Source organism: Culex quinquefasciatus, chromosome 3 (genome assembly GCF_015732765.1).
Source record: "Culex quinquefasciatus strain JHB chromosome 3, VPISU_Cqui_1.0_pri_paternal, whole genome shotgun sequence".
Taxonomy (NCBI): domain Eukaryota; kingdom Metazoa; phylum Arthropoda; class Insecta; order Diptera; family Culicidae; genus Culex; species Culex quinquefasciatus.
Genome location: NC_051863.1, coordinates 152,631,214 through 152,700,688, shown reverse-complemented (window position 1 = coordinate 152,700,688; position 69,475 = coordinate 152,631,214). Strand labels below are relative to the sequence as shown.

General features: G+C 39.0%; 8 protein-coding genes and 1 long non-coding RNA gene across 10 annotated transcripts; 4 read left to right on the top strand and 5 right to left on the bottom strand.

The window, feature by feature from the left end:
- Nucleotides 1-1,088: 1,088 nt before the first annotated feature.
- LOC119769735 (zinc finger and BTB domain-containing protein 17-like) lies at nucleotides 1,089-2,920 on the bottom strand. Its single transcript, XM_038263223.1, has 2 exons — nucleotides 2,696-2,920; nucleotides 1,089-2,635 (listed from the first exon to the last, which is right to left on the bottom strand). The coding sequence occupies exons 1-2, from the start codon at nucleotides 2,816-2,818 to the stop codon at nucleotides 1,151-1,153; spliced, it is 1,608 nt and encodes a 535-aa protein (XP_038119151.1). The 5' UTR covers nucleotides 2,819-2,920; the 3' UTR covers nucleotides 1,089-1,150.
- Nucleotides 2,921-2,988: 68 nt separating this feature from the next.
- On the top strand, nucleotides 2,989-4,862 carry LOC6048919 (nedd8-activating enzyme E1 regulatory subunit). The gene is made up of 2 exons (XM_001865724.2): nucleotides 2,989-3,165; nucleotides 3,231-4,862. Exons 1-2 carry the CDS (start codon nucleotides 3,098-3,100, stop codon nucleotides 4,729-4,731), a joined length of 1,569 nt encoding a protein of 522 aa, XP_001865759.1. The 5' UTR covers nucleotides 2,989-3,097; the 3' UTR covers nucleotides 4,732-4,862.
- A 9,083-nt stretch (nucleotides 4,863-13,945) lies between these two features.
- Nucleotides 13,946-15,665, bottom strand: LOC6050241 (zinc finger and BTB domain-containing protein 17). Its single transcript, XM_001866845.2, has 2 exons — nucleotides 15,429-15,665; nucleotides 13,946-15,369 (listed from the first exon to the last, which is right to left on the bottom strand). Exons 1-2 carry the CDS (start codon nucleotides 15,570-15,572, stop codon nucleotides 13,999-14,001), a joined length of 1,515 nt encoding a protein of 504 aa, XP_001866880.2. The 5' UTR covers nucleotides 15,573-15,665; the 3' UTR covers nucleotides 13,946-13,998.
- Nucleotides 15,666-15,720: 55 nt separating this feature from the next.
- On the top strand, nucleotides 15,721-17,587 carry LOC6048916 (zinc finger protein 729). Its single transcript, XM_038259798.1, has 2 exons — nucleotides 15,721-15,915; nucleotides 15,975-17,587. The coding sequence occupies exons 1-2, from the start codon at nucleotides 15,772-15,774 to the stop codon at nucleotides 17,529-17,531; spliced, it is 1,701 nt and encodes a 566-aa protein (XP_038115726.1). The 5' UTR covers nucleotides 15,721-15,771; the 3' UTR covers nucleotides 17,532-17,587.
- Nucleotides 17,588-19,544: 1,957 nt separating this feature from the next.
- LOC6048915 (transcription factor 25) lies at nucleotides 19,545-32,362 on the top strand. Of its 2 annotated transcripts, XM_038259797.1 has the most exons (5): nucleotides 19,545-20,021; nucleotides 26,343-27,769; nucleotides 27,832-27,984; nucleotides 31,570-31,996; nucleotides 32,062-32,362. In XM_038259797.1, the coding sequence occupies exons 1-4, from the start codon at nucleotides 19,869-19,871 to the stop codon at nucleotides 31,967-31,969; spliced, it is 2,133 nt and encodes a 710-aa protein (XP_038115725.1). In that variant the 5' UTR covers nucleotides 19,545-19,868; the 3' UTR covers nucleotides 31,970-31,996; nucleotides 32,062-32,362. The 2 variants fall into 2 exon arrangements, with proteins under 2 accessions (XP_038115725.1, XP_038115724.1); XM_038259796.1 differs by having other exon boundaries at nucleotides 31,570-32,362.
- Nucleotides 32,363-41,059: 8,697 nt separating this feature from the next.
- On the bottom strand, nucleotides 41,060-50,628 carry LOC6048914 (actin-related protein 3). The gene is given in 7 exon segments (XM_001865720.2): nucleotides 41,060-42,032; nucleotides 42,097-42,180; nucleotides 49,001-49,083; nucleotides 49,145-49,777; nucleotides 49,780-49,912; nucleotides 50,048-50,228; nucleotides 50,325-50,628. Coding segments are annotated over 7 exon segments (1,254 nt in total). The 5' UTR covers nucleotides 50,369-50,628; the 3' UTR covers nucleotides 41,060-41,936.
- A 7,964-nt stretch (nucleotides 50,629-58,592) lies between these two features.
- On the top strand, nucleotides 58,593-59,335 carry LOC6050239 (MICOS complex subunit MIC13 homolog QIL1). The gene is made up of 3 exons (XM_001866843.2): nucleotides 58,593-58,728; nucleotides 58,792-58,942; nucleotides 58,999-59,335. The coding sequence occupies exons 1-3, from the start codon at nucleotides 58,721-58,723 to the stop codon at nucleotides 59,209-59,211; spliced, it is 372 nt and encodes a 123-aa protein (XP_001866878.2). The 5' UTR covers nucleotides 58,593-58,720; the 3' UTR covers nucleotides 59,212-59,335.
- Nucleotides 59,336-59,457: 122 nt separating this feature from the next.
- LOC6048911 (proliferation-associated protein 2G4) lies at nucleotides 59,458-63,061 on the bottom strand. Its single transcript, XM_001865717.2, has 5 exons — nucleotides 62,720-63,061; nucleotides 62,066-62,163; nucleotides 61,176-61,790; nucleotides 60,708-60,840; nucleotides 59,458-60,430 (listed from the first exon to the last, which is right to left on the bottom strand). Exons 1-5 carry the CDS (start codon nucleotides 62,820-62,822, stop codon nucleotides 60,081-60,083), a joined length of 1,299 nt encoding a protein of 432 aa, XP_001865752.2. The 5' UTR covers nucleotides 62,823-63,061; the 3' UTR covers nucleotides 59,458-60,080.
- Nucleotides 63,062-63,633: 572 nt separating this feature from the next.
- Nucleotides 63,634-65,795, bottom strand: LOC119769873. Its single transcript, XR_005278550.1, has 3 exons — nucleotides 65,611-65,795; nucleotides 65,218-65,558; nucleotides 63,634-63,684 (listed from the first exon to the last, which is right to left on the bottom strand). It is a non-coding gene; the product is annotated as an uncharacterized LOC119769873 (long non-coding RNA).
- Nucleotides 65,796-69,475: the final 3,680 nt, after the last annotated feature.

Sequence of the window (69,475 nt, the reverse complement as noted above, 5' to 3'; positions counted from 1 at the left end):
CCCCGGGTTGGTCTTTGAAGGGCTGTTCATAAACTTGTAAATAAATTTAGTGTCAAAATTTAAAAGATAATCTTGAGATCAAATTTTCAGATATTATAACGAAACATTTGTCGTCAGTTCGAATCCGGGTGGATGGAAGCTAGGGTGTAAAAAGAGGTTTGCAATTGCCTCAACAATCAAGCCTTCGAACACCTAGTTTCGAGTAGGAATCTCGCAATCGAGAACGCTAAGGCAATGCTGTAGAGCGAATAATTTGATTTTTTTTTTGATAACGAAACATTTATTTGTTTAATTTTTGCTTTTGACATAAAATGTTTCTTATCTACGTTTTGTTAGGATTTTGCCTTTGTATTTTTTTAGTTCTTAAAGTTTTGGGTGTTTTTACTTCTACATTTTTGAAGATTTTGATTGAAATTGATTTTTCATAAATGAGTAAGCAAAAATTCAGAACATCTTTTTAATGATAAAGTTTGATGAAAAAAAGCTTCAAAAAAGCAAGTTAATCATTTCGAAAATAAAAATCGCTGTACATATTTTTGAAATATTTAAAAATCTTTCAAAATGAGTCAAGAAATCAGATAGATATTTTTTTAATTTACCTGAATAATTCTAAGAAAATTTAAGAATGACGAATTAAAAACTATCAGATATTTATTTTTCTCCACTCTTTCTAAATTTCGTGTCTTTAAAATCATTTTGAAATATTTTGTAAAATATTTGAATAAAGGTACACAACAACGCAAAAATTGTTTTTTTCGTAAAGAAGATTTGAATTCAAATTTCGATTCAATAAATTTTCTCTTGTCCCGTTGATTTTTCAAACTTAAAAAATATATGCAGCGACGAAAATTGTTTTTTTTTGTTAATGATATTAGGGTATTTAATGTTAATACCATAGCATAGCATTTCATGATTTTTTTTTTAATTTTTTGAACTTTTACCAACATTAGTTCCGGCCCGCCACTGCCTCAAAAAAATTAGATCTGGCCCGCAGGGCCATAAGGTTGGGCACCCCTGGGATAGAGATTTGTATTTCAATGAGTTCGTTAAATAAGATGTTTATGAAAAAGGACACAACTTCAACCATAGCTTGGGATATTTACTGACATTTATTGTTCAAGATCAAACATTAATCACACAATCAGTACGTTTACGTCTCAGTGAAAACTCCCTCGCCCACACTCTCATCCTGCTCCGTCGCCACCTCCCCTTGCTGTTGCTGCTGCTGCTGCTGCTCGACCTCTCTTCTCTTGAGCAGCACGTGGCAGTTCTCCTTCAGGTGGCGATTCAGATTGCTCGGCCGGGTAAAGCGACTGTAGCAGTGCGGACACTCGACCCGCCCTTGGGTCGGCGAGTCGCTCCTCTTCGGGGACGCCCCTTCGACGTTCGCCGTTGCCGCGTTCGGACAGCCGTTGTTGAGATGGCGCGTGAGGGCCGCACTTTTGCCGTACCACGCGAGACAGAACTTGCACTGGAACTTTTTGCGCGTGCAATAGCCCAGGTTAACGTGGCGGTTCAGGTTGGAGGATTTGTTGAACGCGCGGCCACAGTTGGGGCACTCTTTTTTGGTGGTGCCCAGCGAGCAGAACTGCATGTGCCGGGACAGACCTGTGGAGTTGAACTTTTTGTTGCATTTGGGGCATTGCTTGGCGTTGGATTTGCGTGGTTTGTACAGCGCTGTGCAGCTGAACTGAAGGTGGCGCAGCTTTTTGGCTTTTGAGTACAGGACCATTCCGCAGTACGCGCACTGATGTTGGGGACTCTCTTCGTCGTTGGATTGCTGGTGTTGCTCTGCGACATCCATCGCTTCGTCGCTATCTGCTTCGTTCGGGGATGGTTCGAGCTTCACGGGAACCTCGACAAACTGGATCAAATTGTTATCGGAACTGGTAGCAGCCGGTTCTTCCGGTTCCGAAGCCGGCTCTTCATTGGCTGTCGCTTCTGCCGTTGAGCAAGTCACTCCCTCGTGGGCCCAGACTTGCTGATGTCGGGCCATGTTAAACTTTTTGTTCGACTGATAGCCGCATCCGTTACAAAACAAAACTTGGGTACCTCCACGTGGAATGAAGGTACTTTTTCGCTTCTTTTTACCACTTGCTGCGGTAGCGTCTTCCACCTCTTCTTCCGCAACATTTAACTCTTCCGGCTCGAACGTTTCTCCCATTGGTTCCTGCTCGGGCCACTCGTCCGAGGCATCCGAGGATTCGTCACCGCGTTCGTCCCGTTGGAAACCCTTTTTGCACACTCCGTGCAGCAGCATCTCGTGAACTTCCCAGCTCGCCAATGTTTCAAATCCGGCCAAGCACACGGAGCAGACATGCGCGTGGCAGCGGCTCCGGCGAAGCTCGAAACCTCGCCGTTTCAAGAAATGCTCCTGCTTGGCATGCTCTTCCAGCTCGTCCAGACTCGACGTCACTTTGGAACACTTCGGAATGCAGCAATGAAAGGTCATTTTCGGCATTGCAATCGGTTTGATCGCCGGGATTACAGCGCCATCGTCGTCCGGGTTAAGTGCCACTCCATACCGGAAGTTGGTGTCCGTTCGGCGGCACTGCTTCCAAAAGGTGAACGCACCGTCCAGCAGCACCAAACAGTCCGGACAAATGTGCTGCGGAAGCGTGTCGTTGGTCGAGAACTGTAAAAGATTCTCCCGTAAAATTGCATCAAAATTTGTGCAACACTTGCAAGAACTTACCTGCAACTGGGTGCAGTAAACCAGCATCAAGTAAATCGGCTCCTGGTGGCTTTCGGAAATGGAATTGACCGACACCCCTTGGAACTCATCACGGCGCGTACAGGTTCGGCAATTTGTGTCCATTGCGAACCGATTCTCTCTTAAAAAACTTCTTTTGAGTTTATTTAAAATTGCGGAGAAATTTACGAAGAAAATTTAGGGCTTGTTTACATGATGCGTCCCACTTGACAGTTCTCGAAGCAGAATTCATCTCCGTTGAGTTTGCAATTTCACAGCAGAGCGTAAACTGGTAACCCTATAATCTGCCGGCAAGTCAAAATCGTCAAAACAAATCAGTTTGCTTTCGGTTCCTGCGGGCCAGCTTGCAGATTACGATTTTCCAGTGCAATTTCTGTTGCGACCATGTCCTCGCCGGCACCCAAATCACCGGAAATGTCGGACAAGAGCCGAAAGTACGACCGGCAGATTCGGTAAGCGCTGGCAACGGTTCTTCTAGCTCTCGTCGGATTAATTACGGATTGTTCGCTCCTTTCAGCTTGTGGGGCGAACACGGCCAAACCCTGCTGGAGAACGCCCAGATCTGTCTGATTAACGCGACCGCGCTCGGTACGGAGATCCTGAAGGGCGTGGTGCTGCCCGGCATCGGCGGCTTCACCATCGTTGACAGCGGGCTCGTTACGGAGGAGGACATCGGTTGTAACTTTTTCCTCGACTCGGGTTCGGTCGGGCAGTCCCGGGCGCGCAGTTGTATGCAGCTGCTGCAGGAGCTCAACCCGGACGTGAACGGAGAGTACGTGGACGAAGCGGTGGACCAGCTGATCGACGGCCAGCCGGAATTCTTCAAGAGCTTTGACGTGATCGTGGCCACGGCCGTCAGCGAGCGGACCATCGTGCGACTGTCCAATCTGCTCTGGGACATGCACATCCCTCTGCTGGTTTGCCGATCGGTGGGCTTCTACGGCGTCGCCCGGCTGCAGGTCAAGGAGCACTGCATCGTGGAATCTCATCCGGACAGCCACCAGAGCGATCTCCGGCTGGAGCATCCGTTCGAGGCTCTTCGCAAGCACATGGCTGAAACGGCCATCACGTCAAAAGTGCCCTGGCTTGTGGTGATGTACAAGTGTCTGGAGGAGTGGGTCAGCGCGCACGACGGTCGTTACCCGGCCAATTACAAAGAGAAGACCGAGCTGCGAGACTTGATTCGGTCCAAGATGAGTGCCGACGAGGAGAACCACGAGGAAGCGATCAAAGCGGTCAACTCGAGCTTCGGCGGGGGCAAACCAAACTCCGCAATCAAGGAGATCCTCGCGGATGACTGTTGCATCAACGTGAACAAGGAGAGTAACGCTTTCTGGATCCTTGCTCGCGCCCTTCGCGACTTTGTCGAGAACGAAGGCGCCGGTCTGCTACCACTCCCAGGTGTCCTCCCCGACATGACCGCCGACACGGCGTCCTACATCAACCTGCAGAATGTGTACCGTTCGCAAGCCGCGCACGACTCCGAGATCGTCTACCGTCGCGCCCGCCAACTCCTGAAAGAACTCAACAAACCGAACGACCTCATCACCGAGAAGGACGTCCGACTGTTTTGCCGCGAAGCCGCCAACATTGCCATCGTCCGCGGGACCAAAATCGCCGTCGAGTACGACAAGGGCTACAAGGCGACGCAGATCTCGACCGGCCTGGAGACGCCCAACTCGTTGATGGCCCACTACGTGACGCTGCGTGCCGTGGACAAGTTCCAGGCCGAACACGGCTACCTGCCCGGCGAGTGCCAGGTCGAGGTGGACACGTCCCGCATCAAGGGACTGGCGGCCAAAATGGTCAGCGAGTGGGGCATCAGCACGCCGATCAGCGACGATCTGGCGCACGAGGTGTGTCGTTACGGCGGAGCGGAAATTCACAGCATTTCTGCGTTCTTTGGCGGCTGCATCGCCCACGAGCTGATCAAACTCGTCACGCGGCAGTACAAGCCGTTCGATAATACGTTCGTGTACGACGGGGCCACTTCGCAGACGGAGACGTTCAAGCTGTGAGCATTGCGGGACTTGCAACGAGGGCATCTGAACAACTGGAACTGGATTCGTACTTGGTGATTTATCGTATCTCTTATTGGAACTTAGCTTGTAGGGGGCAGTCAAATAAAGCTGTTATCTGAAATTTAAATGACTTGGTTTTTGTTGTGCTTTTTTCGGAAGTGGATTAGCAGGCCAAGGATTGATACCTAAGAGCATGCAATGGCACTGACCTTGTTGCGTGCTCTTCGGTTGACGTCCACGTAAGGAACATCCTGGAAGGAGCGTAACTAACTACATCCGTAGTTCTGTTAGATCATCCGAATTATCTTGATCAGAACAGTATAGCTCTGGTTCTTTGCAAGTGTCCTATTTTCTTACCTCCACGTTGGCTTGGTTTTCATGATGACCTAGCTGGTGGCCTGTGGAAACGAGTAAACCTTTGACCAGCGAGGGTCAGAGTAGAGACGGCTAGAAGAAAGGGCGCGTCAATGTGGGAAAGGGAAGTAATTTGTGATTGTAGACGGTATTGTTTTGATTCGCAGTATGTTGAGTCAACTGCTGTGGATGTACCTGAAACATCGCACAACGGGGTTTCTCTTCTCTTCATTCTCAGCTACCACCTATCTTCTGTTTATTTTGTTTCACTGATTTTCTAAAACGGCTTCTGTTTACTATCCTCCATTTGATTTCGATTTTACTCATTTGATTCTCTTATTTCTCAACGCTTTTCCACTCTATTTTACCAATTGATGCTGCTGTAACAAATTTAGCTTTCCCTTAATTTGGCAGCGATGTCAATTTTGTTTATCATGTGCCTTTTCTTTATTTATCTATTTGAATAATTTCTCATCTTCCCTGTAAATTGCCCTCAATACAATCTAAGCTTGTTTGTTACCTCTATTTATTAATTATTGTTAATTTCTTTATCTACTTCATAAATTACTATCTTTCTTTTACTATTGATTCTTTACATAGTATATTTCCTTCACTGTCCATTGTTTTGAAACTTCACCTTTTTCTTAAGTGAGGTTCGAGCCCTAACTCAATTTATGGAATGATTAAAGGATTAACACAAATATTACTATTGTACTTTTGAAAAACTTTTCTAAAATGCTAAGGACCAAAAATTGTAACAAAACACCGCGACAAAAGAAAAAGCAGAAAACAATACACAGTAAATAACAATAAGTTTTTGAATTCAAACTAAAAATAAAACAGTTTCTGCTTTAATGAAAGTTGTTAGGCACACTTTAAATGGTTAGGCGCTTATACTTACATCAAACCCTACTTAATGTACCACCCCGGCCGAGTTAAAATGCGTAACCGGAAAGAAGGTGTGCATGCTGGCACGAACACTCAAAGCGTGTTCTAGCGTGCTGCTCGTACTGACTCAGAGCAAGGGTGAGATGTAGGTGTAAGGGCAGTGCGTGTTTGTGGGGAACCTTGTGCATAAGATCGGTCAAGGCCCGTTCTTACACTGAAAATTGCGAATTGCGAATATTTAGGTTTTGATATTTTTAGTATTTAATAAAAATTGCATTAAAACAATTGTAATGTGCAGTGCATTACTTCAATAACATTATTTTCGGATTATTAGTAAATTAACCCGGCGTAAGTTCGAGGATGTAAACTAACAAACTGGTGATTAAAAAGTGACTGTTTATTAAAAAGTTTCGGTCACATTATATAGTTCCTTAAATTTAGTACAATTTTTCAATGCTCTCAATCAAGAGATTTCTCTCTTGTTCTAAACCTCTCTTTTGGACTTTTGTCCTTTTCTTCCATACGCGCATAGCTTGTCTATCTCGCTTACGCGGCGATCATAGTTCGTTCTATGTTTTGTCCTCTCTATTCTAGTGGCGTCGTTCGCTCAATTTCTACTTTCTCTCTGCTTTGATCGATTAATCCGTTTGCTCGATCGTCCCTTTCACTCTATACGTGCTACTTTGTATTCAGGTGCGCGAACATGCTTCGGATGCTTGTTCTCAAGCTCTGTGCGGACAATACCGTCTTTTCGTGTTTCTGATTCTAGGGTCTGATAAACTTGCAGGATATATGGTTATGTCTTCGTTTGAATTTTAACCTTCTGATTTGTACTTCTGAAAAGGGTTTTCTGATGTTCCTAGAAACCTAGCTGCCTTTCCTGTCGATAATGGTTTTCTTGGATTTCGTGTTTCTTACAGGAAATGTAATAAAATAAATCTTTCTTCTAAATTACCCGACACCGCTTGAGAATTTCTTGATTTTCGTGATTGTTGCGTCACAGGAAGCGCGAGTAAGTTTTTTCTAATAATTGAAACTACTTCGGTTAATTTAACTTCAACTAAATCTGACACCGTCAGCTACAACAATGCTTTGAGATTTCGGTCATTCAAGTCATTTAATTTTTTTTTTACTTTTTAATCCGGCTTACACTTTTTGGTGCCTTTGGTATGCCCAAAGAAGCCATTTTGCATCATTAGTTTGCCTATATAATTTTCCATACAAATTTGGCAGCTGCCCATAGAAAAATGGATTCTATGACAATTTCCGGAATTCCATTTCCCGGAGTGGACATTATCCGGAATGGACGTTTTCCGGAATGGACATTATACGGAATGAAATTTCCCGGAATGGACGTTTCCCGAAATGGTTTGACAATGAATGGAATCTTGCCTACTCGCTTACTTGTGGTTAAGAATTATTAAGTTGGTTTGACCTAATCACATTTATGGAACTTGATATTTTGACAACAATATGAATGATAAATACATAAATGTTGAAAAAGAAAGTGAAATGTTCGGACACGAACAATAGAAGCAAGCGTTGACTATTGAACCAATACTTTATTAACCACCACGAGATGTAACAATGAAGATCTTTAGATATTAGACAAACACTAGATATTTTTAACATTCTTTCAATGTGAATTTTCCCTTCTTTTGTTAATCAGTTGACTTTTGTGACTAAATTCTACCAAATTTTATTATAAGGCAGAATGCTTATTTTCAAAGAAGTGGAAACCTCAAAAAAATAAAAAGCTTTTCAGAAAATCAATGTACAGTGCGTACTTTCTTGAGATTTTCCCTTCTTTAAAAATACACGATCCTTCTACAAAGTAATGGGATTTTATATAAGAGCTTTCCCTTCTTTTGTTGATTCTACTAAATTTTACCTAGTTTTTCATTAAAGAACTTTGAACTACACAGAAGAATGTTTATTTTCAAAGAAGGGAAAACCTAAAAAAAGTCAAAGCAATCCACTTTAACGACCCCCGGGTCTTTTGTGGGCTCTGTTGCAAGTTTCTGCTCATTTCTAGGCGTCCGAAGGTTGTGTGGTGAGTCACCCAAAACCTCTTTTACGCAAATGGACCGACGTTTTACTTCCCCATCCGATAGAAGGCCAGGAGGATAAGGCGGGAATCGAACCCACGCCCCATAGCAACTTAGGGATCGGCAGCCGAAGCTGCTAACCACCGCGCCACGAGGGAAAATCTCTAGAAAATAAGAAGATCAAAGTATAATGTGTATTTTCTTGAGGTTTTCCCTTCTTTGAATATGAAGAAATTGAAAATCGGATCATTACCTAGTTGCTGAGATATCGACATTAGAAAATGGTGGGTTGTTTTTAAACCTTTGCATGGCAATATCTCAGCAACTAAGTGTCGTATCAACAAAATTCAAAAAAGCTAAATATAGAGAATTTTCTCAGCTCTTCAAAAATATTTTTTTCTAAACAAACATGTGGCAAACATGTGCACTAATTCAAAATATGAAAAACTGCGACTATTTTCAAAAAAAAAAAATACCTAAAAATGGCTATCAAATTTTTACTAAAGTAATAAAGTACTCTAGATTGTAAATTCGATTATTCATCAACAAATTAAGTTGAAAAATTTTAGGCGACCAATATTTCGATTTTTGAAAAAAACAGTAATGATTCAAAAATTGTTTTTTTTTGCAAATCAAGTTATAGTGACAAAAAGGGAAATTAAAAATCTCAAAAAAAAAATTACCGTGTATAATTTTTTTCAGTTTAGTCCTTATCCAACACTCAAAATAATCTACACGTTGATGCTACCTGAAAAATCACGTAACCCCGATTTTCCCCTCGCTAGGCTCGTTTTACGTGACACACGTAAAAATAATGTGAAAGTGTACTGGCAAAAAAATGTTTTCACGTTGATGTTACGTGAAAAGCCTTATGGTATTTTTCCACTAGGGTTTTCCTTGTAATTTGTATGTGTTTTGAAATGTAACTTCAACGGAACTCGAATGCACCATTCGTCGAAATTTCTACGTGATTATTTTAGTATGAAAATTGATGGTGTCCGGCGAAGACTGGCTGCCGAACTTGTTCTCGCAAAATTTTATCAAAAATAGAATAGAAAGTAAGTTAAATTAAGTTTGAATGGTTTTATTTATAAATAATTATTTATTTATTTTTTGCAGCGGCCGAACTCTGGAAGCAGCACACTTTTACCGGTGGCCACTTGGATTCTGGCCAGTTCTAATATAAGCGGTTGGTCGTGGTGATCGACGCAACCGAACATGTCACGGACATTGCGGACACTTGCCGGGGTGCTCCGGAAGAGTGTGATGTTCATTTGCGGCCATCTTATCGTCGGCCTTGGCCAGTGTGGTACCCTCGCCAAAGTTGTTCGAAGCAACAAGCTGTATCCGGCAAGATCAACGAACCCGTGCAAGGAATTTGAGAGCTGAACGTGGTCGCCCCAATCATCTTTAACATCTTTCTGGCCACGCCATACTGGCCAACCATCCGAGAACCCAACTTGATCGAAAACTTTGCCTAGTTGCTCACAAAGAACCCCCCCTGGTGATGTGCAGCCACCTTAACGTGGCACGGACAGAAGTACCGCAACTAACGACAACGACTTTGAAACGGGTTCCCGTGCGGCCACAAAGTGCAGCGGAAACAGAAAGCTACGCACGAACGTCTTCCTGCTCGGTTTCATGAGAGACTGGGCCTTTTTTTACCATGTTAGCAAAGGAAAATTGAATAAAACTATGTTTTAAATTTGAATTAGATCTGCATTGCTTGTTTTTTTCTTTTTGATAAAAAAAATATCTGAAATTAGACCATATTAGTACAAGAAGGTTCCTTTAATGTTTACTACAACAAACATGTAGAAATCATCAATTGATTTATTTAGCTTTTACGTGTGAAGCACGTAGAAACGACGTGAAATGATCTGGCCAAGCAAATTCCGTTTCTAGTAGGGCCGCCTCGTAGAAGTTACGTGAAAACTTTAGTGGAAAAATACCACATAGCTTTTCACGTAGCTTCAACGTGAATATTTTTTTGAGTGAAACCTACAACTTTGCCGTTGATTGATAAAAAAATGCTTTATAAGATGTGTGGTGTATACCACACTTGAATTAAAGAGTAACAGTAACGTCTGTAAAGTTTACTTGTGAGCGATTTGACAATAAACTACCTCTTTCATCTTCGAGTACTCAACCAGAATACATCCTCTTCATTTTACTAAACGAGATACATATCAACTGGCGACGAGGGCAACTCTTTTTGTCCTAGCGGAAGTAAAAAGTGACTGTGCAAATTTTCAATCTTCCTTTACGGATAGCTTTAAGTGCGCAGCATACTTTTTATTTCGGGGCATTTTAAGACGCGGCAGAACGTTTACTGTTTGTATCTTAACTTGGTGAGTCAAGAATATTAACCTGTCCAGCACGAGCGATTCTATTGTCAAAGGGCGAAGAATTGGTGAACCGACGGCATGTACCCTTAACTGGGGTGCCGTAAAATTGTTTCGGAACGCACTGCACGGTTATAGCCGGATAATCTGGGACACAAGCATCAGGAGACCATTTTGTAGCGGGACGTTTTGGGTTCGGCTGCGATTCCAACGAACACAAAAGGGTGCTTTGTCTAAGGAGGTGGATTCTGCAATTCAAAAGAAAGGCGTACTACAACACATCAAGCGGTGAGAGTTCCCGGACCGGAGTGGTTTTCCCAGGACAGCGGACATCAAATCCGAATCCGGATCATCTGGACGGTTGGTAAGACTAGTAAAATCAGCTCTGTATCGTTTACGGTAATTTTGTGAAATTTGATATTTGATACATTGTGTGTTTGCTAGCTTTGCTAGTCGATGAGAGTTTAAAAAAAGCATTGTGAGGACAAAAGAGTAATTGTTGCTTTATTGGGCTCATGTTAAATATTGCGATCTATAGAATTTAATGTTTTGCTAGCAAAGGCTGGGTGTTTTCAATCATATCATTTGGGAAAATTACAACAACAAAAACATGGATTGCATAAAAAAGTATAACAAGATGGCAAAACTTGGACCACATTTCGTACAGCTGAAAATTGAGGACCAAATGATCAAAATGAAATTCGACAAAAATTCAAGTGTATCTGTAATGAATCAGGAGCAATATTTTTCACTATTTCAAAATTCCTTGTGTGAGACCAAAATAAACTCAATTAATGTTGATGGGTCAAATCTAGTGATAATTGGACAAACAAATGTTTTGGTTGAGTGTTGTAACAGCGTTTTCAACCTTACACTCTTAATTGCACATGCTGAATATGATTTTATACCTGTTATAGGTTCAAGTTGGTTGAATACATTAATTGCAGAGTTGAAAATTGATACTTTGGGAGAAATTAGAACTAATATTGGAACCAAATGTATTACAAAGCCTACTGATTTGGTAGAAAACTCTTTAAAAGTACGTCCAAGGGGACATTTAAAAGAAATTAAAACAAGTGGAAATTATTACAATATAGCCGAGTGTAGTTCTGTGCGAGATTCTCAAAATAGGGATGAGCTTGATTTTAACAGTTTGTTTTTATCAGATATTACATGTAGTAAAATGTTCAATACAAGTAACAGTTCAAATGAACACTACAATTTAACAACATATGATGCTGAATTGCAAGTAAATGGTAAAACTTTTAAAGAGAATGATTTAACTAAAATATGTTTTAATGATAATGTTACTGAAAAGTCAGAACAAACATTTTTCATTGACAATGTGGGTTCGGTTGAACATAAAATAGAGCACCTTGAAAACGACGGAAATATTATTTTGGAAATTTATCTGGAAACATTTGTGTATACATTGTTTATGTTATTTACGATTAATGTCGTTGTTTTTTGTCAATTTGGTATGGTAATACAGAAATTGTTATTAAACCTGTGCAAACAATTGCAAGACATTTTGACAAGCATTGCAAAATTGCAAATACAAATTATTGTGTGTAAAAGATGGACTAAAATACTGGACAATCGCTTTATAGTTTTCGGGTCTAATGACAACATTACAAAATCGCAATTATGCCAAGGTGGGATTATAAATAATGTACAAGCCATCTTTGCCACAATAATTTACCAATATTTAGACGCTTACGTTTGTTACAGTTTTTTGAAACCAAAGAGGTTTTTGGATTTCTATAAAAAAGAATTAAAAATTAAGATTTCGTTGGCTTTAGTGAAAATTCACACCATAATGGCAAAGGCAAATATGTCGTATCGTTTTTTGAGATTTTATCAGCAGCAGAAAAGTCTGACGAGTGGAGAATTCCACAATTTTAATAGTTTTAATGTGTTTTTATTATTTCTAATGAAATATTTTATTATTGGCGATTTGTTTCTCTCAAATATGTTTAAATTTACCAACAAAGCAATATATCAAATCAAATCTATAAAATGTAATAAAAGGTATTCCAAATGGAACTTGTAATGGAAAACATTATAATTTTGGCTAAAATCGGTATAAAAAGTGCTTTTATTAAGTTTGCCAAATCTCAACAAATGTGTTGGTGGAAATTAATGAGATTTTTTAAAAGGATGGTGAAGGAAGAGGTTCCTTTGATTAAAAGCAAATTGATCTATAATACTACAACATTAACATTGAAAAAGTATATTTGGATAAATGTCCTATGCATTTGTGTTTTTAAATTTATAATATTATTTTTATTGTGTAATTCACAGAAGTCACTCGAAAAATTCGCTAAGTCATTGCGCCGCCTGACGCAAGTTGGAACGCATAAAGAACGACACACAAAGATGCAGCTGAAAGAGTTTGCCGCACAAGACGGCGTGACGGGTTTCGGAAATCCGGAAGACGCTGTGGTTCGGGCTGGATGCAGCCTTCATCGGGACGTGCACCGGGAGTTTCGGGAGTACGCCAAGACGAAGATCATATCGGTACATGATATGCAGTCATCCGAAGTCGAAGGGCTTGGATTCGATTGGTGGCGCTCGAGATGGAAGTCATCTGTTGCTGAATGGCAGAAATGGCTCTTAAAATTGAATGAAATCAAATGTGCTGAAGATTCTGAAATTCTTCATTAATTGACGTTAGTCAACTGATTTGTTTCTTTTGTTAGATATTATTTAGTCAGTATAATGTAATGTTGCATTTCATATAGAAGATTAACTTTTGATTAAAAGGGGGGCGACTGTGGTGTATACCACACTTGAATTAAAGAGTAACAGTAACGTCTGTAAAGTTTACTTGTGAGCGATTTGACAATAAACTACCTCTTTCATCTTCGAGTACTCAACCAGAATACATCCTCTTCATTTTACTAAACGAGATACATATCAAGATGCAGATTTTTTCGAATTTTCATGAATCATTTTTGTATGAATAGCTGCCAAATTTGTATGGAAAATTATATGGACAAACTAATGATGCAAAATGGCCTCTTTGGGCACACCGAAGGCACCAAAAAAGTTTCAGCCTGATTAAAAAAAAAAATAAAAAAAAATAAAAAAAGACCGATTTCATTAAGAATTGCTCAGTGTGATTCCATTTCATTCTGTTTGTATTCAATTCGGATTCTTCATCATACCAAAAATAGTGCGCTGACAGTGGGGACGCGAAGTCTTGTTTTTCATGTTCATGTTCATTTCTTTTGTGTAGTTCAATTAATTATGTTCCTACAGTTCGAATTCATGGTTATATTTGTCCACAGAGTAACGTTTTCTTGTTTTGACATGCTTGAGAGGGAATTCGAATTCGTCGTATTGCTTGGTTTAGTCCTTCCTACATCATCGATGAGTTTTATTAAATGAAGTACTTCCTACGTCATTGGACTTTGTCGGAGATGCAGTCGATTGGGCGGTCTCCATCATTCTAGTGTCGGACTCATATTCCCATCCACTTCCCACTGACCCTACCACTGGTCGTAGCCGGGGTCGTTATTGATCAGCATGATAGGAGCATTTGAAAAGTTTCGAAAAATAATTGACATCATCTTAAGTCCAGTACTCATTCATTTATTTAACTAAATACCATTCAACGATCTCCCTTAGCGCGTCCCACTCGTCGCGTCCTGCGCCAACGCCGCAGCCGCACGCTTCGCTTCCACTTGTTTTTCCAACAGAACCAGACAATGCTGCTGCAAGTGGCGCTTCAAGTTTTTCAAGATAAAGTGCTCAAAGCAGTAAGGACACTGGATCTTTTTCGGGTCTTTAACCGTTTTCGCCATCCGATCCTCCGCGCCACATCCGTCAACGATTTGATGCCGGCGCAGCAGTGCCTTCGTGCGGAAGCCTTTTCCACAGTGCTCGCAGTGACACTTCATTTTAATCCCGTTGGGTTCCGTGTTCAGCATGGCGCGACATTCGACCTTGCAGTGCCGGTTTAGGCTTTTCATGTCGGGCAACTTTTCAAAGCAATACTTGCACTGGTACGGATCACGGAGGCAGGCCCCGATCTTAAGGTGCCGGGAAAGGTTGGCCTTTGCGTTGAACACGCTGCCACAGTTTGGGCAAGTGAGTTTTGCGTCAGGTTTGTCTGCCGTGCACAACGAAATGTGTCGTTCGAGGCCTTCGCTGGTGTTGAAGGGCCTTCGACAACGGGGACATTGTTTGGAGAGGCTCTGAACCTTTGAACTCCCTTCTTGATGGTGCAGAATTGGACATTCGCACACCAGGTGGCGTTGTTTTTCCTCATCTGAGAGAGTCTCCACTCCGCAGTGAGGACAATCAAACTTTTCCGCTTCACATTTGAGCGCATCTTGCACACTCTCGTCTTGCTCATCGCTTATATATGATTCTTCTTTAACTGGAACGATCTCGAACGGCATCGTACTGTTGGTAGCGAGCTCGTCTGCCACATCCGACACATCAAAATCCATTGCCGATTCCTGCTGCTTCGTCTCCTCCTCCTCCTTCTCCCCGTCCTGCTGTTTCTCAGTTGTCTCACCTGCGCTAACACCAAACTTTGACCGAATCCCCAGCTGAATCATCCGATGGTACTCCAAGCTGCCGAGCGACGCATATCCGGCACAGCACACGGAACAAACGTGTTCGCGATTCGGCGCTCGCTGTACCTCGTTCGCGACCCGATCTGCGAAATGATCCTGCTGGGCGTGCTGCTCCATGTCGGCCAAGCTCGTCGTCACCGTGGTACACTTGCGGAAGCAGCACCAGAAGCTCTGGGGAGTCGGGGCAGCCGTCTCTGCTGGTGTTACTTGAGGCACTGGCGGAGCTTCTGGAACGGGTTGATCTTCCGGCTCTGACAGCTCTTCCGGAAACGACGTACGAGTTCCGCCCGAAATTTCCCTTCGGAGTTGGGCTTCCCTTTGGCGGCATTGCTTCCAGAAGCCGTAGGCAGTGTCGAGTGTCGCCAAACAGTCCGGGCATACTCGCTGCGGAAGTGCGTCGTTGGGCGAGAACTGCAAAACATTTGATTGTAAATTTACATCAAACTTATGTGGAAAACACCTGCACATACCTGCATTTGGGTGCAGTAGACTAGCATCAAATAAATCGGCTCCTCGTGGGTTTCGGAAAAGCCATTCACCGATATTCCTAGAAAGTTGTCTGTTCGCGGGCAAGTTCGACATTTGTTGTTTATTTTTAACTTGGTCTTTCGCATTTTACGTGCGTTTTGTTGTAAAAGTAAATTTTACGTCGAACAGCCACAAGAGTTTGCTAAAGTGCCAGTCAACACTTTTTTTCGCGATTTTTAACGAGGAGATGGAATCTGCATCTTTTCTGAAATGTCACTTAATCAAAGTTCAGGTGTTCAGGACTTGTTTTGTTTATTATTGGTTTTTACAATAATCACATGTAAAATGAGGAATATTAAATTTAAATTTCAACAAAAGTGTCGAACTTGCTCGCGAACAGATAAGTTTAAAGGAATATCGGTGAATGCCTTTTCCGAAAGCCAACAAGAGCCGATCTATTTGATGCTAGTCTACTGCACCCAGTTACAGGTTGGTTGGCAAGTGTTTTCCATAAAATTGATGTAAATTTACAAGCGATTGTTTTGCAGTTTTCGCCGAACGACGTGCTCCCGCAGCGAATTTGCCAAGACTGTTTGGCACTGCTGGACGCTGCCTACGCCTTCTGGAAGCAATCTCGCCAAAGGGATGCCTATCTCCGGGATTTAGTACTCGGCTTAATTCCAGCGTCGGTAGAGACCAATCGACCAGTACCGCAAATCCCGACAATTTCGCCGGAGCCGGTTGTTCCGGTTGTTACTGCTGCTCCGCCAGTCTCTAAAATAGTACCAACAGCAGCAGAGACAACTCTCGCGACTCCCCAGAGCTTTTGGTGTTGCTTCCGGAAGTGTCCCAAGGTGACGACGAACTTGGCCGACATGGAGCAGCACGCCAAGCGGGATCATTTCGCTGGTCGGCTCGCGAACGAGATACAGCGAGGTGGGGCTCGCGAGCACGTTTGTTCCGTGTGCTGCGCTGGCTACGATTCTCTCGGCACCTGGGAGTATCATCGGATGATTCAGCTGGGGACGCGGCCAAAGTTTGGTGTTAGCGCAAGTGCGACAAATGAAAAACCGCAGGATGAAGAGAATGAGGAGGAGCAGCCGCCGAAGGACGATTTTGAAGCTACAGAGACAACCGTCGTTAAGGAGGAAGCGGTTCTGGAGGAATCGGCAATGGATTTTGAAGTTTCGGATGCGGCAGACGAGCTCTCAACCAACAGTACGATGCAATTTGAAGTCATTCCGGTTAAAGACGAACCGTATCTCAGCGATGAGGAAGATGCGAGTTTGCAAGACGCGCTCGAAGGCGGAAATGAAAGGTTTGATTGCCCTCATTGTGGAGTGGAGATTCTCTCTGATGTGGAAAAACAACGGCACCTGGTTTGCGAATGTCCAGTTCTGTACAATAAGGATGTTCGCTACACGTGCGAGCTCTGCAAAGTAACGAGTTTCCAAAAAGTGGACGACTTGAAGAAGCACATGCAAACGGATTGTCCCGCACAAGAAGGGGGTTCAAAAGTTCAAGTCGTTCCCAAACAATGCCTCAATTGCCAAAAATCCTTCTACACAAGCGAAGGTCTCGAACGGCACGCTGTTCTGTGCACGAAAGAAAAAGACAACGTCGTCAAACTGACCTGCCTCAACTGTGGCGGCGTGTTCAACTCGAGATACTACTTTGCTCGCCACATTAAGCTTCGCGCATGCTTCAGGGATCCGAACCAATGCAAGCACTGCTCCGCCAAGTTCACCGACCAGAAAGGCCTTAAGCGCCACCGCAAGGTTGGATGTTCCGCCTTGCTGAACGCGGAATCGAACGGGCTCAAAACGACGTGCAAATGTGAGCACTGCGGAAAAGGCTTCCCCAAGAAGGTGTTGGTGCGCGCGCACCAGGTCGTTGACGGGTGTGGCGCGGAGGATCGCGCTTCGAAACCGGCGGCCGGAAAGGTGAAATGTCCCTACTGCTTCATCCAGTTGAGCCGAGCGTGCAATTTGAAGCGCCATCTGGCGAATTTCTGTCTGGTTATACTGAAAAAGCAAGACCAGGCGGAGGCGGAGCGTGCGGCGGCGCAGGATGGACCGCTGGCGACGACAAGCACCGGCACCTAGACGGTATTAGTGTAATTTTGAAAGTTAATTTTGAAATAAACTAATGCTAAACAGAACTAAAGATATTTTGAAACATTGAATAATTTATTGCTAAAAGATTCTCTAGAACTTCATGTAGGGGAACAGCATTTAATTCCAGCGTGCCTCTAATGTTGTCATATCAGCACTTTGACATTCAATTACAGCTCATTAAAAGCGTTTTCAACTGAAATCGAGTGATATATAGCTCAATAAGAAGTGAGCAAGCAAGTTTCCATCAAAAGTTTTGCAAAATTGTTTGTTTAAATAGTGAAAATCAGCAAATTGGATGGAGTTAGGAGCGAGTGCTTGAAACCTGCCAAACATACGAGAATTTCCCCTAGTAAGACAATGTTGGAAGCAGTGTTGCGTTCCTCACGCGCTCATGAGCGCTCACTTTTCGCTCATTCGTGAGGAGGAGCGCTGCGCGAGCTAGCTCACGTTTGCCCGCGCTCACGTTTGCTCCGATTTTTTCAGCTCGCGTTTGCTCCACGCTCGCGCTCGCGCTCATATTTCGCTCACGGAGCGCTCATTTTGGACGTGTCGCTAATCATTCAACGTTTTTGAGAAAGTTTTTTTTTTCAATTCTAGATGGATTTTTCGCGTCAGGTGCAGTATGGCTGTGGAAATATGACTTTGTGAACCAATTTTATGATATATGAATTGGAATAGCTTATTTTGATCAAACATGTTTTTAAATAAAAGGTTGGATTCGCAAGGGTCAAATATTTTTTTAGACATACAGTCGAATGTATAAATATTTTAGAATTCAAAGGCCTTATTGTAGCAGAGAGGGGCAGATGGGTATAGACGCCTAAATAAAAGGGCCTGTAAACCTTACAAAAACTTACAAAACAATGAATTGATTCAAGAGGATTTATGCTTTGGTAAGCTCGATTCAAGGTTAAATGCTTGTTTGATTAAAATATAACATTAAACTGTTTTTATGTACCTAATCAGTGTTTTGACTACATTTCCAGATTGCGGGTCAGAATGAGCTACAATAAAAAAAAGTTATTCCGTTTATTAAATATTTCAGTGATTCAGTGATTAGAAACGGCTAATCATTTTTATAAGGTTAGTCTTTATTTGGCAAACATTTTAGAAAATAGGGTAACATTTTTGAAACAGTTCTATTTTAAACATATGCGTCAAAATTCCTAAGGGTTGAAATAACCCTTTTGACTCAAATCAAATAAATTGTCAATATTTTTCACCACGAAAAGGTTGGCTCTTCTTCCAGCAAGTGGATTTTATTCAACACTTTCGTAACCAAACCTCTGAAAATATTCAATCATTCTTGTTCAAAAAATCATATATAACTTGTAATTATTACAAGTTATATATGATTTTTTGAACAAGGATGATTGTAACTGTTAAAAGAATATTTAAAAATAAATAAAATATACATAAATTGTCAATATTTTTGTACATAACGAAAATACAATATGGTCCAATATGGATTTGATTTGTGAACAAACAGTGCATCTCTCTACGTCAATGAATGTTTACATTATGAAATTAGTTTTTTGTTCCTTGTTCGAAAAATGTCTAGATTTTAAATAGAACGTAAATTTCGGTTCGCTGATCGGATCCATTTCATTGCCTACTTTTGTTTGTTCGACCACTTTCTTGTTTGGTTTTGCTGCCTGTGCTGAGATAGTTCTAGAAACTTCGTTTCAAACAGGCATATGCTTCAACAGGAAAAAACAACTACCTACTTTGGCTCACCAGCTCACGTGAGCGCAAAACGCTCCGGTGAGCGTGAGTGAGCACGAGCTACCTGATAAAAACTCACGCTCCAGCTGGAGCGAGCAAGCCTTCCGTGAGCGCTCGCTCATTCGCAACCCTGGTTGGAAGTTGCCCATCTTCTTAATCCTATCTTTGCTTCGGTCCAACAATCGGAATCCACCTCCATCTAGAAACATGAACCGACACTTTTATTTCAGTGTCCGCACAACTGTCACTTTCCCTCAAACTGTCAACATTTTGCTTTCCCGATGACAAAAGGGGGTGGTGGTGGCGCGAGTGTAGGAGCGCCGGAGGATTTTTGCAACTGCGTGTTTTTCCTCTCTGCCGTGGCGCTCTGTCCAAAAGGGCATTCGCTTCTCGCTGCTGGCTGTGCACCCTGGCGAATGGAGAAAGAAAAAAAAGTTGCTTGTTTTTGTTTCGCGTGTCACTAGAAAACCCCTTCCGCGGAAGGAATAAAAACGGGCTCCCCCGGATTATCGAACCCGCACAGGTGAAAAGTACGATTTAATTGCGTCTACGACGGGCACGAAACGTAAACCTGCTGGAGGAAACGACGACGACGGCAAGATGTCCTATCGGATTTTGCGGAAGCTGCAGTCCGGCAATGAGCTGGAAATTAAGGAACCCATCGACGAGGTGTCCGACGGGGCCGACGCGGATTACGACACCAACAGCATCGGCAGCACCACCCGGAAGAAGTTCAACAATCGGTTCGATTTGGTGAGTGTTTTGCTCTTTTTTTCGGAGATCAATTAGGGGGTTGAGATAAAACTATTGATTATAATGTTGCGAAATGGGCAGGAAAGCTAATTGATTTATTATTATAATTTGACGTCATGGAATACCTCGAGCATAATCGGCTATCAATCAAAAGATTAGAGATATTGATTAAAAAATACAAAACTGCAACAGATTCATCTGCGTTTTGATTGATCAAATTTGCAGGGTGTGAGCTCTCGTTACTTTTTTTTTTCTTTCCGCACTGTGGGCATAATATTAAATGACTCGGAAGAGAAACTTTTTTACCAATCTTCCTTTCACACAAAGCTAATTGCTAAAAGTTATAAAATAATAGGTCTATTCCCGTACTGCAGAATTCTGCAATTCTGCACAAAAACGGCAGCAGAGCGTTCCCGTACTTTTCTGCAACAAAAGTAACTTTTCTCTCAGGCAGAACTTCTGCAGTGAGAGAGGTAGAAGTTGCAGTAAAACCGTTCCCGTACTTTTCTGCAAGCTCTCTCTTCTCTTTCTTGTTGAAAAGTTACTGCAATTTGGTATGATGGATGTTGACTACACGCTTACATAAAATCTGCAAGTTGGGTGAAATTAAGCATTTTATTATAAGTTGTAATAATAAATGATTTTGGGGTAGTTTTTTATGTCTGGTTTTATTGAGACCGATTTTTTTTTATGTTAACGATTTCAGGCTTAGTTCATTTATGTAAATGATATAGCGATTTTTTCAGTGTTAATATTTTGACCTGATAAAAAAAATTGGTAACTTAAGCCATAGTATTATAGCACGGCTAGTACCCCAACAAAAATTGTACTATAAAAACAAATTGATTTTAAAAAACTTTTAAAAGACACATTTCTTTTGAGTTTCATAATTTCAAATAGAAATTTGTTTAGGAATAATTTTTGATCTTCAATTGTTTTTGAATATACCTCGGAATATACTAAATGTGTGTGTTAAAACAGGTAAATTTAATTGGCAAATAATTATTTATACCTTTAACGGTGCTACCAATTGGTATTCTTATATGAACCAAAAAAATATTTTGTTGAAATTAAAATTCTTAAATTCTTAAATTCTTAAATTCTTAAATTCTTAAATTCTTAAATTCTTAAATTCTTAAATTCTTAAATTCTTAAATTCTTAAATTCTTAAATTCTTAAATTCTTAAATTCTTAAATTCTTAAATTCTTAAATTCTTAAATTCTTAAATTCTTAAATTCTTAAATTCTTAAATTCTTAAATTCTTAAATTCTTAAATTCTTAAATTCTTAAATTCTTAAATTCTTAAATTCTTAAATTCTTAAATTTTTAAATTCTTAAATTTTTAAATTCTTCTTGCATTTTAAATTTCTCAAATATCTGATTTAATACTTTTTTAAAAGTTTCTTGATGTGGAAATATTAATGTTTAAATATTTTTAATTATGGATTTCTTAATTTCCAGATTGCTTAATTTACGTGTATAACAATTTTTGAGCCCTTGATAATTTTTTTTATTTTGAAATAATTAAAAAAATAATACCCAGTTTGAGTAAATCCACTCAACTGTGTACAATGTTGCAGAAAAAGTACTGGAACGCTACCCAGGCAAAATTTTGCCGCTTCTCTCCTTGCAAAACTTCTGCAAAAGAGAGAGATGAAGAGAACGAGTTGAAAAGTACGGGAACGTGCTGCAAAAAAGTGACTTATGCTGGCTGCAGAATTCTGCAGAAGCTGCAGAAATTCTGCAATTCTGCAAGTACGGGAATAGACCTAGTATACTAGGTCTATTCCCGTACTTGCAGAATTGCAGAATTTCTGACGCTTCAGCATAAGTCACTTTTTTGCAGCACGTTCCCGTACTTTTCAGCTCGCTCTCTTCAGCTCTCTTTTGCAGAAGTTCTGCAAGGAGAGAAGCGGCAAAACTTTTGCCTGGGTAGCGCGTTCCAGTACTTTTTCTGCAATATTGTACACATTTGAGTGGATTTACTCAAATTTGGTATTGAAGTTTTTTTTAATTATTGCGAATTATAAAAAAGGGTTGACAAAAATAGTTATTAAAAAAGTTAAGTTAACGGGGGCATTTTTTTTGGCACCTCAACGTTCCATTTATTAAGTAACTACAAATTAGTTATGCTTAGGTAGAAATTATACATTAGAAACAATACAAAACTTTTACTTTAGGTAAACAAATTGAGAAATTCAAGTAGCAAGTATGTTTAACAACTTTTAACAAATATAAATAAAAAATGACAATAGTAGTTTATGCAACAAGTTGCAAAAAGAAGATTTTTTCAGCACGAGTCGTACATTTATCCAACGAGGTTTACCGAGTTGGATAAATACGACGAGTGCTGATAAAATCAAGTTTTGCAACGAGTTGCTTACAACTTTTTTTGCAATTCTGAAAAACTCTTCTTGAATGGAATTTTATGTCAAACATTCATGTGTTTTGTAAATTCACCGTTCAAAACAAAAAAATATTTAAAAATGTTACTTTTCGATAATAGTGCTACAAAGTTCAACTTTTCAGCACCCATTTCAGTGCTGAAAAGTAGAACTTTTCAGCACTGGTATTGAAAGGTATTAATTTTCCTTTCTGTTATTTTTGGTAGGGAAAAGTAGGCCGTTTCGTTTCTCCAGAAGGACAGGAAAAGTTGACAGTTTTACAGCGGAATTGCAAAAACAAAGTTTTAATATAGAAGGGATCATAAATAATGTTTTAATAGCAGAACATTTGAATGATTTTTCATTCAGGATAACATTAATAAATTATGACTGGATGTCAAATGGAAGAACAACGGTGGCTCAGCAAAATTATTTTTTTTAAATAAATAAATGAATCACAAACTAATAATGCAATTTAAAATGCAAATATGTATATCATAAAAGTAAAAACAAATCAATAAATCACAAATTCAAAGCATAAAAAATCAAACAACTTAAAAATATATAATTCAAAATGTTTAAAATAAAAAATAATAATTTTAGAAATTCAAAATAAAAAATAATGTTGAAAATTTAATGGTTTGGGACCTCAAAAATACAAAAAATCATTTCTTTCATTTTATTGGTTTGCTGTAACAATAACATTGGTTCAGTTGTTATCCTGAGTTGAGATATGGACTACCTTTCAACAGCTGATTTGTTTGAAATGGGGAGAGAGTTTACTGGTACTAAGGAGAACGAATTGGACAGAGAAGGAAAAAAAATGCAAAAATAACCTTCGAAATAGATTCAAAAATTTTAAATTATAAATTAAAAAAATCATAAGTTTGAATATTTAATAGTTCAGAACATTCAAAATTCTTAACAGTCGAAAAATTCAAAGAAATTATAATTTCAAAAAGTAAAATTTAAAAATTTTGTAAATCAAATATAAACAATTTGTACTCTATTATCCGAAGACCTCGACAAAATTTTGAATCTCTAAATCCTCTAAATATGAAATTCTAACCTAAAAAATGCACGCAGAAAAATGTTTTGTAGAATCAGCCTGTACGAGGTTTGAATCAACAAAATTTTGGTTGAATATAATCAACAACAAAATTGCGTTGAAACAAACCATTATTTTTTCAATTCCACAAAAGTATTTTGTTGTTTTGAAAAAGCTGCTTTAACATTTAGCTTTGATTCAACAAAAATCTTGATTTTCAAATCAACAAAACGTTTTGTTGATTCAAATATGTCTTATTTTTCTACGTGTGACTAAAAAATGTGTATTTTTTTCTTTATTCAGGATGGTGGCATTTAAGAATTCGAGAATTTAAGAATTAAAGAAATATAGCAATGCAAGAATTATGATTTCTAACCTAATATTTTGGTTCATATAAGAATACAAATTTGTAGCACCGTTACAGGTACGATTTATTATTTGCTTATTAAATTTACCTATTATTTTAACACGCATATTTAGTCTGTTCAAAAACAATTTTAGATAAAAAAATTATCTTTAAACAAATATTTATCAGTGATTTATTCAACTCAAAACAAATGTGGCTTTTGAAAGTTTTTAAGAACAAATAGTTTGTTGGGTTATATATCTTTTATCAGGTTAAAATATGTTTAACACTGAAAAAAGTAATAAATTCACTACCTAAGGATTGATACCTAAGAGCATGCAATGGCACTGATCTTGTTACGTGCTCTTCGGTTGATGTCCATGTAAGGAACATCCTGGAAGGAGCGCAACTAACTACATCCGTAGTTCTGTTAGATCATCCGAATTATCTTGATCAGAACAGTATAGCTCTGGTTCCTTGCGAGTGTCCTATTTGCTTACCTCCACGTTGGCTTGGTTTTCATGATGACCTAGCTGGTGGCCTGTGGAAACGGATCGTAAACCTTTGACCACCGCGGGTCAGAGTCGAGACGGCTAAAAGAAAGGGGCGCGACAATGTGGGAAAGGGAAGTAATTTGTGATTGTAGACGGTATTGTTTTGATTCGCAGTATGTTGAGTCAACTGCTGTGGATGTACCTGAAACATCGCACAACAGGGTTTCTCTTCTCTTCAATCAATTATTACTTTTTTATTTAGCTCTACTGATTCTCACTTCTTCGCGGATTCTTCTATTTGATATCCATCATTTGATTTTAATTTTACCAACTTTTGATTTCTTATCTCTCAAAGCTTTTCCACTCTTTTTTACCAATTGACAACAAACTTGTTTTTTTTCCTTAAAAATATACTTTTCCTTAATGTACTAGTAATATGAAGTCTATTTATCATATGTCTAATCTTTTTTGATTTTATTGCGAATTTATTTAATAATTCTTTATCTGTCCTATAAATTATCACAGCTATAATCTAAGCTTGTTTTTTATCTCTATTTATTAATTTTACATCTACTACATACAGCTTCTAATTTTTATTCTTTAAAATACAATCATCATTCTCTTACTATTGATTCTTGATTTTTTTATAAAATATATTCTCTTTTACTGTCTATTGTTTTCAATCTTCACCCTTTTTGCCTTCCTCACCTTACTGAAGAAAGGCTATAAAATCACTCGAAAAATGAACTTTTTAATTAGACCTCCTAGACCTACCTTCATTTGTACATATCGACTCAGAATCACCAGCTGAGCAAATGTCTGTGTGTTTGGCTGTATGTAGACATGTGTACCAAATCAATGTCACTGGAATATTTCGGCACAGGCTCAACCGATTTTGGCCGGAATGGTTTCTTAACGTCCCCTAAGTTGCTATTTAAATTCATGCGGTTTTATCATGTATTTAAAACAGTTATGTTAAAAAAACGGTTTCATTTTAAATTAAAATTATGGTAAAAAGGGTGATTTTTTTATGAAACCCTCACATGTTATATATGAGAAGACCTTTTAGGTGGAGTAAGAACTTTCAAAATCTGACTTACCTATCTGAAATTACAAGCAGTTTAAAAAAATGGTCTGAATTCACATAACCTCAACTGATCGGGTCTGATCGCCACGAAAAAGCCGTGTAGAGGGATGCCATTTTCCTCAAAGGCCGTGTCTGTATAATCTTGACAAAAAGTCTGTAGGTAGTATGGTTTTTTACTCATCACTTATTTTTATTAGGACTTTTTAGGTGCTGCGAACGTTAGGGGAGATCCATAAACATGTGGACACTTTAGGCGGGTTGGAATCACTATAAATGAGAGGAAGGCACCAACCACCTAAAGGTGGATTGAGTAACGTTTTTTTTTTTTCAAACAAGTGAGGTTTGAACCCTTACTCAATTTATGGAATGTTTAAAGGATTAACACAAATATTACTATTGTGCTTTTTGTAAACTTTTATAACATTCTTAGGACCAAAAATTGTAACAAAACACCGCGACAAAAGAAATAGCAACATATAAACACGACTCAACACTAGGAAAGATTTCAGGAGAAAACAATACACAATAAAATAACAATTAGTTTTTGAATTCAAACTAAAAATAAAACAGTTTTTGCTTTAATGAAAATTGATAGGCACTTTTTAAATGGTTAGGCGCTTATACTTACATCAAACCCCGGAAAAGAAGGTGTGCATGCCTGGCACGAACACTCAAAGCGTGTTCTAGCGTGCTGCTCGTACTGACTCAGAGCAAGGGTGAGATGTAGGTGTAAGGGCAGTGCGTGCTCGTCGGGAACCTTGTGCTTAAGATCGGTCAAGGCCCGTTCTTACACTGAAAATTGCGAATTGCGAAAGGTAGACGACTCCTGCACCTGGACCTCTAGGTTTAGGCAGAGACCAACATTCACGACGAAAGGCGTGATGAAAGAAATCGCGTCTCGATAAATAAAAAAATATTAAAATTAAAATCAAATTAGTAACTTTGTGTAAATCTCCAACAGCTAAACCAGCAGCAGTCCCTGTCGGAGAGCGAAGTCAAGGAGGACGACAACGACGAAACGGAGCGGGACGCCCACCAGAACCCGAACCTGGCCGAGACGAAGCGGCGCAAAAAGAAGAAGAAGAAGAAGACGGGCAAGTACATGTCCAGCTCGGCACGGCGCAGCAGCGAGGACAACGCGGACGCCGAGGACGACTTTACGCGCACCGTCAAGGAGGTCGACAAGCTGTTCGGTGACTACGAAAAGTCGGAGAATAGCCCTGCGGTGGCGAACAGTGGCACGTCGGGGATTTTGACCAAGTCGCTGCTTTCGGTGCAGCACAAAAATCTGAATCCGCAGTACGAGATGAAGCGCATGTTTGGGAGTAAGGTGGTCGCCGATCAGCAGAACAAACGTCGCAACAACCGTGGGGCACCGCGCATTCTCAAGTCGACGTACTTGGTCAACCCGAAGGACAACTGGCCACCGGTGGGAAAGTCCGGCATCTACATGAACTTGGTGCAGGCACCGGAGCAGCCACTTGGGGGAAGTGGTGCAAAGACGGTTGAGAAGAACGCGGTTTATTTCGCCTTTGAGCACAGTCCGTCGTATCGGCTGATTCAGCAAAAGTTCTTGCAAGCGGTTGAGAGTATGGACTCGGACAACATCATCAAGATCATCAACCAGCATCCGTACCACGTGGACTCGTTGATTCAGCTGAGCGAGCTGTGCAAGATGTCCGAGGATCACGCGATGGCATCTGAGCTGATCGACCATGCGTTGTTTGCGTTGGAGTCTTCATTCCACACGATGTTTAGCCTGACTCAGGGCAATTGTCGGCTGGATTATCGTAGGCAGGAGAATCGAGCGTTGTTCGTGACCCTCTTCAAGCACTCACAATATCTGGAATCACGCGCCTGCTCCCGGACAGCCCTCGAAGTGGCCAAACTGATTCTTACCTTCGATCCGGTCAGCGACCCGCTCGCGATCATCCTGATCGTCGATTACTACGCAATTCGCGCCAAACAGTACGAATGGCTGGTTCAGCTGTACGACGAGTGGGAAGCGACCAACAATCTGTCCCAACTCCCCAACATGGCGTACTCATACGCGTTGGCCCTCTTCCACCTGAAGCGGACGGACGCGGCTGACCGGGCCCTGCAGTACGCACTGCTCATGTTCCCGGCCGTGCTGCGGATGCTGCTGGACGAGCTGTCCATTCAGCCGGACCCGCGCGTCATCGGACACTCGTACTTTGGACCGGCCACGTACGACAAGGCCACCGTTGCGCTGCAACAGCTCACCTCGATGTACGTCTGCCGGTCGAAGCTGGTCTGGCGCGACGCGGAGATACTGCCGTGGCTCGAGCGGAACGTTACGGCCGTGCTGGATCGGGTCGATGCCAAGGATGACATTGTTGCGGAATATACCGCCAAGCGGAATCAGAGGTAGGTGGTTGAGCTGTATGGTATTCTGGACGTCATTACAATGTGATTCTGTTCAAATTTAGGTACATGAACCCGCCACGCGCCATCCTGCGACACATCGTACTGTCCGACTTTAAGGAGAAGGTCCCGCTGGCCCAGTTCATCAAGAAGGAGACGGAACCGGTGTTGATGTACGACCCGCTGCCGCCGCTGGACTCGATCAACATTTACACTAGGTACTGTTTAGAATTTTAGAACTTTATAATTCAAGAATTTTAGAATTTCATATTTAGAATTTAGAACTAATTTTTGAATTCTACAATTTTAGATTATTAGAATTCCAGAAGTTATGAATTTTAAAATTCAATAATTTTTAAATTCCAGTAACCCAAAATTTGAGAATTTTACTACGGTTACAATTTCAGAATTTTAGAATATTTTTAGAATTCACGAATCTTTAAATTTGTGAATTTAATTTTTTTTAAATTTTTGATTATTTTTATTTGAAATTTTAAAACTTCAGAATTTTTGAATTCAAGAATTTAAGAATTTTAAAATTTCATTATACTTTAATTTAAGATATTCAGGATTCCAGAACATTAGATTTCCACAGGGTTTAAAAATCGTAGATTGAGGGTCCCAGAATTTCAAAATTATAATTTTAATTTAGAATTTTACTATTTTAAAATTTTAAGCTCCAGACTTTTGAAATACATGCTAGAATTTCGAAATTCCAGAATAAGGGGGAGAGGGTTAATCTTTTTAATTTAAGTTTTTAAAACTCCAGTTTTTTCATATTTCAGAATTTTTTAAGTTAGAATTTTTGAATTCCAACAAACCCAGTATTTTTGAGTTTTTGAAATTTTAGTTTTAAATTCCAGGGTTCCAAAATTTTAGAATTTCAGAAGTCAAAAAATTTTAGATTATTAAAATTCCAGAATTGTTTAATTCATTATATTCATATTTTTTTTAATGTTTGTCTTTTTATTTTAGAATTATTGAATTCCAAAAACCCAGAATTAAAAAAAATAGAACTCCTTAATTTTATTATTTTGGAATTTTAGAACTTCAGAATTGTTTAATATTTTGGATTTTTAGATCGTTAGAAGTCCAAAATTTAAAAAAAAAATAATTTAATAACTTAAAATCTTAGATTTTGAGGATTTTTTGAGTTTTATAGTAATAGTTTTAAAAATTTAGAATTTAAGAAATCTTGAAATTTTTTAATTTTAAGATTTTAAAATTTCAGAATTTAACGATTTAAGAATCTTGAAATTTTAGTTTTTTTAGAATTTTAAAACTCAAAATTCAAGATTTTTAAAATTTGATAATTTTTGAATTAGAGATCTACTGAATGTTGGAATCTAAGATTTTCTAAATTTTGAATTTTGGAATTTAAGATCATTAGAAGCCCACACTATTTAAATTTAAAAATTAAATAGTTTTAGAATCTTAGATTTTGAGGATTCTAGAAGTGTACAACTCAAGAATTTAACCCTTCCCGCCCAGAGCAAAATCGAGATTTTTTACGTTTTTCCACATTACTCGTAACTGGATTGACCAAATTGGACGAAATTTTAATGGTTATTAGTTAACTTTCTATATTAACTAATTCAGGTTGAAGCAGGTTAAAAAAATAAATGGTAACAGAGAAATTTAATTTTGAGTCCAAAAATTAGTGGTGCTCTGGAGTAACCATGGGCGTTAGAGGGTTAAAATTTGAAAATTTAATGATTAAAGAATTTTAGAAATTCAAATTTCAGAATGTTGGAATTTTAAAACTCCAGCATTTTTAATTTTACAATTCCAGATTTTTAGAATTTCAAAATTTGAGATAATTAGAATCCCTGAATTTTTAAATTTTATGATGAATTTTGAATTTAAAAATTTTTGAACTTTAGTTTTTTTATTTCTGGAATTTTAGAATTAAACAATTTTTGAAGTTTAGGCTCTGAGGATTCCAGAAATTTAGATTTCAAGAATATTTGAATTTTAGAATTTTAGAATTCAAGAATTTGGAATTTTGATCATCAGAACTTCACAAGTTAGGGAGCGGTCGTTGCTGACTGGTTACGGTGTTCGCTTTGTAAGCGAATGGTCCTGGGTTCGATTCCCATCTGCTCCCAACGAGAAAGTATAGGATATATAAATCTTGAAATTCTGAACATGAACGAAAAATCAAAGTCGCTCGAGTCGGGGTTCGATCCCCCGTCCTTTGAATTGGTAAGCAAAAATGCTAACCACTAGGCCATCGCGACTTGGTGAGCTAAGATTGGAATTAGGAATACTGTTACCACCATCAACTATATACGCGCTGGGTCCTTGTCCATTTGACAAGGGTTCGGAAGTTCTAAATAACGTTTGAATCCGATTGGTGCAAACGTTCTTCAGGGCGGGGCTTGTCGACAAAGCTGAAGTACCTCGCGCTCGGCTAGCCAGCGTAGAAATGGGTCACCGAAGCTCGGCAGAGCTAACACCTTCCAAATGCCTATGCGAGTTATTTGCATGTATAGAATGTAGATCTAAAAATACATGGAAACAACTCAATTTGTAAGAAGCGGCCGCGTGGTCCCGTTTGGTTGGTTGCACACACACACACACATCAGAACTTCACAAGTTTAGAATTTTAGAAATCTTGAAATTTTTTTTATTTTAAGATTTTAAAATTTCAGAATTTTACGATTTAAGAATCTTGAAATTTTAGTTTTTTTAGAATTTTAAAACTCAAAATTCAAGATTTTTAAAATTTGATAATTTTTTGAATTAGAGATCTACTGAATGTTGGAATCTAAGATTTTCTAAATTTTGAATTTTGGAATTTAAGATCATTAGAAGCCCACACTCTGAGGATTCCAGAAATTTAGATTTCAAGAATATTTGAATTTTAGAATTTTAGAATTCAAGAATTTGGAATTTTTGATCATCAGAACTTCACAAGTTTTAAATTTAAGAATTTAATATTTTTTGAATCTTAGATTTTTAGGATTCCAAAATTGTATAACTCAAGAATTTAAAATTTAGAATTCCAAAATTTTTGAATTTTAAAATTCCAGAATTTATAAATTTTAGATTTTCTGAATTTAATATTTTTACAATTTTAATATTTTAGAACTTAACAATTTTATTTTTGTAGAATTTTTGTATTTAAGGATTTGAGAATCTTAAAATTACAGAATTTAAGAAATTTATTTGAGAAAATTTGATTTCAAGAATATTTAAATTTTAGGCTTCCAGAATTTTTAAATTGTAGGATTTTAGAATTTCATAATTTTAGATTTATTTATTTATTTATTTGGAGATTCTGAGGATTCCTGAATTTTTTAATCTTTAAATACAAGAACAATAAAATTTCGGAAGTTTAGAAATTTAGTTTTCAAGAATTTTTAAATTTCAGATGTTTAGAACTTTAGAATTGCAGAATTTTTTAAATTTTAGATTTTCATAATATGAGATTTTTAGAATTTGAGGATTCCAGAATCTGAGAATTCCAGATTTTAAAATTTTCAGCCTGTTCGAATTTCATAATTGCAGATTGTGTGGATCCCACAAATTTTGAGTTTTAGACTCTCAAAATTTCCGAATTTTAGAATTTTTTTAAATTTCAGAATTTAAGGAATAGATGAAATTTTGACACTTTAAAATTTTAGAATTCCAGAATTTGAAAATTGTATGATTTGAAAGTACCTTAGATTTTGAGGATTCCAAAACGTAACAATTTTAGAAATTCATAATTTTTAAAATTTGAGTAATTTCAGAATTTTAGAATTTTGACTTGACCACCACAACCTTGACTCAAAATCTTTTTCTCTTTTCACTTCTAGACCCGCCATCAGCCCCACGACCCGAACGATGATCAACGCGTCCCCGTTCTCGATGTTTTTCCAGTCACTCCTGCCCAGCTTCAGCCTTCAGCAACCGGGAGGAGCAGGAGTTGGCCAACAGTTGCAGCAGCAGCGGAACCGCGAAGCCGGTGAAGGTCCGGCGAATGCTGCCGTGGCAGTCGCAGCCGCCGCCGCCGCTGCTGGAGCTGGGGCAGCAGCCGCCGCGGGAGACGGAGCGATTGCCGGCCTGCAGGCGTACACCAACTCGCTCAACTCGATCGTCGATGCGATGCGGGACTTTTTGTCGGACATTCGAGTGCTGGAACGGCCGAACGATGCCGACGTGGACGACGACGACGGGTCGGAGGATGAGGACGAGCAGAACAATTATCTGACGTAAGCTGGGTCGGGCGTTGGGGAGGCCCTGGTAAGTGTGGATTGAGTTTATTGTTTTTTCTTTGTTTATTTATTTTTTTGTTTTATTTGCCCAAGGCTGCGGGAGCGAAATGAGATGTGATTTCAAGATTCTTGTACTATCATCACACAGATACAGTTACAGAACACGAGAGAAGAAAAGAAAGTCAAAATTTTGTTTAGGACGTAGGTTCGTTTTTTGCTCACTTATTTTGATAATGCAAGCGATTTTTTTTTGTACTGATGATGTTGTCTTTGGAGTAAAATATATATTAAAAGCTACATATTATAGATGTAATATCATTGTTGAGTTGAGATGTTTACGGTAATAATCATTACGGCGGCAAAGGTTGTGTGCACTTGGCGCACGAAAAAAAAACAAACTGCACACCAGTGCTTACGTTCATAAAAATACAAAATGCAGCGCTTAGAAAAATCATGCAAACAAATCAAAATTTAATAATTTCAGAATCTGAATTCCAGAAGCTTTGGTTTGTTGTCCTTTTACTGATGAAATAAGCAAATTTAACTGCTTTAAATTCTGTTTTCAGCCATTGCACATTAAACTCACTTTGATAAAGTAATTCAATTTGGGGAAAAGTGCATGTGTTTTTCTTCTTTCATGTAATGTTACCCACGGGTCCCCCACAGACCGTTATTATAAATAAAAAATATCCACCCAAACCAATGATTGGACATGGTTCCTGGGACCATTCTGCACCTCTGGGCCGAGTTTCAAAATATTTGCCGGCAGAAATTTTGAATACGGTCAGTTTTAGTGTTTCGTGTAGAAATTAAGGGGAAATCACATGTAAAATGCGTAGAAAAAGATCAAAGTTTCAATATTTTAACTCCAAAACATTACTGATCATGGTTTTAAATTGTATTAACTTGTAGCAGAATGATATAAAAACGATTAACAGCACTGACTTAGCCGGATTAAGCCGAAGTTAAGTGACTTAAGTATATTATTTACAAGGTTATACCTTAATATTAAAAAAACTCCTACATCAAGAAATTTAAAGTCAAGGAAAACTAGATAGCACAAAAATAACTTAAAATGGGGTGACTTTGTGCCAAGGGGTGACATTGTACCAATAAATGCATAAAGATTTCTTTGACAAGCTTGAATTTTGTGTTAATTTATTTACTTGTAGACGGATTAATTTGGTCTATTTATGTTCCCACAAAGCAATTTGATGATATTGCTACGCAAATCTGCTTATTCTGTTTGAATAAAGCCTGTTGATTTAAAATTTAATTAATTAAATAAATTTAAAATCTCCTGGAATCCTCCAAATTTGAAAATTATGCTCACGTTTTTCAGTTCTGAATCAATTCCTTCTGAAATTAAATAAATCAATCAAAATATTAGGAAACAAATTTTGTGACGTGGCAAGTTTGTGACATAGCAATTAGAATAAAATTGTTCTTTTTGTTTTAAAACGTTTACAAATTTCAATCTTACGAATGAAATCCGGAGAGTACTCCAGCTATCATTTAGCTCATCTATTTTTGTGGTCCTGAGTAATGATTATACTTAGCAAAAGTTTAATGGCACAACTTCCCACAGGATTAATATTTCAAACCAACCAATTATTTTTCAACATTGCAGTTATCGTCATAAAATAAAAAAAATAAAATAAAATAACTTTTTATAATTGAATAAAATAATGTTGATACACTCATAGTTAGGATTCAATAAAACATATTATTGATCATCAAGAACGTTCACTAATAATGTATTCATCAAAACAAATCCTACTTCTGCCCAATGTAAAAACACAATCGATCTTTTAACAAGCTTGGCATATCTTATGAAAACATGAAAATAGTACAGTTAAATATCAAATCAAATCAAATTGTTCGCTCTACAACATTACCAACCAAACTGGGGTGAGAGGCAACCACGTTTAACACTCTAACACCGAACCCGATATAGTCAAGTATGTATAGGCGAGGTAAGTTTTCAATGTGACTTGTGTCCTAAAACTCTTGTCGGGGTCAAACGGTAAGGCTTATGAAACTAAAGCTTTATCTATTTTATCTATTTTTTTAGTGTTTCGTACTTATTGAACTTTTTATGTCAGAGGACATAATCTAAGAACAATATTTGCAACGATTATACTTTGCAATTCAAGCTTATCGAACTTGGTGTTAAGCTATCTGGCTATTATAAAATCGTAAAATTTGGCACAATGTCACCCCTTGGCTCAAAGTCACCCCATTTTAAGTTATTTTTGTGCTATCTAGTGAACCTTGACTTTAAATTCCTTGATGTAGGGTTTTTTTAATATTAAGGTGTAAACTTGTAAATAATATACTTAATGGCCTATCTACAATCACTTAGCTTAGAAAATTTCACTTAGCTTAGGAATTTGAATCAATGGAAATGAATCTGAGTTTCTACAATGGAAAAGTAATCAAATTAGAAACTGACGTTTGGTTTGGAAAATTTCAAAATCTACGGTAAGTTGACGTTTCCATATCAAAGGTAAACAAACAACTGCATAGCAACGTATATCAGCCCAGCAAGTTTTCTAAGTTGATTGTGGATGACGAACGTAAGTTGCAGACTTTCCTAAGTAACTACTTTACTTAGATGTTCTAAGCTAAGTGATTGTAGATAGGCCATAAGTCACTTAACTTAGGCTTAATCCGGCAAGTCAGTGCTGTTAATCGTTTTTATATCATTCTGCTACATGCTAATAGAATTTAAAACCATGACCAGTAATGTTTTGGAAATAAAACATTGAAACTTTGATCTTTTCCTACGCATTTTACATGTGATTTCCTTAATTTCTACTCGAAACACTAAACTGACCGTATTCGAAATTTCTGCCGGCAAATATTTTGAAACTCGGCCCAGAGGTGTAGAATGGTCCCAGGAACCATGTCCAATCATTGGTTTGGGTGGAAATTTTTTATTTATAATAACGGTCTGTGGGGGACCCGTGGTTACCAATACCGATTCTTCTTTCTTCCATTCTTTCCAAACTTTTCACAAAATTTTATTGTTTATTGAATTATGGCGGCCTTAACCGAAATGTGGTCATTCGTCACCACCTTACAAAATGAACTCTCTTGTAGGTTTCTCACAGTCTTGAAATGTAGGTCAGAAAACACGTAAGATATTTTTGTCCACCATCCAACTGGCTATTTTTAAACAAAACAAATGTTAAATCCACGGTCACAGTTCTAGCAAAACCAGCTAGAAGCCGCATGATAAAAAAAAACTTCTGCTAGAAAGAGATAGCAAATCTGATGCAAACAAAGCCGCAGCTGCGTACAGATTGTCGAGGGAAACAGATTGGCTAATGTTTAACAAATCCAAACGCGCTGGACTGGCAAACGCGCAAAATATACGTTGCCAGTGCCCAAGGTATGTAGATTAGTAAGGTAAGGCGGGTTTTCCAGCTGTCAAAATAGTCAGTTAGCACGAAACCCGGATTTTATATGGCGATTTTCAGAAAAGTGAAAATTCGACAATTTTCCGAGCAAATTTCGCCGGATTTTTTTTTCTATGGGGTTGTTAAGCATGCCAAACTGAACCGAAATACGCTTTTAAACCCAGTTTTTTTACAAACAAATTAATTCAAATAAACGCGTTTTTCGGTTCAGTTTGGCATGATTAACAGCCCTACAGAAAAAAAATCCGGTGCAATTTGCCCGGAAAATGGTCAAATTTTCACTTTTCTGAAAATCTTCATATAAAATCCGAGTTTCGTGCTAACTATTTTGACAGCTGGGATTTCCCGCCTTACCTTGTCTTATCTACATACCTTGGCCAGTGCCGATTTATTTTGCATCGATTAATCTGTTTCTTTCGACAATCTGTATCACTGTGCGCCACTTGAAATATTTTTCAAGGGAAAAGTACCTACTGAGTTGCATTGTTAGTTTGAATTTGCTCACTGAGAATTTTGGCTCGAGCCTCGCTCGATTCAGGCTCGATCTCGAACCAGATTGACACGAGACTTGAGCCAAAATTCTCAGCGGGTGGTTAATATGGTCCTAAAGCCCTATGTAAATTTGTATGTACAACGGTTAAAAACTAGATTAAAACCCATTTCTGATCATTTTTTTTTTCATTTAAACGCAAAAAAAAATATTGACAAGACAACATTTTTTCGATGGATCAACTATGGTCCCCTTGGAACGAGCTGTCTAGTAGCATAGAATAGAGAAAGATAGAATTGGGTCCTAAAATGAAGCTTAGATTGTTGATATTATTGTTTACAGCGATAAAGCTTATTTTTCTGAGTACAATGACCCTTTGTAAGACCACAAAGAGTTTAAAATAGATTTTTAAATCAATTTTGAAAAATTAACCTCGCGGTCCTTCTTGACAGAAAAGCTCCTAATTGACAGCTAGTTCCAAGGGGACCATAGTTGATCCATAGACTAATAAAAGACTACACAGTGGGATCTGAACCATGACTCTACCTTTTTATGACCCCTCGACACGGCTGGTTCACTGTCAAAAAATGACAGATCGAAATGTCATCAACTGGCAGCTCTGACTTTTACATGACATTTCGCGGAATGTTATTGTTTGTGTTTTTGTTTTGATTAAAACAGAACAAGTTCCGGATGAGGACGGTGATTGCTAGGATGAACCATCGTCCGGAGGGGATCCCAAGTGAGATCCTGAGGGCGGCCGAATTTCTAGCGATTCACATTCCGCGTGTCTGCTGAAAGGTGGAAGCGCCTACGCTTGAAGACCATTCCGGGGTTCAAACGGACACAAGGGCCTCACAATCGAGAGCAAAAGCAAGTTCCGATCGAGATCATTTCTGACTGTTAATCATCACCCTCTCCGAAAACGACCTTGTAAACACCGTCGGGTTTGCCAAGCAAAGTCGGCGTATCTAGAGTCAAGACGCGGGCCGCCTCCGTTTGATATCGCCGGGGAAAAACCGGCCTCTTCCAACTCGAAATCGTCACCCTGAAAGGCAAGAAAGCCCTTGCAGACGCCATCGACGTACTGCACAAACTTCAAAAACCTCCACACGGCCAAATTCTTTGCCCTGAACTTGGCATTCCGAATTCGAGCAATAACGTCGCAGATACTTTTTATCATGCACTTGAATATTTATTTTCAATAAATTTGTTACAAATATTTTCAACTAAACCTATTTTGTTCATGTCTAACTCCTCGCCCTTCTGGATGTTTTTCATCAGCTTCGGAATGGCCTTCTTCAGCAGCTCCTGTTCGTAGTCGTTCACCTTGACAGACCAAGGTTCTTCTCGAGACTGTTCTTTGGGCCAGGGTGAGAGCAGATTGGGCTCCGGCACCGGCCCTGGATTTGAGGACCACTTGAATGCGTTCCGTCAAGGCGGCAATCTTGTTCTTGGGAAGTTCTGGAATGCACTGGGATGATGGTCTCGCCGAAGTGACCTCCGATGACCGGAATGTTGACCCGTCGAAGTCGACACCCTCACCGATTAACGTGTTGGCACGGATAATTTCCAGCGTGGATATGCCAAACATGCACCTAGTGTCCAAAACTCCGACCTTCAGTAGAGTGTCGCAGGCAATCGGGAACACCGAGTTGACCGGATTTGAGATGATTCCAATCATCCGGCGGTGAGGTCGTGGGCGATCTGTTGAACAGATTTATTTGCTGCCTGCTGCCTTGATTGCCAAACAAAACAAAAACAAACAAGATGCGCGCGTAAATCACCACAAAACGGATTCGAAAAAGCCAGCGCTGGCAGGCTGAGTTGTCATACAAGGGGCGAGCCGATGCGGTTCAACGTAGTACCCGCGGTTCACAGCTTATGAGTCATACTTTTTGGAAAATTTAGTTCGGAGTGTTTAGTCTTTAATTAGTCTATGGTTGATCCATCGAAAAAATGTTGTCTTGTCAAAAAAAAAAATTAGCATTAAAATGAAAAATAGTGATCACAAATGGTTTTCAATCGTGTTTTTTACCGTTGTACATAAAAATTTACATAGGGCTTTAGTACCCAATTGCCACTCATTTACCGACCGGGGGACAAAACTGTGCTGCCTAACTGATGCCAGCGGCGAAACGGGGAACTACAACACCCTGCGCATAATACTGTCAAGAATGTGGAGAACTGGTTGGCACATATATATTATTCATTAAAAATGTAGAATGATTTAAAAAAAAAAACATCACGCAGAAAAATAAGGCATATTTGAATCAACAAAACGTTTTGTTGATTTGAAAATCAAGATTTTTGTTGAATCAACGCTAAACGTCAAAGCAACTTTTTCAAAACAACAAAAGATTTTTGTGGAATTAAGAAAATCAAGGTTTGTTTCAACGCAAAATCGGCGTTGATTATTCAACAAAATTTTTGTTGAATCAAACCTCGTACAGGCTGATTCTACAAAATATTTTTCTGCGTGATGGAAAACAAATCAAAACAATTATGAAAATTCAAGATAAGTGCATCCCTTAACTAGGATATTTTCTTTTAAATAAGATTAAATTATTTTTATTTCGCATCAGCATTTTTTTTTTCTAAATTTCAAGATTATGCCAAATAAGTTGACACCCGTTTTCACTTCTCCAAGACATCTGTTTTGTCATGTTGACATTTCGCTGTCGCTGTCAAACCAAGTAAAGAATCGGAAGAGGAAATGACTATTTTGCCGTTCGGAGTGAAGAAAAGTGGTCGTGGTGTTCCAGCAAAGACTCCGCACTCCAAAACCGCAATTTGCGCCTAATCCTAACGTTCTACCACCTTCACTAGTCTCGTCTTTTCATCCGGCTTCCAAGCACCATTTCACATTTTTGATTGCCAACTGAACGTCAACAAGCCTTTTTCCATCTGTCACTGTCAAACAAAACGCACCCTCCAGAATGCACAGGGCAGTTCCATCAAAGTGCACAGTGCGCATTTCGACTGAAGATCTCCGTTTCGAGCAGTGGTGGCGCTGTCGGCAGTGTCGCTTGACGTTTACAAGGGGGAATCGGCAAGTGGCATTGAACTCAGAAAAAGAACAATAACATCAGAAATTTAAGCTTCATTTTAGGACCCAATTTTCATGAAATATTTTCAACTGTCAAAAATCCACAAGAGCAAAAAAATCAAATTAGCAATGCAATTCTGATTTAATGTTTTGAAGCATTATTTGCTGGTTTTAAATGCCAATATAATGCTGATTTAATGTCGTGCGATTACTTGTTACTTTTAATATTTTTTATTTGAAAACCTAAGTATCGGGACCCAACATGTTTTTAAACCTTCGCATGGAAATATCAACAAAGTTCAAAAAAGCAAAACATAGAGAATTTTCTCAGCTTTTCAAAAATAAAAGTCACCTAAAAATTGCTATAATTTGAAAACGGTGCACTTTATCAAAATTTCACTAAAGTACTTTTTGATTGCAAATTTGATTTTACATCGAAAAATGAGATTGAAAAATTTTTGCGGCCAATATTTCGATTTTTTGAAAAAATCAGAATTGATTCGAAAATTCATAACTCGGTCAAAGATTTTTTGCACAACCTGGAAATTTCTGAAAAGTTGGCATTTAATGTCCTCTAAAACATATCAAATAATAAATAAAAAAATAAAAATAGTGTTTTTTGGCAACTCAAGTTTTAGTGACAAAAAGTTAAATAAAAAATCACAAAAAAAATTACCGTGTATCATTTTTTTCCAGTGTAGTCCGTATCCTACAACTTTGCCGAAGACACCAAATCGATCAAAAAATTCCTTCGAAAGATACAGATTTTTGAATTTTCATGCATCATTTTTGTATGGACAGCTGCCAAATTTGTATGGAAAATTATATGGACAAACCAATGATGCAAAATGCCTTCTTTGGGCATTCCGAAGGCACCAAAAAAGTTCCAGTCGGATTAAAAAATACAAAAAAATCGAATGATCGAAATCTTAGAGAACTGCTTAATTAAAAAATCCATTTTAAATTGCGGTCGAACAAAGTGTTCATCTTTCACCAAAGTGTCCACGTGATTTATGGGTGGTCCCTACGTCTTTTGTCTAAAACTTTTCGGGGGCCATTCCTAATTTGCAACTTTGTAAAATTGATTTCACCACACAAAATACTTCTTCTGAGTACTTTTTCTATTCATTTTTAAAGGCGGTATTAGACTACGTCAAACAAACAAACAAACTCGCACTTTTGACAGCTTGCTTTGTTTTTTTTTTTTGCAGAAACGTCTGCCTGCATACATTTAGCTTTGTTTGCGGGTTTAGAAAACTCAAAAATTGCGAGTTTGTTTGTTTGTCATAGTATAATACCTGCTTAACTTGTTTTGTTTGTTCATACTTTTGTTTAGCTAAAAAATTCCTTTGGTGAGTTTACCGAATTTAAATTATCTTTATTTTTTTCCGACCATTCGAACTGGCCGTTTAATTTTTTATTCACGATTAAACTGTTGTGAGTAAAACTCAAATTCTCGGTAGACTATTTTATAAAAGAAGTAACGTTACATGAGAGGAGAAAACACACGAAAATATCAATTTTGTAATGAAGCATTTTGGTGTGTCCCCAGTAATCACATTCGTTTTCCAATAAAAGAAAAAAAAAGTTTACGTATCAATCAAATCAAATTAATATCACAATGCCATTTAAGATGAGGCAAATATTTTAAAATGTTGCAAATAAAACACACTCACAAACACAACTACACACATTCACATATTTATGGAACTCAATTGACTATAAAATAAAATACAAATTTCATATATTTTACGCTACGATGCAAAAAAAAAGCAAGAAAATCATTAAAATTAAATCAAACAACTGATCTTATCAGCAAAAAATAAAAATGATTATGCAAATACAGCATTTTATTGAGATCTACATATATTTATCAAAAAATCAATTTGTTCCAATATCACCAAACGTGTATTTACTGATATAAAACAGAGAGAAAAAATAAAAACATAATAAAATAAATGAGAATGGTAGCAAAACAAGGCTTGTAATCCAAATGATTTGAGACACTTCAGAAGGTAAATAAATTTATCGATTCTTACTTGATTGTAAAAGCTCGCAGGGGTGCCTTTTTTTTCTCTCAAGTGACCAATATCACATCCCTTTTCGCCCCCAAAAAAAGACAGTCGGTTTTCATGGTTTTAAATTTAACTTTATTACCTAGATTACGTTTACATATTTGATTTATATCCCATAGTTTGAATCGAAATTGCGATTGTTCAATCAAGTGTCTGCTGTTGCTGGCTAGAGGAAGCCAGCGCAACCTTTCTAGTTTTGTTCTGTTTTGCGTGTTGGATAAAGTTTCCTTTAAAATTTGCTTTCGTCATCCAACTAAACCTCGAAACTACCTAAAATATAATGTTAGTTGAATAAAATAGAGGGGGGAAACCTTGGGAGGGGTTTTTGAACGCGCGCGCGATTTATTTTACTCGTAGAGAGGAATACTTTTTGTGTTACAAACGGGTCTGTGTTCGCTTAACCTTAAACGATTTTTTTTCTCAGTTGCTGATTTTATTTTAAATGCAACACTCTTCTGCTGCTACACTTTTGGCATTGTTTTGTGTCCATCACTATTGGGTTTTGCTCGTCTGCAACTGTTTTCTTACTACTCTGTGTTTCGATGTGAGAGAGAGAGATAGAGTTTGTGTTTGGTGAAAGATTGCTGTAATTAACTATTGAAGGTTTTAAAAATAAACAATTGTTAACGTTTATTACTTAACTCAAAATTACAATCGCAAGCTAACAAATGCAGATATCATAATGTCGCTAGAATTTGCCGTTACTTTACATGCAAGTAGTAGAAGTGGGGAAAGAAGTTTTAAATTGCTTGAAGGGAATGATGTTTGTGTTTTTTTTTCGGTGTCCACGATCGGCGGTCGCCAGAAGCACCCTCTTAACGTTTGTGTTTTTTGTTTGTTTCCTAAAAATGTTTCCTTTGCTGGTTTTTTTTCCCTAGACAATTCTAGAAGCAGAGTACAACGAAGAAGAAGAAGAAGGGGCGATAAAACTACGTCATGGTTCCGAACACGGGGTTGTGACGGCAAATGCCCGGACCGTACTCCTCGTAGGCGGCTTTCGTGTGGCACACCTGGTAGAACTCGGGCTGTAATGATGAAGGTGTCATTAGATTAGATCAAATTCCTTCTAGGGAAGGACAGAACACTCACCGTTGAGGCCAACATGCTACCGCCGAACCAGACGGCGTATCTCTGCATGTGATGCGAAATCACCGACACGTCGATCGGTTTGGGCTGAAGGACAAAAAATGATGATTATAATTTCAAAATGTTCTAAGGCAGTCTCCACGGCTGGGATGCAAATCGAGTTTGATCCCGTTTTAAATATGAATACCGAGTTTAAATTTGCCACCCTATCAAAACTCCGTTTTTCCCAAGATTTTGATTGTTTAGAGTTCCTCTTTTTATACTTGCTTTTTTCATTTCTTTTATTTTTTTTTCTTTTTCTAATTTTTCTTGTTTAAATAATTTTTTGAAATCAAGGCGGTTTCAAAAACACTCAAAAAGAAAAAAAAGAATTAGGTTTTTTTAGGTTTTTTTGATTTATTTTTTTTTAAGTTTATAAATGTTAAAGAAAGTTTTTTTATTCAGGCATTTCTATTGAATATTTTTGAATTCTGTTTATTTCAACCTTTAAGAGAAAGCAGTCTACCATTTCAAAAAACATTTAAGCGCTGGTTTTTTGTTAAGTTATAACAAAATATTAAATTTTAATTATTTTGAATCTTTGATTTTTGTTCAGCTCCCTCCGTGTACCCACGAGAGCATGCAGCTAGTGCTCAGTGCTCCATCGTTTTTTTCGATTTTTTTCGCCGTAATTGATTGTGGTTACCCGCGAGTTTGCTTCTCCAGCATGCCAAAGGCCGGCCGTGGCCGTGGCAGTTCGAGTGCGGCCTCGAAAACCCGCGAAGCTCGTCTACCGGCCGTGTGCAAAAGGTAAACAAACCAACGCCGTGTCGGCCGCCATCGCGCAGGGGAGCGTCAGCGCTGAAGGCATCGACAAAAAGTTACTACATCCCGGATATGTCCCAAGATCACCAGTGCGAACCCGTTCCGGTACTTCCGGTGCCACAACATCCGCCAACATCCCCATCAGGAACGAGTTCCAGATGCTGAGCGACGACGAAGAAAATAACAACTCTGACGGTAGCAGCACTACCGACGACGACGACGACGATGATGGTCGTGCACGGAAAAAAGTGCCGACGTCAAAAAAGAACAACTCTCCAGCGGAACGTAGACCACCTCCAATTTTTGTTTTGGACACGTTGGCGGACGATGTTGACGAGTTGCTTGCTGGAAGGCCTCGGATATCACTGACCAAAAAGAATTTCGACCTGGTGTTTGAAGAATTGAAGCGTAGCAACTTCAACTTCTACACATTCAACCCCGAGAAGCCCACTGTTAAGGTCGTCTTGCAGGGTTATCAAGACCGTCCGATCTCCGACCTGAAGGGTCACCTTTCGGACGCCGGAATAAAACCGCGGGAGATTAAAGTGCTTTCGCGCAAGACAATGGTAACAGGTACACACACTGTACCTGTTGTACTTCGACCGCGGCACCGTCAAGATCCAAGACCTGCGGCGGACTAAAACGTTGGACGGTTTTTGGGTAAACTGGCGGTTTTACACCAAGCACCCGACGGACGTAGCGCAATGCCACCGTTGCCAGAAATTCGGCCACGGCTTGCGGAACTGCAACCTCCCAACTGCAAACTCCCAAAGTAATTCAAATTTAAGGTTGAAAAACTTGTAGTTTTTCTTTGGTGCTGGCACTTTTCTTATACCGAACAAGCGCAAACATAACAAAAACTACCAAATTATAAAAATTAACAGTTTTACAATGCTTTTGATTGTTATAAATATAGTTTTTTGGCCAACATTATTTAATATTGATTCCGACCTTGTTCTTGCATGATCTTGATGCTCGATTGGAACCCCGATTTGACAGTTCGATTGGAACCCTGATAGTGACATTTCGCCTCTCCATATAGGCTCTCTAGTGCGCACTGCCACGAAAGGCGGACTTGGGGGATAAGGCAGAACAAACCAAGCCGCGCGTAAAGTGCGCGAACTGTGACGGCAACCATACCGGCAATTACCGCGGATGCGTCGCGCGCAAGGCCTACCTCGAGGAGCAGGAAAAGAGGAAGAAGAAAGCGTCCCACCCTCCACAGCGAAGTACGAGCACAGCCGTTCCTGCAGCTGGACAGCGTACGGTTCCAGCGGAAAACTCAGCGTTCCCTCCTGGTTGGGGGCGTTCGTTCGCCAGCGTGGTCGCTGCCGGTAGCGGCAGTACGGCCCAGCAAGAAGTCACCGGGGAAGATCTCTTCACCCTGCCGGAGTTCTTTGCTCTCGAATATGATGACGCGGTTTCGGAGCTGCCGGAACAAGGCAGAACAATTCCTGGCCCTTCGGGAACTGATGATCAAACACATCTACAAAGCTGGGTGATGAATAGAGAGAATGCGTAACGTGATTTTCGAATGATCCCACTTTGTTTACATCTACAAAGTAGGAGGCTGTTCAAGCACAAGCATGACTTTTTTCTTACTGGTAAACGACTTACTGGTAAATGACAAAGAACTGCGACGAGAGTGTAATTCTGTGATGTCGCAGATACATTTCCTGGCTGATTTTGGAATCTTCCTGGTCCAGCGAAAAAACATCGCTGATTCTAGCGAAACTGATCCAGCAAACAGAGAAGATTTTCACTAAACCATTAGGTTTTCAATCGGAATCAAACAATAAAGACAGCTTCTGTATAAATACAACTGCACTGACTCCATAATAAAACTTCCATTCATAATTATAAAAAATGACGATCTCGTCGTCAACTTTCTTAAGATTTCTTTACTTCAATTTCTGGTCCCAAAAGCCACACATTTTTTATTCTTGCAAAAAAAAAACTATTTTTAATGATCGATAACAATACTCTCTACTTTTGGCGAACAGTAAATTGGTTCCACTTTGACAGTTCAAAATTGAGGCCGTTTTGCGAACCACTATTCAGCACCCAGCTACAAAGGATAAATATTCTGTGATCTAGATATAAGATTTCTCTTCCTCTATCCCCTTTCCTTTGCAATTTCTGTAAGTTTTTTTTTATAGTTTTTTCTTACTCTTGCTAGTGCCTTAGTTAAAGAAATAATTGTTCCTAAATGGATTATGATGCAACACACAGCTGTAAGGAACTCCAAAACTCTGTTATGCACTTCAAAATAACTCATTGTATCTTGATTATTCACCAATAAAACCGAATTGAATTGAATTGAATTGATTTTTGTTCGTTCTTTTTCCGTGCAACATTTCCCGTGTTTTTATTTTTGAAGTAATCCTGAGGAAAAAGCCTAACAATTATCATGCAATTGTCTAGCACAGCGATTCTCAACGGGGGTACCGGGCCTACTTGATTTACATGGCAGGGGTACCAGCGTAGAAGAAGGTTGAGAATGGCTGGTCTAGCAGAAAAAAGCAAAAACTAAAATTTAGAAATTCTAAAATTAAGTTGAAATTGAGAAATTACAAAATATAACAATCAGAAATTTTAAAATTTTAGAACACAAATACAGGAAAAAAAATTAAAATAACAATATTCAAAACCATCAAAATTCTAAAATTCTAAAAAGCCAAAATTGAAAAATTTAAATAATCAAAAAACTAAAATTTTAAAATTCCAATGTTTTCTTTTCGTTTTCTTCTTTTTTTCAAAATAATAAAAAATTTCAGAGTAAGAAAATTTAAACTTGGAAACTCCACAAAATTTCTGTTTTCTAATTTTTAATAATTTCAAAATTTTATAATTTACGAAATTAAAAATTGATGAATTCATGATTTCAATTATTCGGAATTTAAGATTTCAAGAGAAAAAGAATTTGAGAATTTAAGCATTTCAAAATTTCTAAATAAAAAAATTTGAATTTTAAGATTGAAGAATTGAGAAAAATGAGAAATCATTTAAGCATTTAAGAATTTAAAAATTTAAGATTTAGAAATTTTAAAAATTAAGAATTTTAGAATTTAAGGATTTAAGAAATTCAGAATTTAAAAATTTAATATTAAAATTTTTTAAAATTAAGAATTTTAGAAATTCAGAATTTAAGGATTTAAGAATTGAAGAATTTAAAAATTTCAGAATTTGAGAATTTAAAAATTTCAGAATTTAAGAATTTTGAAATTTTAGAATTTTAATAATTTTAGAATTTCTTAATTTTATAATTTAAGCATTTCAGAATTTCTAAATTCAAAATTTTTCAATTTTAGGTTTTAAGAATTGAGAAAAATAAGAATTCATTTAAGAATTTAAGAATTAAGAAATTGAAGAATTTAAAAATTTCAGAATTTAAAATTTTTAATAATTTGAGAATTCCTTAATTTTATAATTTAAGCATTTCAGAATTTCTAAATTAAAAAAATTCAAATTTTAAGATTTAAGAATTGAGAAAAATAAGAAATCATTTAAGCATTCAACAATTGGGTCATTCCATCTGAAGCGGAACAGCATTTGAAAATTGCCCTCTCCGATCCTGCTCAAATTTGGCAGGGCTGTTGGTACTATCAAAACATGCAAGGATCCTGAATTTCATCCAAAACGGACCACCCCCTCCATTTTTGTACCTTCCCAAAAAATCTACTTTTTGGCGATTTTGGTGCGAACCTCCCTGTTTCAAACGGCGATAGCTCAGGAACCACAAATCTTAAAAGGTCGATCTTAGACTCAATTTTTAAGGAAATTTGACGTAGAATCCATTTCCGTGATCAAATTGGTGATTAATTTATTATTTCTACCTGTATATTGCGCAATTGAAAACTTTAAACGGCCGTATCTCAAAACAGCCCTATTTATTTTTTTTATTTGACCTCACCATCGTATTCCCCGGACAATTTTACATAAGAATCACTTATCGACAGAAATTAATATGTTTCGTTCCAGAGATATCGAATTTTCAAGTTTTGTGTTTTTGAGATTACCTACATCAGCTTCATCCGCCGCATCTGCTAGAAGCACACAGGCGGGATGATCAATAACTGCTACCTGGTCATTTATTGATATGATATTTCATTTTGCTACCACCCATGACAAAGGGCCTAGTCATGGCCTCGGAGGTACTCTAAAACGATTAGCAACACGTAAAAAACGGTGCATTCAAAATAACCTAATAAAGATTCCTTACACAAAAATAGATTGATCAAGGCATTAGCTATTTGAATAAATATTTGCGTAAAATTATAAAAATAAAAATTAAATTAATAGTCTCCCAGAACACCAGGTAGCAGCTATTGATCATCCCGCCTGTGTGCTTCTAGCAGATGCGGCGGATGAAGCTGATGTAGGTAATCTCAAAAACACAAAACTTGAAAATTCGATATCTCTGGAACGAAACATATTAATTTCCGGGGAATATGATGGTGAGGTCAAATAAAAAAAATAAGTTGGGGTGTTTTGAGATACGGCCGTTTGATTTTTTCAATATCGTAATACAGGTAGACAACATAAATTAATCAAGATTTTGATCACAGAAATGGATTCTACGTCCAATTTCCTTCAAAATTGAGTCTAAGACCGACCTTTTAAGATTTGTGGTTCCTGAGCTATCGCCGTTTGAAACAGGGAGGTTCGCTCCAAAATCGCCAAAAAGTAGATTTTTTGGGAAGGTACAAAAATGGAGGGGGTGGTCCGATTTGGATGAAATTCGGGATTCTTGCATATTTTGATAGTATCAACAGCCCTGTCAAATTTCAGCAGGATCGGAGAGGGTAATTTTCAAATTTGCACTTTTTCGTGCACAGTCAAGGGGACCATCCATAAACCACGTGGACACTTCGATGCCAACATTTCAAAAAGCATCATGTACAAACCATGCGTTTTGAGAAAAACGCATTTGAATGTTGAGCATCCATTTTCAATTACCATTTTTATATAAAAGCAAAATAAGATGTTCTAATGATAATAAACGATGAAAAACGTTGCTTTTGTTGTTACTTGATCATCCATATTCAATAAAACATTAGTTCCGTAATTTTATTTGAGAAAAACAAACATAACTTCTTTTGAAATCACCAACGTCGATATCACCCTGCTGTCACTGAGAGGCGCTTTGTTATGATTCGTTTTCTTCGCCGAATGTACATGGCGCTTTTCATGTTGCCTTTTTTCGTCACGAGGTTTATGTAGCCTTTTGTTTGACAGGTTGACAGGGCTATATAAACAGGGACTGCTGATGGCAGAGATTTTGTTTATGTTACTTTATTTAAAATCATGATTTAACAGACTTTACTGAAGTAACTTTTGCTCATTTTTGGTGGAGAGGTAGCTTATTAGAAGTACTTTTAGAATATACAATAACCCAGAAAGTGTCAAAATGTACATGATGCCTTTTGAAATGTTACCGTCGACTTTAGGGGGGGGGGGGGTATGGCGATTGTCCACGATCCATACAAAGATTTTTATATATGGACAATTGTCCACGAAGGGGGTTGCAGATTCCCAAAAAGTGTCCACGTGGTTTATGGATGGTCCCAAGATGGAATGACCCAATTTCAGAATTTAAAAATTTAAGATTTAGAAATTTTTAAAATTAAGAATTTCAAAATTCAGAATTTAAGGATTTAAGAATTTAAAAATTGAAGAATGTAAAAATTTTAGAATCTAGGTATTTTTGAAGTTAGTAATTTTTTTATTCAGAAATTTAGGAATTTAGAATTCGAGAATTAAGAGATTTGTAAATTTAAAAAGTTTTTTTTTATTTTGAATCCCAAAATTTTAGAGTTTCTGAAATTAAAATAATTAGTTGTAATTAGTTTTTAAGAGCCTACTATTTTACACACTTTTTTTGGGAACTTATTTCTTTTGCATACTTGGATATACAAAGCTTGAAACTTTAAATAATAAATTATGATTTTTTTTTCTCGAGTCAAAATTTTGTTTAGGGACGCCAAATTAGCCAAATTAGAATTGAGAAATTCTATGCTTACTAAAATTTTTTTGAAAATAATTTTAAAACCCCGTGTTCATAAGTTTGATTTGCTCCCGGCAATAAAATTTAAGCTGTTACCTTAATTCGTCCTTCGCTCAAATTCTCGCTGATTCTCAAGCGGGCATCAACGCTGCGCTTGATATCTCGCTGCAGGCGACGACCTTTGAATATAACGCAAAATTAATATGATTTATTTTCCTTTCATCCAAAGCAGACACTCACCAAAGTCCCGGAACATGGTCGAGCCACCGCTCAGCACGATGTTGTTGTACAGCGGCCGCCGCACATCAATCGGACAATTCTGGATGACCGTGTCAACAATCTCCGACAGCGGCGTCGTAAAGTCCGGGTTGGAAAACTCCGGATGGAAGAAAATCTCCGGCCCCAGGAACCGTTCATACCCGACGTCCACGCCGAACGGCGCCTTCGTGATGGCGTTCATGCCCTCGTACTGGCGCATCCATTTGGCCGGCTCGGCGTCGTACTTGGCAAACTCCTTCGCAATGTCCGGACAGATGTAGCAGAAGCGCTCCTTGATGGCCTTGGCCGTCTCGAGGCTCTGCTCGGGCGGAATGCCGACCTCGCGCTCCCGCAGCAAGCTCTGGATGAAGGACGTAATGTTACGACCGGCGATCGGGATGTGCTTGATGCAGGATCCGATCACGTAGCCCTCGGCCACCGGAATGACGTGCGTCACACCGTCCCCGCTGTCGACGACGATTCCCGTAAGGGTACGCTCCTCCACCGGACGGGACGCCCAACTGGCGGCCAGGGCCAGCACGGCCTGTACCGCAATGTACAACCCCGGCACGTTGAACGTCTCGAACATGATCTCCGCGGTGTATTCGCGGTTCTCGGCGTGTTCAGTGGCGGTTCCGTCAGCAGGAAGTGGTGGTCTTCCGGCTCGGCGCGCAAGTATTTGAAGATGCACTGCTCCAGGAAGCGCTCCATCAGGTCCCAGTCCTCGACCAGTCCGTGGCGCACGGGGTACTGCGGATAATAAGATAATTTAACTTAACTGAAATGTTATGTCGACGTTGCATCGGCTGAATATCTTGAAAAACGAGATAAGCGCAACTTGCGCGCAGTGCAGAGTCTCACCAGATGACTCATCAACCGACTCACCTTAACCGAGTACCCGGTCGCGTCAAACGCCTCATCGCCGATGAAAAAGTCCAGATCCTCGACGCCCTTGGTCACCCGGCGGGCACTCTGGTCGCCCACCTTGGCCGTCTCCTTGATGGCGATCGCCGACGGAATGATAAACTGGGGCTCCTTGTTGGCCGCAAAGCCCAACTTTGTGTAGCTAAAAAAGAGGCAAGACAAAATAGTGATAAGAAAATTGCCCCCGCGCAGAGATAAAAACATCGTCGTCGCATGGCCCCCTTCTTCAAGCACTCACCCCGTTCCGACGTCGATGACACAGGCTGGCAATCTTCCGGACATTTTCGCCTACTGCTGCCGCTACCGTTTCAGAAAACAATCGAAAGCTACCACTACCGAACGTGTCCGCACCTACAATCTACAAATACGTCCCCCGGGGTTGTCGCGGAACCGATGTACGGGTTTAATTCGCAGCGATAAACGGCAACCACACCTCGAAATCCGGAAAAAACGACGAGAAATTTGTCACTCCACTCCCAGGTTTGACGGGGCGATGCAGGAGAGATGAGTTTTTTTTTTGTTGGCTTTTTTTTTCCTCTGCTGACACATCGGTTGTCAAACGCGGATTTGACGTTTAGTTTTTGTTGGCGGCTGGTAAAGTGAGCCGCCGGTTCAGGGCTCTGAGGGCGGCTAAAATCATACACGCACGTTCAAAATTACTCAGTTTTCATTAAAACTGAACCTTCTCGGAAATGAGTTAGGGAGGCATCTGTAAAATTTGTGTTATTTTCATTGAGAATTTGAGGAATTTAACGAAAACTTAACCCAGATCTAAGTAAAATTCACTCAAATCTAACAGATGCTTGTTTTGTTTTGTCGAAAACTGAGTGATTGTGAGCTATATAGTTTTGTGTCAATCGTGATCGGTCTCGATTTTATTTTTATTGTCGCCGCGGCACTAAACCGAATGGAGCGAGTTTAACTCTCGCGACGATTTTCTGTCGCGAAATATATCTCAAGCATGTATGGGCTGTTTCGAATCAGTGTGTTAGCTTTTTTTGTTTTGATTGCTGGATTTTGTTTGAGTCTCGGTTTGAGTCGTTGAAAAACTTCGTGGGGTTCTACCACAGACTGTAGGTGTTTTAACTTTGAAAATCGGACCATTAGTTGCTGAGATATCGGCATTAGAAAATGGTGTGTTGTTTGGGTGGGACTTAGAAAACATCAATTTTCCTGTTTTTAAACCTTTGCATGGCAATATCTCAGCAACTAAGGGTCGTATCAAAAAGTTCCAAAATGCAAAATACTGAGAATTTTCTCAGCTTTTCAAAAATATTTTTTTCAAAGGTGGGCAAACATGTGCACCAATTTTAAAAAATTAAAAACTTCGTCTATTTTCAAAAAAGTTACCTAAAAATAGATTTAACTTGAAAACGGTGCAATTTATCAAAATTTCACTAAAGTACTTTTTGATTGCAAATTTGATTTTACATCGAAAAATGAAGTTTAAAAATTTTTGCGACCAATATTTGATTTTTTGAAATCAGTATTGATTCAAAAATTCATAACTCGCTAAAAGATTTTTTGCACAACCTGGAAATTTCTGAAAAGTTGGCATTTGATGTCCTCTAAAATATATCAAAAAAAAAAAAATTAAAAATAGTGTTTTTTTTGCAAATTAAGTTTTAGTGACAAAAAGTTTAGTAAAAAATCACCAAAAACATTTTTACCCTGTATCATTTTTTTCAGTGTAGTCCATATCCATACCTACAACTTTGCTCAAGACACCAAATCGATCAAAAAATTCCTTCAAAAGATTCAGATTTTTTAATTTTCATACATCGTTTTTGTATGGCCAGCTGCCAAAGTTGTATGGAAAATTATATGGACAAACTAATGATGCAAAATGGCTTCTTTGGGCACACCGAGTGCACCAAAAAAGTTTCAGTCGGATAAAAAAATACAAAAATTAAAATTTAAGAAAAAAGACCGATTTCGTAGAGAATTGCTCATATGCTAAAAAATGCCACTTTGGCCACTCTGGAACCGATTCCGAAAAAAAAGCAGATTGTATGGGGAAAGTTACGTAAAATCAAATTTTGATCACAGGAGTCTGAAAAAGCAAACAAGCTAAAAACGTCAAGAAACAAAAAAAAAAGACAAGACGAAGTTTGTCGGGTTTCACAAGATCCTCTGTAATTATTAAGTCAAATGTAATTATAAAAGCCGACTCGGTCCTAACCAGGTCCCAGTACCGAAAAGGACCTAATAAAAATAATTTTATGAAAAAAAGTTTGTCGGGTTATAAGGGCATCTCCACCGCAGAGATCTAATTGCGTGGCAAACCTATCGGTTGGATCCCCAGTTTTAGCTTTGCTCCGTAGCTAATACACGTTTCCGCACCGCTGGGAGCTAATTTGGCTACTGAATCAAGCCCACCGCGGGGATCTAATTTATTCATTTTCCAATTTTAGCCGTTTTGTTGACCAAAATCAATGAAACTATGTTCTAGTATGATAGAACTTGCTTCCAAGTGCATTATATGTCCTATTTGTTTGCTTACATCTATAAAATATCATTTTCAAATTTTTAAAAGAGTTCATCCGATTTGCTCCCGACATGTTTGCACCCCAACATTCGCACCGCGGGTAGCAAAGCTAAAGCTAAATTAGCCTTCGAGTTCATTCAGCGAAGAAAAAGTTCATCGGGGATCCGCCGAGTAGCCAAGATAGGTGCTCGAGAAGTCCCCGAGCTGCCGGTGGCTAATGTTTTCAACGATTTTAGAATTATTTGTCTCTGTTTGGTTGGATTCTATGACAATTTCCGGAATTCCATTTCCCGGAATGGACGTTTTCCGGAATGGACGTTTTCCGGAAAGGACGTTATCCGGAATGGACATTATCCGGAACGGACGTTATCCGGAATGTAATTTCCCGGAATGGACGTTTCCCGGAATGGACATTTCCCGGAAAATTAGTTTTTTTTTATATTACCTTGGAATCTTGCCTACTCGCTTACTTGTGGTTAAGAATTATTTAGTTTGTACCCCGTTGGTTTGACCTAGTCAAATTGAAGGAACTCGATATTTTGACAACAATATGAATGCTAAATACATAAATGATAAAAAGAAAGTGAAATGTTCGGGCACTAACAATAGATGCTAGCGTTGACTATTGAAACAATACTTTATCAACAACCACCAGATGTAACAATGTAGATCGATAGATATTAGACAAACACTAGATGTTTTTAATATTCTTTCAATGTGTTGTTTTGTAAGAATTTGTCCTTCTTTTGTTAGTCAGTTGACTTTTGTGAATAAATACTACCAATTTTTAGTTGGTATTCAAAGAAGGGCAAACCTCAAGAAAATAAAAAGCTTTTCAGAAATTCAATACATAATGTGTACTTTTTTGAGGTTTTCCCTTCTTTAAAAATACGCGATCTTTCATCAAAGTAATGGGATTTTATAATAGAATTATCCCTTCTCATGTTAATTCAACTAAATTTTACCTAGTTTTTCTTTAAAGACTTCTGCACTATAAAGCAGAGTCCGGGAACCGTGGTGTAGGGGCAATCGAAGTTGCCTCTCACCCATTCGGCCTGGGTTCGATTCTAGACGGTCCCGGTGGTGGCATTTTTCAAGACGAGATTTGTCTGATCATGCCTTCCGTCGGACGGGGAAGTAAATGTTTGCCCCGGTCTAACCTAGAGGTTAGATCGATAGCTCAGTCCAGTTGTAAGAGTCGTCTCTCTGGGTTCTGTCTCGGTTTAGTCGCTGGTAGGCAGTTGAACTCAGAATCCAAAAGTCGTCAGTTCGAATCCCGGGGTGGATGGAAGCTCAGGTGTAAAACGAGGGGCAATTGCCTCAACAATCTAGCCTTCGGACACCTAGTTTCGAGTAGAAATCTCGCAATCGAGATTTGAAGTACTTTACTAAACTTTATAATTTTCAATAGCGACTTATGGGATCCCATGACGGTTCGAATGAGACCAATACGGTCCAAATCGGTTCAGCCAGTGCCGAGATAATCCAGTGCAAATTTTTTTGATCAACATCCCACCACACACACAGACATTTGCTCAGAATGTGATTCTGAGTCGATAAGTATACATGAAGGTGGGTCTAGGAGGTCAAATTAAGAATTTCGTTTTTCGAGTGATTTTATAGCCTTTCCTCAGTAAGATGAGGAAGGCAAAAAAAGCTTTCAGAAAATCAATGTATAATGTGTGATTTCTTCAGGTTCTCCCTTCTTTAAAAATACACGATCTTTAATCGATGTGATCGATTTTCGTGTAAGAGATTTCCCTCCTTGTGTTAATCAGTTGACTTTTGTGACTTAATTCTACCAAATTTTATTATAAAGCAGAATGACTATTTTCAAAGAAGGGAAAACCTCTAGAAAATAAAAAGCATTTCAGAAAATCAATGTATAATGTGTACTTCCTTGAGGTTTTTCATTATTTAAAAATACACTCAAGCTATTTATTTTCTTGACAGGACACATTACACATTGATTTTCTTAAAAGCTTATTTTTTCTTGAGGTTTTACCTTCTTTGAAAATAACCATTCTGCTTTTTAGTCAAAGGGCAATTCACTTCTGATATTGCACCAATATGAAGCCAATATTGGAGTCGATACGGTGTGCAGCCAAGGAATACTGAGCGAGTATTATGCGCATATGATATTCACGGGTGGGGTGGATATGACCTCAAATATGAAGAATATGGTGTCTATATCGTCAATACGGTATGTAGACAATGAGAATATCAAGTGCGTATGATACACGTATGCAGTATACTCGAAGTGATTAACCCCTAGTTTTTAGTAAAAATTGGTAGAATTTATTCACATAAGTCAACTGACTAACAAAAGAAGGACAAATTCTTACATAACAACACATTGAAAGAATATTGAAAACATCTAGTGTTTGTCTAATATCTATCGACCTACATTGTTACATCTCGTGGTTGTTGATAAAGTATTGTTTCAATAGTCAACGCTAGCATCTATTGTTAGTGCCCGAACATTTCACTTTCTTTTTATCATTTATGTATTTAGCATTCATATTGTTGTCAAAATATCGAGTTCCTTCAATGTGACTAGGTCAAACCAACGGGGTACAAACTAAATAATTCTTAACCACAAGTAAGCGAGTAGGCAAGATTCCAAGGTAATATAAAAAAACTGATTTTCCGGGAAATGTCCATTCCGGAAAACGTCCATTCCGGAAAATGGAATTCCGGAAATTGTCATAGAATCGTTTGGTTGAAGTTGAATTTATTTTGATTATCAAATTTGAATGGATATTGAAGAAATCAGTAATTTGGTTCAAAACGACTTTATTAAATTGAAAAATTGTGGTATTTACCATTTTTTAGTATTTTATAAATAAAAAATAATCAACCACCTATATTTGATATAAGCAAATCATCACAGAAAATTTAAACATTTTTGAATTATGTATTAAAATTCAAATATATTTCAAGAATTTTCCTTTTTGTATGCGACTGAAACTCACAAACGTTTTAATAATATTGTATTCGATATAATAATATTGAAAATCCCCGCCGAATCTCATGCAGAATTTTGAAATTAAATGGACAGATATAGTTTTTTGGTCGAAATGAGTAAAAACAGAAGTTGTCTTTATAGCTGTCGGCCACTATTTCTAGTACCAACTAGCAACCTCTGGATTGTGAGTCCAGTGTGCTGTCCAATTGATCCACACGGATCGAAATGAAGTAAACCAGAGTGAAAACAAACTTAAAAGTTATCATACAAATATCTATTAACTGACTGAAAAACTCAATAGTAAAAAAAAATAATTTGGAAATTCTGAATAAAAAGTATGCAGAATTGAATAATAATTTTAATATTAAAGTATTTAATTTATTCAGAAATTACATGTCGAAATAACAAATGCTACAAAATCTGAAATTAAGAAATTCCAAAATATAAATTTATGAAAACCCGAAATTCTAATATTCAAAAACACCATTTTTATCAAAAATTTAATTCAAAATCAGGCTTTCAAAAATGTATGAATTTAAGAATTTAAGAATTTCAGAATTTAAGAATTTAAGAATTTAAGAATTTAAGAATTTAAGAATTTAAGAATTTAAGAATTTAAGAATTTAAGAATTTAAGAATCTAAGAATTTAAGAATTTAAGAATTTAAGACTTTAAGAATTTAAGAATTTAAGAATTTAAGAATTTAAGAATTTAAGAATTTAAGAATTTAAGAATTTAAGAATTTAAGAATTTAAGAATTTAAGAATTTAAGAATTTAAGAATTTAAGAATTTAAGAATTTAAGAATTTAAGAATTTAAGAATTTAAGAATTTAAGAATCTAAGAATTTAAGAATTTAAGAATTTAAGACTTTAAGAATTTAAGAATTTAAGAATTTAAGAATTTAAGAATTTAAGAATTTAAGAATTTAAGAATTTAAGAATTTAAGAAATTAAGAAATTAAGAACAGGATTGCTGGGATTGCTTGTTTTCAAATCCGTATTGGCTTATATAAAATGTTATGCTTGAATTTTGCTTTTTACTCAATACAAATGACTTGTCTTTTGCATGTCCGGTAGTAGATCGACAATGCGTTGACCAAAATTAAACAAACACAGCCTCAATCTGACCTAAAAAACTAAACTGCATCACCCCAAATTACCAAAAGTCATTTTTCATGCGTAAATTTGCAGCACGGAAGGGAAAATGTCTCCAAACTCGAATAATTGATATCGAAAAATCAATCATCACTCCTAATGTAAACATTTACTGACGTGAGCAGGATAAACTCTATGTTTACAAACTCACATTGGCCCAATCACATTGTTTTGCTTGAAAAAACCATCCGTCAGACGATTTGCTCCCGGTAGATCCCGGAGCTAACCTGAGTTTTGTTTAGATTCGAATGAACACGGATGAACTCGAACCTAAATTAGCTCTCGCACAAGTACCGCGGTGGGCTTGACGCGGGTGCCAAATTAGCTTTGCAACGCAATTAGGTCCCTGCGGTGGAGATGCCCTAAGGGTCGTATCAACAAAGTTCCAAAATGCAAAATATAGAGAATTTTCTCAGCTTTTCAAAAATATTTTTTTCAAAGGTGGGCAAACATGTGCACCAATTTAAAAAAATTAAAAACTTCGACTATTTTCAAAAAAGTTACCTAAAAATGGATTTAACTTGAAAACGGTGCAATTTATCAAAACTTCACTAAAGTACTTTTTGATTGCAAATTTGATTTTACATCAAAAATGAAGTTGAAAAATTTTTGCGACCAATATTTGATTTTTTGAAAAAATCAGTATTCATTCAAAAAATTATAACTCGCTCAAAGATTTTTTGCACAACCTGGAAATTTCTGAAAAGTTTCAAATGCCAACTGTCCTCTAAAATATATCAAACAATAAAAAAAATAAAAATAGTGTTTTTTTTTTGCAAATTAAGTTTTAGTGACAAAAAGTTAAGTAAAAAATCACCAAAAACATTTTTACCCTGTATCATTTTTTTCAGTGTAGTTTGCTCAAGACACCAAATCGATCAAAAAATTCCTTCAAAAGATTCAGATTTTTGAATTTTCATACATCATTTTTGTATGGCCAGCTGCCAAATTTGTATGGAAAATTATATGGACAAACCTCGGGACAAACTAATGATGCAAAATGGCTTCTTTGGGCACACCGAAGGCACCAAAAAAGTTTCAGTCGGATAAAAAAATACAAAAATTAAAATTTAAGAAAAAAGACCGATTTCGTAGAGAATTGCTCATATGCTAAAAAATGCCACTTTGGCCACTCTGGAACCGATTCCGGAAAAAAAGCAGATTGTATGGGGAAAGTTACGTAAAATCAAATTTTGATCACAGGAGTCTGAAAAAGCAAACAAGCTAAAAACGTCAAGAAACAAAAAAAAAAGACAAGACGAAGTTTGTCGGGTTTCACAAGATCCTCTGTAATTATTAAGTCAAATGTAATTACAAAAGCCGACTCGGTCCTAACCAGGTCCCAGTACCGAAAAGGACCTAATAAAAATAATTTTATGAAAAAAAAGTTTGTCGGGTTATAAGGAGATTCGGTTCAACCACGTCAAGAAGACCCATCCGGAAGAGGAGCAGAGCGGAAAGACCATCGCAGGAGGTAAGTGGGAAATCAGTGGATTGTTTAATTACGGCAATTTTAACGGTGATTAACGGATTTTATTGCACACGCTCAGCCCGCGCAGGGCTCGACGGTTGTACGAAGGCGGTCCAGGATCAAATAGGCTGCGCGCCCAGAGCCAAGCCGCTGATCAGCAACCGTGCAGCACGCCGAGATTCTAGCACAACAAACTCCAATAGAGCTTTATGACGTTTCGCGTACGCACACTAGCGCACCATCTGATTTTGCTGGCCGGACAAAATTTAACCTCAATCTTTTTTGTGTACGTACACGCAATACATGCACACGTAGGAACCTCTATGGACCACCCTATCACAAAATCTTTTTATAAACGCACGCATGCTGCCACCTGTGTCCATTCCGTCGCACTGCGCAGCCGCCGGTCTACTTTACCGTTACGTTCTGTCAAAATAATTTTCGTTTTTTGACACTGCGACGATCGCATTACGTAAAAAGAAACAACAAAAAAAACGCAAAGTGTCACTCTCCTGGCTGGACCCCGAGGCAAAATTAGCAAACGTTCGATCATGCTCCGGTGAGTTTTTCAGTGCGATTTTCCTAGAACAGTTTCTAAAGATTGATTTTTTTTCCGTTGAAGGCTTACCGTGAAGACCGGCCTGGCCGGCGGGGCCGTCTACTATTCGCGCGAGGAAGGCATCTGGAACGAAAATACGGACCTGGTTTACGAGCGCTACGCGACGGCGCTGCAGCCCCATCTGGCGTCGGTAAAGCAGCAAATTCCCGTCGAGGTGAGTTATTTTTAGATTTCCTGGGGTTTTTGTTTATGCTGATGGGATCGTTTCAGGTGCCGGCCCTGCCGTCGTCCGGTGAGGTTTGCTTCCTGACCAAACACTACTACAACGAGGGCGTGAAGAGTTCCATCCGGTTCGTGCACATGATGCCCTGCTACCTGGGCCAGTGGACGAAGAAGGCGACGGATGCGGTCAAGAAGGCGATGGACGCCGGACCGGCGGAGGTTGCAGCCGTTCCGGCGCCTGCGGCACCTTCGAAGAAGTAGAGCGGAGCCGACGCGCAAACTGGATGTATTTATAATGTAATTCTGGCAAAACAAAGATGGTTCAAATAGATGCAACAAATTGAAGAATTCGAGCTTTTCAAGGATTTCGGAATGTTTGGGACAAGCTGAGACGCATTTGTTTTAGTTGGTTTAAAAATTCACTGCACATTTCTTACTTTTCAAATTTATTACGAAAAAAAAAAAACGGAATTACAATTCTTAAACGGTTCATCAATAATTTCTGGATTTCTCTTGCTTGCTTGCTTTATTATACAATGTGTGTGAATGAATGATTACTACTCTTTCAACCGATCGTTACTTGCGTGTTTTTGTTTTGTTATGTTTAAAGGTACTTGGCATTTCGCATGTGTTTGTGGGTGTTGTTCTTTTTATCTGCAATCGTAACAACATGCATCAAAACTTGCATCACTACTGACGGAGGGGGGGAAGGGCTAAACATTTTCTGCTTCTATTTTTTCATCTTAATCATGTTTGTGGGTGTGTTTTCAGGGGGGTGCGCGAGTACTTTTGTTGCAAAGTACCGCAAAATTTCTAGTACGGGTTTACTTTCAACTGGGAGGGAACTTTAAATTTCTTCAGTACTTGCCGCACTCTTGCTCTCATCAATCACATCCTTACGCTCGCCTAACTGTCGTGTAACCTACTGCTTCAGGAGAAATTGCTCAATTTCACACAGAAAATAATAATAATAAGAAAAAAAAACAAACGAAACCTTCAACAACTCGCGGCGCCGCTCTGCGGCCAAGTACTGACACACTGGGGGGGAGGGGGCCGAAACTCCTCAACAATCTCCCGAAAAATCTACCAAGTTCGATGGAAATCGACACAAACACACAGAACCCGGGTTTTTAGGCGTTCTCCTTGTTGGCGACAGCGTCGCCACCCTCAGCAGCCGCGGCGGCCGCCGCCGCAGCCTTCTTCTTCTTCTTGTTTTTCTTCTTGGGGGCCGCGTCCGAGCCGGCTTCGGCGGGCGTGGAGGCAGCAGGTTTGTCTGCCGCCGCCTTGGCCACCAGGTTGGCCACGACGGATTTCTTCGCGTCCGCCAGCACCAGCTCCTCCGCCAGCAGCTTCTTCATCTCCTCGTCCTGGACGCTGTGCTCGCTCTCCACGACACTAAGATCGAACGGCAAACCGGTCACGACGGTCAACCCGTTGGGCAGGATCAGCACGGTGTTCTTGAACTGGGCCACGATCTCGTCTGCAAGAGTTAAAGCACTGTTAGTTTGGTCGATTCTGACGCGGAAAAGCTGTACGATTGTCCCCCAAAGTGCGAAACCTGCAAGAGTCGTACAAGTTCCGCAGCGAATCCGATGAAGCCTCGTCCGACTCAGGTTTCCCCGAAACCGGGCGAAAACCCCACCGGGAGGGACACAAATCGCGTCGTTGCTGTCGCAAGGTGTCTGGAAGCAAGTCCCTGGGCGTTGGGAAGTGCGTAATTCTCCTTGCAATACCAAAACTGGGAGTTTGGAACTTACTATGCTTCTCGTATAATACTTGGAACGGCTCAACCAGCTTGTGCGTGACGCACTCGTGCACCCCCATCTTGGCCTTGGCCTCCTCCTCGAAGTTGCGCAGGTTGAACGGCATCGTGCCGTACTTTTTTTTCACCTTTTGAGAGAAAGCTAAATTAGGCGACTCTTCTATACCGACGTAATATCTTATTAGAAAAAAAAGTGTGTGCGCCCTCAGCTCTCATAATCTACTACTCATTGGAAGCTTTCAGGACTCGGAACGTCTTGGAATCCCACGGGGCAGGAATGTCCCGAAACAGGCAAACATCCGATTAAACTACCCCGCGACACCCCCTTTCGAACCTCGTCCCGTCCACGACTCCTCGAGCGCTTGTTTGTAATCATTGGACACACCACCACCGGCAACGGGATTCGAACCCAGAACACGTCGCCATTCGACGACGACCGTGCCGCCTCATCCGAACCACTCACCTCGGCGTAGAACGCACGGGACGCCTTCAGCTTGAGCAGATAGTTCTCCTCCGTCTTCTTGTAGATCGAAACCTTCGTGTCCAGCTCCTTGCCGAGGCCCTCGCCGGTGCTGACGAGCACGTCCATCGCGTACACCTCGTACTTTTCGAACGTGCACTTCTCGTGCTCCTTCTTCTGGGCGATCGTCGGGTTCTGGATGATGGTCTTCTCGCCGTCGATCTTGAACTGCTTCAGCTGGTGGCTCAGCATGCCCTCGATCGGTTTGCACTTGTACTCGGCGGCGATCTTCTGGACGGCCTCCGTCACGGCGTAGTTGCTGGTGCCGTCCTTGAGCTGCCGGAGCGCGGCCTGGCTGGCGTGGTACGCCGCGAGGACGACGTCGGCGGCCCGGCCGGTCGCCTTGGCCTCGCCGGTCGCGCCCACCACGATCGTGTGCGCGGCCACCGCGATGAAGCCGTCGATGTGGGCGCCGAGATCAATCTTGACGACATCGCCGGCCTTCAGCGTGTAGTCCGGGTCGTTCTTCGAGGGCGAAAAGTGGCAGATGCAGTTGTTGACCGAGAGACACGTCGGGAAGGCGATGCCCTTCTTCATTTCGGGTTCATTTTTGTATTTCTGGGAAAAGAGGAAAATTTGTCAAAATTGCGAAATTCGTTAAAAGATTGCCCTCATATATCATTGTGGATAATCACGGTTTAATCAATTACAATCTAGCTCTTCCGTTTGGATTTAATCATTGGGCAAAGATAACTCAAAGGAGTCTGACGAGACTCGAACCGGCGACCATTCGATTGGCAGCGTGCCGACTTAAGGCATTGCACTATCGAGTAGTCTTAAAATAGCTACAATTCAACCCCTACCACTTCAAAATAAGCACAAATTTGATTTACCTTTCCCGTTTCCTGTTCCAGGATGTGGTCACCCTTCTGGCAGAGGGCCTTGGCCGAGGCGCCCACTTTGCTGCCCTGGATCAGCGTTTGGAGAGCCTCTGAAATATGAAAACAGCTTGTTTAATGGAAACAGTCCGCAAATCGGGGCTCGTACGGTACAAGTGCGCGGCCTGCTGAGACCACCGCACAGCTGCTGCTGCCATCGTGTCGCACGATTTTGACAACACCGCAACTTTCACTGAGGTTGATTACACCCTGAACGAAGCAAGCTCTGGAAACCAGATTTTCTAGGTTATAATTTCAGAGTCGGACGATTTCGTCTAATAAATTGCATTTCTCACCGACTTGGAATCACGAAAAAGTCTTGCCGATTTTAAACGCACATTTCCAAACACGATTCCGAACATCATCCGGATTGCACGCCCCCCAGAAATCCGAAACTTGCCAGAACTTCCAAAAACGTGGCTCCTGCCGAAGCCGTCGTCCCTTCTCGCTCGTGCACCCAACAGCCCCCGCTGCAGAGCAAGCGAGAAGGCAACATCCCAAAAATAAACCCCCTCTGGCCTCCCGCACCTTCCCAAAAACCAACCAGGAGGGACGAAGCGATTCCCCCCCCCCCCCAAGACTAAGACGCCACCACGGCCGGATACTCACTGTTGACGATATTTCCGGCCACTTTGTACTTTTGCACGACCGTGTTGTCCGCGATCGTGTTTTCGTCCTCGACGACGGCATCCTTCTTGTCGTTGTTGACCATCTTGGAGGGGCGCGCTGGGAGCCTGTCTCTCTCGAAACCGGAAGTGAAACTACCACGAACCTGCTGGAATCAACCCGCAAAACCAAACCGAGAACGCGACGCTTTTTCTGCACGAAAGGCCGAAAGAAAAACCTTGCTGAAAATTGCCTTTTGCTTGCGCGGAGCTAAAATTGAAAAAAACGCACACGCCACACCAGCAGCGACGACGGAGAGTGAAGTACCGAAGCGTTGACGTGACGACGGGCGGGCGGGATTTTGAACGGGGTTGCGAGTCAGCCCTGACTGAAAAGTCCGTCGGACGTCCGTCGTTTGTCGTCCGTGCAATCATACGACGTCGCACGACAATGTCGTGCGACATTCGCACGAATGTCATACGTTTTTGCACCAAAATGTCGTATTTGTCGTGCGATCGATCATCGAAATTGTTCGACATTGTCGTACGACATTCGACCGACGTCGCACGGTTTTGTTATTTAGGTTGTCGTGCCTTTGTCGTGTGCTGTTTTTTTCGGGTTTTTGGGTTATGTGGCAGTAAAAATATTTTTTTTTATTTTTAAATTATGTTTATATGTATTTTTTCTGTAAATTAATCTTTTTCACTCGACTTCACAAACATTCATTAATTTTACTTGTTGTGTGTCGCGATCTTCACGTGGTTTTTGGCGTTGTCTTCCAGCTGGCCTTTCAGTTCATCTCGTCGCCTCGGCATCCCACGAACGGATGGCCACCGGAGTCCGGACAAGGTCGGTTTACGCACTTCCGGTGCAAGTGTTTTTGCGATCGTTACAGCTTCCGTTCCGTGGGACAACAATGCTGAAATGCTGGGTTGTCAGCAGGATTCGATTGGAATATTTTTGGTTACCTGAAAAAAGATTACGTCATTCGGCTAAATCATCCAAAATATAACTAGAAATGTGAAATTTAACTTTCAATGTAAAATTTAAAAAAAAAGTAGTCTCTAAACTTGTAATTTTTTGGGGAAAAAAGACAAAAAAATGTTTAGCACAACATAATATTTCATTTAGGGAGCGTTCTTTTATTACGTAACGCAAAAAAAATGGCCTTTTGGACCCCCTCCCCCCCCCTCGTAACAAAATTTTCATACAAATTTTAAAATTTTTGTATGGAGCGTAACACGGCCTCCGACCCCCTCCCCCTACTGCGTTACGTAATAAAGAACGCTCCCTTAAACATTTTACATTTCAGATAAAAAATCAAAATCAACGCATGTTGATTTTTTATCCAAAATTTGTATGGAGAATTTGGTTTATTTTTTAAATTTAAAGTGCATGTGTTTCTTGGGACTCTGAAGTCCATGCTTTAAAGAAGCAATGAACTTTGTTTTTGAACAATTATGATATGCTCGAATGTTAGAATCGTTAAAATCTAAAATATCGGAATAATTTTAAAATAAAAATAAAATCTTTGATATTTTTAAAAACAGTTTTGAAAATATCAAGAATTTTAAGAATAATACAATTTGAAAATTTAAGAGTTCATGATTTGTAGAACCTAAATATTTTAAAATTTTAACAATTTTATAATTTTACAATTTTACAATTTTATTGTTTTATAATTTTATAATTTTATAATTTTATAATTTTATAGTTTTATAATTTTATAATTTTATAATTTTATAATTTTATAATTTTATAATTTTATAATTTTATAATTTTATAATTTTATAATTTTATAATTTTATAATTTTATAATTTTATAATTTTATAATTTTATAATTTTATAATTTTATAATTTTATAATTTTGTAATTTTATAATTTTATAATTTTATAATTTTATAATTTTATAATTTTATAATTTTATAATTTTATAATTTTATAATTTTATAATTTTATAATTTTATAATTTTATAATTTTATAATTTTATAATTTTATAATTTTATAATTTTATAATTTTATAATTTTATAATTTTATAATTTTGTAATTTTATAATTTTCAATCGTTTGGTAGTGTGTGTGAACTCCGTGTAAATGGGTGTCAAACTAAAAAGTTACCCCGTTCGTTTGACAACAGTTGGTGTCAAACCATCGGGGTTTGAGTGTATTGTTAAAAGATAACCAAAGAAATAAATAGAATTGAATTGAATAGACACAATTTTATAATTTTAATATATTTTTTTCATATTTTTGAACGAAACTATACCTTTTAATAGATTTTTGTATATTTATGTGAATCTTAGAAAATTTGAATTGTGGAATTGAAAAGATTCAGGAAAGATTGGCATGAAAAATAGAATTTTATTGTTTAGAATTTGTGATGGTCTCAGGTTTTTAATTCTCCAGTCCCTCCCACGCACACTTTCATCGTCCTCATTTATTTTCCGTCGTCCAAATGGGATGCAAAACCCCCTCTATCGTTTCAAAAACACAACTCACCGTATAAAAACCTCCGGCGGATCAGAAACGCCGTCTTCCTCCACCTTTCTTTTCACACGGAACATTGTACACCTCCCCAAGACTTGACGGGAAGGGGAATGGTCTTTCTCCCTCCTTCTGTTCCATTGGGGGAAACATCCATTACTTGCCGTTTCATTGTCCTCCTCCTTGGGTATGGCACGCACCGCCACCTCCCGCGGAAAGTTAAACATCAATCCGCTTCCTCGATCGCAGACCGGGTGCTTCCCTTCCCGTCTTCCAGCATGGCCCGCCGGAGCAACGATGTGACCCGTTCTCCTCCTCCTCCTCCTCCTCCATCACGAAGACCGAAATCAGGAAATCTGGAATATATTGCTATGATAAAGCCGCTCACAAAAAAGAAACACAACTTACCAATCAACCGGCCAAAATCCACACTAACTTTCGGAAACGTAAACTGGTTCGATTCGGTACAAAGTTTCTCTGATTTGATCAAGTCCAAACAAGACCAACTGAAGAGAACTGTCAAACTGCGTCGACGAATATCGTGACGTCAAATTGAAGGAAAATCGATGGAAAAAACAATGTCGCGCATGTCGAGTGTTAGTCGTTCGTTTGTCGTCCTTTCGACCAATCGATATCGAAACGGTAAAATGAAAACCGCGCGACAGCTCGTACGACGTGCGACATTTTTCAAACAGGGAGTTGACGGATGTGGGGCGCGCGCCGGGAAAGAAGGAACGCGGTGGGGATGGAATTGGTGTTTCGGTGACGGGAAGATTACACGCAAAATGACATAACACAGATCTGTGCCAAAAAATTACGCAGATTTCTGAACAATTCCTGCTGTAAAATTTGGGTACTTTTAAAGAGCCGGAAACCGCAGCCCGGGAGCATGTTGACAGCTCCCATACAAACTGAGCGTACCCCGTTTTGTGGGCCCAGTGGGCCTAAGATGGCGGCCTTCGATATTATCTAGCCAAACTTTTGAAAATGGCGAATAGTTTAAATAAATAAAGTTTTTGCCTGATTTTGGTTTAAAACGACAAAATAAGCATTGATTGATTGATTGATTGATTTTTTTTATTCGGTAGGAAAAGCCACCAAAGCAGTAGCACCAAAAACCTACATCGTTTTAATACAATATACAATAAATTTTAGTGTTTACAATTAACTTTTAAATATCCGGTCAAACTCCATTGGTTTCCACCTGTGAAGGAGTTTGGTTGATCCTGGCAAGAGAAATCTGAAATGATATTAAAAAGTGCATAGATTATGGCGATAAAGACAAAATTATAGAAAAAAGATAATTGTGTCGGAAAACTAACTTTTGAAACTGAGTTTTAGAAGGAAGCAAAAGTGAAAAAAGAAAGAAAAAAGAAAAAAAACAAAAGAAAATTGGAAAACAAAATAGTCTACTATGTAACAAGAAAATCAAAGGATTTAAGGATGTGTTCAATAACAGCGGGTTCATTCAAAAGAGAGCAATTTGTTTTTAAATATTGATACGCTTTGACAATCACCAAATCTATTCCAAAAATAATTATATAATTGAGCACCTTTGAAAGATATGCATCTTTCGCCGGCTAATGTTGAAATATTGGGTCGGTCTAATAAATTATGGCTTCTGGTAAAGTGTTGATGGTTAGATAATTTGAATTTTGTATTACTGTGAGTTTGTTCATGTAAACATAAATAAATAAAGCAACATGTTTGAATTACGTAAATAGCTCTGACAGGAATGATGTTTTTGTTAATGTTGTACAAATCGGCAGAGTGACTTCGCAGTGGTTTTTTTATAAATTATTCTTAAGATTTTATTTTGGGCTATTTGAAGTTTGTTATCATTTTCTTTAAAAACTTGTTTAGAGTTAAGCCACGTTCAAATATTAGTCTAGAACAGTTGAAGTGAGCGTGCCGCAAAAGCCGTCGCGAAAAAAAGTTTCCTATGCAAATTTTGAGTTTCATATTTGATGGGCGGACTCTGACGAGGCCCACTTGCCATCTGTCGGTGAATACGCGCAACTCACAAAAACTGTCATCTTAGGATCCGGTTGGGAAACCGTGGTGTAGGGGTAAGCGTGGTTGCCTCTCACCCAGTCGGCTTGGGTCCGATCCCAAACGGTCCCGGTGGCATTTTTAGAGACGAGATTTGTCTGATCACGCCTTCCGTCGGATGGGAAAGTAAATGTTGGCCCCGGTCTAACCTTGAGGGTTAGGTCGTTAGCTCAATCCAGGTGTAGGACTCGTCTCCCTGGGTCCTGCCTCGGTGGAGTCGCTGGTAGGCAGTTGGACTCACAATCCAAAGGTCGTCAGTTCGAATCCCGGGGTGGATGGAAGCTTAGGTGTAAAAAGAGGTTTGCAATTGCCTCAACAATCAAGCTCTCGGGCACCTAGTTTCGAGTAGGAATCTCGCAATCGCGAACAAGGCTATGCTGTAGAGCGAATAATTTGATTTGATTTTTTAAAGAGCACATATTATCGCTCAGGCACTAAACCGCCTTTTTCTGCCAAGCTTTAATTGGTATGACACGATCAATGTGTAGCCAAGTTTGTTATGATTCCACGTTGTTTTGATTGACGAAAATTTTTGTCGAGGGGTAAACACATTTGGCCATCAATGGCCATCATCATCATCATCCAAAACCTCCGACGGCAACACGCTAGCGCTGATGCTATTAGATTTGACAGGAAATGCGGAGAGAAAAAGTGCGGCGAGAGTGGAAATCGCTCGTTTCGATCAAGGGAATGATGGAAAGAGAGGAATCACAAATGCGTATAGACCAGATTGAAGTTGAAGCAGATTTGCATCTGCTTTTTGAACAAGTACGATATAGTTTATTTTAACGTTGAGGAGAGGAATCCGACGGAAGAGGAAAACGACGAGAAGCGGCATAATTGGAAGTCGTCAGCGCGGTGCCGGCGGTTTACGAGCATCAGCAGCATTATGTGCCGGAAGTGATGACGGGACAGTGTGGGATGTCTCGATGGTCCGCAGTCCATTTATCATTGCGGGACATGTTTGACGAGTCCTGGAGCTGTCGTACGTGGATTACTTCAAGAGGTTGGAGCGAGATCCGACGAACCTGATGAAGAACGTCTACCTGGAATACCGAAGAAGTCACCGGTGAGTATTAAGAATGTGTTCAGTGCTAGGGGGTGTACAGAGTCAAAGTATTTACTGTTCGTCAATATATTAACGCTGAAATCAACATACTAGTTAATTTATTGACGAAAGTTTGAGCCGGCGTTCCCACCGTGTAATTTTGACCTCGGTTAAATTTGACAGCTTACATTTCATAAACAAAAACAACGCAGCATGTTCGACGACAACGGCAACAACCAGTGGCCGGATTTTCTGCAGTTTCTGTTCCTGTGTGCGAGTGTTCCGACCTTCCAGCTGCAGGAATCGGCGCTTTTTCTATTCTGTTGCACAACAAGGAAGATGCAGCTTGAGCCTTGAGCCGGACGTGGAGAACAATTGGCGCCATTTGGAGAATGCCCTGGCGATGGTACGCAAGCTAGCGGAAAAGCAAGTGCCCTCATTTGTTCCGCTGGTGCTACAAATGCTGACCGGCCTAAATGACGACGAGGAGTGGTGCGTGTCGTATGAGATCGACGATGGCCCTGCTGGACAACGACGAGGTGCAGGACAACGTGAACCAGCAGAACTTAGGAAGCCGCACAGCCGGACTCGAGGAAAAGGCGTCGGCTTGCAAAATGTTGATTTGCTACACCCGTGAGCTAAAGAATGGTTTTGCAAACCAGGCCGAAAAGGTGGTCCCCCCCCTTGGCGCCACCTGTCTCGCGAAGGAAGCGATGGACGAAGTGCTTGAGGTCATCGACAAGTTCATGAACCAGCACTTCCAAAAGGATGAGAAACGTACCCTGACTCTCAAGGAAAATTACGGAGAATACCATCTCAGCCAGAGAATTTTGTGAAAAGCATCAGTGATGTTGAGAAAAAATGGGTAGGTGTTTAATTGGGTTCCGTAACGGAAGTTCGTCGAGCTCATTTCATCTTTTTTACAGTTAACGCAACGGTGCCGTTACTCCTACACAGAAAAAAATATTCCTGTAAATTTACATTATTTATCATGTACCAAAAGGTATCATGATAAATGATGTATATTTACATTAGGTTCATTGGAAATTTACATTAGATTCATTGGAAATTTACATTAGTTTTGAAAATTTACATTAGTTTTGGAATTTACATTACTTTTGGAATTTACATTAGTTCAAATCAACTAATTCTGATTGGCCAATGGGAATGAGA

Excerpts from the sequence above, each read along its gene's own strand:
- LOC6048911 (XM_001865717.2), bottom strand. The coding sequence starts at position 62,822 with ATGGTCAACAACGACAAGAAGGATGCCGTCGTCGAGGACGAAAACACG. Across the intron at positions 60,841-61,175 it reads CCCGTGCGTTCTACGCCGAG|GTGAAAAAAAAGTACGGCAC; the intron begins GTGAGTGGTTCG and ends TTCTCTCAAAAG. Across the intron at positions 60,431-60,707 it reads AGTATTATACGAGAAGCATA|ACGAGATCGTGGCCCAGTTC; the intron begins GTAAGTTCCAAA and ends TAACTCTTGCAG.
- LOC6050239 (XM_001866843.2), top strand. Across the intron at positions 58,943-58,998 it reads AGCAGCAAATTCCCGTCGAG|GTGCCGGCCCTGCCGTCGTC; the intron begins GTGAGTTATTTT and ends GGATCGTTTCAG.
- LOC119769735 (XM_038263223.1), bottom strand. The coding sequence starts at position 2,818 with ATGGACACAAATTGCCGAACCTGTACGCGCCGTGATGAGTTCCAAGGG. Across the intron at positions 2,636-2,695 it reads TTTACTGCACCCAGTTGCAG|TTCTCGACCAACGACACGCT; the intron begins GTAAGTTCTTGC and ends AATCTTTTACAG.
- LOC6048919 (XM_001865724.2), top strand. The coding sequence starts at position 3,098 with ATGTCCTCGCCGGCACCCAAATCACCGGAAATGTCGGACAAGAGCCGA. Across the intron at positions 3,166-3,230 it reads AAGTACGACCGGCAGATTCG|CTTGTGGGGCGAACACGGCC; the intron begins GTAAGCGCTGGC and ends CGCTCCTTTCAG.
- LOC6048915 (XM_038259797.1), top strand. The coding sequence starts at position 19,869 with ATGTCCTATCGGATTTTGCGGAAGCTGCAGTCCGGCAATGAGCTGGAA. Across the intron at positions 20,022-26,342 it reads TCAACAATCGGTTCGATTTG|CTAAACCAGCAGCAGTCCCT; the intron begins GTGAGTGTTTTG and ends AATCTCCAACAG. Across the intron at positions 27,985-31,569 it reads TCGATCAACATTTACACTAG|ACCCGCCATCAGCCCCACGA; the intron begins GTACTGTTTAGA and ends TTTCACTTCTAG.
- LOC6050241 (XM_001866845.2), bottom strand. The coding sequence starts at position 15,572 with ATGCGAAAGACCAAGTTAAAAATAAACAACAAATGTCGAACTTGCCCG. Across the intron at positions 15,370-15,428 it reads TCTACTGCACCCAAATGCAG|TTCTCGCCCAACGACGCACT; the intron begins GTATGTGCAGGT and ends AATGTTTTGCAG.
- LOC6048916 (XM_038259798.1), top strand. The coding sequence starts at position 15,772 with ATGAGGAATATTAAATTTAAATTTCAACAAAAGTGTCGAACTTGCTCG. Across the intron at positions 15,916-15,974 it reads TCTACTGCACCCAGTTACAG|TTTTCGCCGAACGACGTGCT; the intron begins GTTGGTTGGCAA and ends ATTGTTTTGCAG.